This window comes from Giraffa tippelskirchi, chromosome 12, assembly GCF_054371585.1.
Source record: "Giraffa tippelskirchi isolate mGirTip1 chromosome 12, T2T-mGirTip1v1.2.pri, whole genome shotgun sequence".
Lineage (NCBI taxonomy): Eukaryota > Metazoa > Chordata > Mammalia > Artiodactyla > Giraffidae > Giraffa > Giraffa tippelskirchi.
This window is the reverse complement of record NC_137286.1, coordinates 142,337,847-142,408,868: the sequence shown is the minus strand read 5'-3', so window position 1 is coordinate 142,408,868 and position 71,022 is coordinate 142,337,847. Positions and strand designations below refer to the sequence as shown.

General features: G+C 42.9%; 2 protein-coding genes and 2 long non-coding RNA genes across 19 annotated transcripts in view; 2 read left to right on the top strand and 2 right to left on the bottom strand.

Annotated features, from left to right (window-relative positions):
- Positions 1-1,491, top strand: part of LOC145530573 (uncharacterized) — a 4,085-nt gene extending 2,594 nt beyond the window's left edge. The window contains exons 2-3 of the long non-coding RNA XR_014071908.1: positions 170-343; positions 649-1,491. This is a non-coding gene — a long non-coding RNA (uncharacterized LOC145530573). The remainder of the gene's footprint in view (positions 1-169; positions 344-648) is intronic.
- Positions 1,492-23,283: 21,792 nt separating this feature from the next.
- Positions 23,284-38,323, bottom strand: LOC145530570 (protein-lysine methyltransferase METTL21E). Of its 10 annotated transcripts, none has more exons than XM_081552127.1 (6): positions 38,149-38,323; positions 37,072-37,151; positions 27,453-27,619; positions 26,737-26,929; positions 26,369-26,486; positions 23,284-24,064 (listed from the first exon to the last, which is right to left on the bottom strand). In XM_081552127.1, the coding sequence occupies exons 4-6, from the start codon at positions 26,905-26,907 to the stop codon at positions 23,604-23,606; spliced, it is 750 nt and encodes a 249-aa protein (XP_081408253.1). In that variant the 5' UTR covers positions 26,908-26,929; positions 27,453-27,619; positions 37,072-37,151; positions 38,149-38,323; the 3' UTR covers positions 23,284-23,603. The 10 variants fall into 10 exon arrangements, with proteins under 10 accessions (XP_081408253.1, XP_081408251.1, XP_081408250.1 ...); XM_081552125.1 differs by lacking the exons at positions 26,737-26,929; positions 37,072-37,151; positions 38,149-38,323 and adding exons at positions 28,196-28,948; positions 29,654-29,742; positions 29,837-29,940; XM_081552124.1 differs by lacking the exons at positions 26,737-26,929; positions 37,072-37,151; positions 38,149-38,323 and adding exons at positions 28,726-28,948; positions 29,654-29,742; positions 29,837-29,940.
- On the top strand, positions 33,011-38,306 carry LOC145530580 (uncharacterized). The gene is made up of 2 exons (XR_014071915.1): positions 33,011-33,224; positions 34,864-38,306. It is a non-coding gene; the product is annotated as an uncharacterized LOC145530580 (long non-coding RNA).
- A 5,056-nt stretch (positions 38,324-43,379) lies between the features above and the next one.
- Positions 43,380-69,610, bottom strand: ERCC5 (ERCC excision repair 5, endonuclease). 7 transcript variants are annotated; one of them, XM_081552109.1, is made up of 17 exons: positions 69,565-69,610; positions 65,846-66,121; positions 64,275-64,450; positions 63,239-63,354; positions 62,761-62,844; positions 61,658-61,718; positions 57,901-58,044; positions 55,372-55,579; positions 53,937-55,055; positions 52,150-52,397; positions 51,676-51,795; positions 51,253-51,466; positions 49,598-49,742; positions 46,886-47,129; positions 46,540-46,611; positions 45,748-45,822; positions 43,380-44,081 (listed from the first exon to the last, which is right to left on the bottom strand). In XM_081552109.1, the coding sequence occupies exons 2-17, from the start codon at positions 65,874-65,876 to the stop codon at positions 43,473-43,475; spliced, it is 3,666 nt and encodes a 1,221-aa protein (XP_081408235.1). In that variant the 5' UTR covers positions 65,877-66,121; positions 69,565-69,610; the 3' UTR covers positions 43,380-43,472. The 7 variants fall into 7 exon arrangements, 6 of the variants coding, with proteins under 6 accessions (XP_081408235.1, XP_081408234.1, XP_081408239.1 ...); XM_081552115.1 differs by lacking the exon at positions 46,540-46,611 and adding an exon at positions 68,161-68,838 and having other exon boundaries at positions 43,673-44,081; positions 46,929-47,129; positions 65,846-66,118; positions 69,174-69,610; XM_081552108.1 differs by lacking the exon at positions 65,846-66,121 and having other exon boundaries at positions 69,134-69,610.
- Positions 69,611-71,022: the final 1,412 nt, after the last annotated feature.

The following is a 71,022-nucleotide window of genomic DNA, read 5'->3' as shown; positions in this document are numbered from 1 at the left end:
AAAGCTGCTGAGTTATGACCGCTAAAGAGTCATCAGTAGGTCTCCCCGCCTTCACCCCAAGTTACCTCAGCCCTTCCCATCTCTCTCTCCTCCTTGAAGTTGCTTCCTATGATATTATAAATCCAGTCAAAGCGAGTGCCCCGTCAGCAGTTTTCTCTTCTCGCCCCAGAGCCCTCACTGTTTACACTCGCCGCCGTACAACCAGATCGCTCGGCTGCTGCAAAGAGAGGTGGTCATTTGTCTTAGCTTTGCTGCCCGATATATTCATCCTCCTTCTTCAGCAGATGTGATGGGGGGATGGTGTAAAAGTCGGGACAAGAAGACCTGTGCAATATACACTAAGGTACGTAAACAGATGGCCAATGGAAATTTGCTGTATGTCTCAGGGAACTCAGACTGGGGCTCTGTAATAACCTAAAGGGGTAGGAAAGGGTGGGAGGGAGACTCAAGAGTGAGGGGACATATGTACCCCTATGGTTAATTCATGTTGTCGTATGACAAATCAAACCAATATTATAAAGCAATCGTCAGTCAATTCAAAATAAGTATAATTTTTTTTTAAAAGGACCTGTGCAAAACTTTCCCTTTGTGTAATGTTCACGCTACTAAGTGCCCTTGTGCTTAATCATCCTGATATCTCCTCCACAGCTACTTGAAGTCAGCGGTTTGAAAAATCCTTGAGAGAATTGTCAGGGAATAATTAATAATGCTTTGCTCGGCTACAAGTAGCCACCAGATGACTTGGCATCCCTCACAAGACAGCAGAAGGCGAAGGAATGTTGGCATCCTGCCACCTCACAAAACTCGCTCCTCCCTCTCACTTAACTCAGATGCCAGTGCGTTGCTGAAGGCTGAGCAGACAGGAAGAGAAAAGGGAGCGGGCCCTTGATTAGCAAAATCACAACAAATAAACCAGAGGACCAGTGTGTGAGTCAGCGCCCTTCCATCCTCCCAAAAAGAACAATATGACTGCAACTCAACAACAACAATTCACTTTGCACATTTGGGTGTGTAGAAAATACTCCTTATCTGAGTTTTTAAGCATTTGCTTGGAGAGAAGAACCAAGAAGAAATGGTTGACCTAGAAATAATTCAGCCTTGCAGGGATGGCTGAACCCAGACATCAGCCAAAGCCAAGAGGGACCTTTCAGGACCATTTATAACCAGATCAATATGTCAACTGGTCCTGCCCTCAACTCACTCCAGCTTTTGTTGGAATTGAAAGATTAGCCCAGAAAAGATACTGCCAGAAGAAACATGCAGGAGACAAATTTGTTCTGCTTGGTCTTCATTTGCCTTCCTCGAAGGAATCCAAAATGACGTTAATGATGTATCTGGCCTGGACACCTTTTGTTCTCAGTGACTGGCAAAACATCTGACAATAGAAAATGTTCCACTGTATTTGTGATATGAAAGAATGGGTAAATATGGGGATGGTAATTTTAAAGGCTAGTAAAGGAACACACTTTATAGCAAAAAAAAAAAAAAAAATGAGCTCATTCCATTCAGCCAAACTGATGCTCTTGGCCAAAGTCCAGAATTAAAGTGCCTGGAGCAAAATGAAGACTGGGCAACACTAGCTAGAGGGTGACATTATTTCATTTATTCAATCAACAAACACTTATCAACACTTAGGGTGTGTCAGCCCCTCCACTAGGCACTTGGGCACAAAGATATAAAAAGCATAGACTCTGCCTTGGTTAGAGTTCAGTTGAATTGAGAGGGTACAAAGAAAATGAAAGTCACTAAGTCGTGTCCAACTCTTTGCAACCCCGTGGACTATACAGTCCATGGAATTCTCCAGGCCAGAATACTGGAGTGGGTAGCCTTTCCCTTCTCCAGGGGATCTTCCCAACCTAGGGATCAAACCCAGGTCTCCTGCATTGCAGGTGGATTCTTAACAGCTGAGCCACAAGGGAAGCCCAAGAATACTGGAGTGGTAGCCTATCCCTTCTTCAGCGGATCTTCCCGATCCAGGAATCGCACCGGGGTCGCCTGCATTGCAGGCGGATTCTTTACCATCTGAGCTATCAGGGAAGCCCTGAGAGGGTAGAGCCAATAATGAAAAACCAACGAGGCGAGGGTGGGACGAATCAGAAGAGTAGGGTTGACATATAAACACTACCATGTGCAAAATAGATGGCGAGTGGGAAGCTGTTGTATAACATAGGAGGCATTGCCCGGTGCTCTGTGATGACTTAGAGGGCTGGGATGGGGGGACTGGGGTGGGAGGGAGGCTCAAGAGGAAGGAGACATATGCATATTTATGGCTGATTCACATTATATATGGCAGAAACCAACACAACATTGTAAAGCAACTAGTCTGCAATTTAAAATAAATTATTTTAAAAAGCGGTGTGGAATCGCTCTCCTAGGCTACATCAGAAGGGTCCTGGGGAAGGCGGCTACCAGTCCTGGGGAGGTGACAGAGGAAGGACATTGAAGCTGAGCGTTTGGAGAGTGAGCAGGAAAAAAGATGGAAAAGGGATGGTTTCCAGGCTGAGGGGACAGGCCGAAGAGAAGGAAGGGGCCCCTGGGGAAGAGGACGCAGTTGTGCCGGATTCATAAGGAAATGAACAGAGTAGAGAAGAGGCAGAATATGCGGAAAGAGAAAGAAAAGTGATAGAGACTAAGAAAGCCTGTGGAGTGGGCTGTGGGGTAACCAGGGCCTGCGAGCTACCGAGTAACAAGCTTGGACTTTAGTCTGCAGGCCACAAGGTACCACGAAAGAGTGAAGTAGGGGAGTTTCCTGCTCAGATGGGCTGGAGGACAATTTCCCTAATTCCATCAGCTGAGTCAGTGTTCCCTTGTTCTCATTCGCTTCCTGGGTGTCCTTCTAAAGCTTTGAAGAGTCAATGTTCACAGAAAGATTCTGTTTTTTAAAAACAACACGGTATGGGAAATAGACTGGAGTAGAAGAAAAAGTCAGAAAGACTGTTTATGGCTATTTTAGGGCAATATTTAGGAGGTAAAATTGACAAGGGCTTCCCAGGTGGCTCAGCGGTAAAGAACCTGCCTGACAATGCAGCAGACACGGGTTCCATCCCTGGGTCGGGAAGATCCCCTGGAGGAGGGAATGGCAAAGTATTCCCTTCATTCTTGTATCCTTGCCTGGAGAATTCCACGGACAGAGGAGCCTGGCAGGCTACAGTCCATGGGTTGCAAAAGAGTCAGACAGGACTGAGCGACAGCAACAAAATCGATAGGCCTTGATGACTAAATGATCCAAGAATTAAGAGAGAAAATAGACTTTAAGATGACTCTGAGGCTTCTTGCACAGCACCAGAATGGTTGAAGAAATGCTTATCCGAAGAAGACTAGAACCTCTATTTTTCACTTCAAAAAAGAGGCACTGTGCTCTCAACACAGACTCAGAATTTTCATCGCTGTGTTGAACTATTACATGCGTATTACATGCGTAAAGGCATAGGCCAATGGCAGGTTTCTCACCTGTGCCACAAAATAGCAAGAAATACTTTAATCCCAACAAGCCTTCCAGAGATCAAGGAAAGTATTATCTTAAAATACTGCAGTTCAGCAAAGGTAGAGCTTTTGTTTTCTGTTGCCTACAGTGCGTGAGAAAGCAAAAGAGACATTTGGAATTAAGGATGAAAATGCATTTCAATGATAAAGCAGCACATTCATTCGTTCCTAACTTCCGGATTTTAAATGCAATCTCAATTTTACCTCCCCTGAGAAGAGCCCCTGCATTGGTTTCCTTATTAACACTCAAAAACCTGCTCGAGGTTCAGAAACAAGAACAGTGCCAGAAAAGTGAGCCACACTTAGTATGAATGAGACAGACAGAGGCGGTGGCTTGTCTGGGTGGGGGGGCCCCTCCCGCAGCCTCGCAGACCTTTCTCTCCCCCCCTCCACCCAGGCCTTCAGGGACCCAGATCTGTGCATTATTCATTTTGCCTTTGGCGCCCAGAGCACACACGCTCAAATATGTGGACAGATGGATGGACACAGCTATGCAAATAGTCTCGTCCCAGTTGCAAAATGTATGTGGAAATCACATTTTCCCCAGCTTCCCCTCAGGCATTTTAAATACTCAAAACCAGGTAAATTTTTCCATTCCCACCGAAGTTAGCAACCACTCCATTCTGCAAGTTTCACTCAACTCCAAAAGAAGAAGGTATTAGCACTTGTTTTTAAGTTATAAGCCACTTAATAGAGTTTTGCACAATAAGTTATTTCATTTGGTTTTTAATCTGTATCAAAATGACAGCATAAAATTATTACTACTTCCTAGACAGTTCTAGCCAAGGTTTTATTTTTTTGTTCTTACTCTTTCTTTTCTCTTACAAACCCAGGAAATCAAGGCTGAAATGTGTATTAACAATGTTTATGTTACAAATGTAAACACAAGGAGGTCAGAAAATAGTTTAATAGGGGTCTCAGAGTCATTATAATTCATCCAAGCTATTCTAGAGTGGGTAGTCATTCCCTTCTCCAAGGGATCTTTCCAACCCAGGGATCCAACCCAGATCTCCTGCATTGCAGGCAGATTCTTTACTGTCTGAGCCACCAGGGAAGCCCTTTTAACAATGTTTTTGTTACAAATGTAAACCTAAAGAGGTCTGAAATAGTTTAATAAGGGTCTCAAAGTCATTATAATTCATCCAAGCTGTTCTCATGCAAAATTTTATATTCTTGTCCTGTTTTCTGTGTAGTTTACTGAGGAATGGATAAGTGTGGGTAAACCTTCATTTTTACTTTTGTTGATTCACATGCGTAAACCAAACAAACTGAATAACTGAATTGTTTACTTATACTCACAGGGATGCCTTCATTTTTCTTACTGTATTTTTTGGTAACACCCATCTAGACAGCTAATCGAATTGACTTTTCATAATCTACTCTGACTCCTCAAAGCCATGTTCTTTTTCCTCTTTGATTTACTATTTGAAATATACCAAAGATGACCTGAAGCATCAATGAATTTAAATCCCATATGAATTGTGCCAGCGTCTATATTTCGCCTCTACATTCAAGAAGAGCTTTTCCCGACAGCTTCTCTTTTTTAAAATTCCTGCTGGAGCATAGCTGCTTTACAGTGTTGTATTAGTTTCTACAGAACTGCGAAGTGAATCAGCCATACGTATAGACACGTGCCCCCTTGGCTTTGGATTTCCTTCCCCTTTAGTCACCACAGAGCACAGAGTAGAGGTCCCTGTGCTCCACGGCAGGTTCTCGTTAGTCGTCTCTTTTATACATGGTATCAAGAGTGTGCTGTGCTTAGTTCCTCAGTCCTGTCCAACTCTTTGTGACCCATTGGCCTGTAGCCTACCAGGCTTCTCTGTCCATGGGATTTTTCAGGCAAGAGTACTGGAGTGGGTTGCCACTTCTTCCTCCAGGGATCTTCCCAAGCCAGGGATTGAATCCGAGTCTCCTGTGTCTCCTGCATTGGTAGGTGGATTCTCTACCTGCCGAGCCATTGGGGAAGCCCTATCAATAGTGTATACGTGTCAGTCCCAATACAGACTGAAGAAAACAAAGATGTGCCAATCCAAGCCTCCTGCAGAGCGCCCTCTAGTGAAAGACCGTGGATGCTATCTTTCAACTTGGTTCTGCCCAGACAGGATTTGTGGCAAACCATCTTCTCCTCCTGGAGAAGGAAATGGCAACCCACTCCAGTCTTCTTGCCTGGAGAATCCCATGGACAGAGGAGCCTGGCGGGCTGCAGTCCATGGGGTCACAAAGAGTTGGACGTGACTGAGCGCACACACATCTTCTCTTCCTGCACAAAACATTTTAAGGATCTGACATCCAGTGCAACAGATTTCTTGACATGTAATCACAGCTGCCTGGTTGTATTGCTGATACTCTATTAAAATTCCAAATTAGCTTATTAGTGTATGCATTTCTTCAGTGAATAAAAACAAGAATTCTAGTAGAACTCACTTTAAGTCAGTAACAAAGCTGGAAATCATCAAAATGATAAGACACTACAACCTGGAGAATTCATCTTTAAATTGCTATCAAAGGAAAGAGAACCCAAAAACTGTGGTGGTCATTCACGGTAGCAACAGCTTCTCGAATAAAAACCAAAATGCCGTGGGTGCAGGTACTGACCAAGACAAAGGAGCAAAGTTATGTCTAGCAAAGGTTTTTCATCTAAGCGGCCATTTCCATTTGACAACCGTTACAACTGTGAGAAAGTTAGGTGAATTGAAGGTTTCACTCCGTATCTGCCTGTTGCCACAAAAGCCCTGGAGGTTTGAAGCCGTCCACTTGTTTGTTTTACTACTCAGCACGGCATGCAGGAAGTCAGTTTCCCAGCCAGGGATCGAACCCACTCCCCCTGTATTGGAAGTCAGAGCCTCGACCCCTGGATCGCCAAGGAATTCCCTTGAAATCGTATAAAACGAGATAGTACGGTAAGGTGATTTATCAAGAGAAGTCATTGCTCTAGAAGGAATTAAATTTAGAAAATAAAAGATTTTCCCCGATGACATCAGAAGGGCCTGCATGCTGCATGAAAGCAACATTGTCAACAGAAATATGGCCACAAGAGAGGCTGCACAGCTCTAGACACAGAGCACAGACCTCCCCAGGAACAACTGCTGAGGGCTCCCATGGCTCCCTGGGAGACGTGGTCGCTTCTGAAACCCATCAGGAGAAGCAGAGCCCCAAAGGTTTCCAATAGTCACGTACAGACGTAAAAGTTGGACCATAAAGGAGGCTGAGCACTGAAAAATTGATGCTTTCAAACTGGTGATGGAGAAGACTCTTGAGAGTTCCTTGGACAGCAAGGTGATCAAAACAGTCAGTCCTAAAGGCAATCAATCCTGAATATTCATTGGAAGGAATGATTTTCAAGCTGAGGCTCCACTACTTTGGCCACCTGATGCGAAGAGCCAACTCATTGGAAAAGACCCTGACGCTGGGAAAGATTGAGGGCAGGAGGAGAAGGGGGTGACAGAAGATGAGATGGTTGGATGGCATCACTGACTCACTGCACATGAGTTTAAGCAAATTCCAGGAGAAAATGAAGGACAGGGAAGCCTGGTGTGCTGCAGTCCTTGGGGTCACAAAGAGTTGGACATGACTTAGCAACTGAACAACAACAGATGATGAAAAAGCACTATATGCTTCGTTGTAACAATATCTGCAGCCCTGGACCAAAAACCCTTTCATTTTCAAGGCCAAGAAAACATCTGGAGTTCTTGAACAATTCAAAGAGCAGAACAATCCAAGACTAATACAATATTCTTCTGCTAACCCTAAAGACTGGAGAATACCAACGTGTTCTTAATCTTTATTAAACTGAGAAGTATAATTATGACACCAATATTGTAGTTCATGTCAGTTTCAATAGCAAAATATAAACAGACCTAGGAAATTCAACTCCATTTAAAAGTGGACTGAATATGCCAACTCTAGTGGTCAACAGAGCTGTCTTTGGCTCAATGCTATTTTGAAATGATCAGGCTGCATTGAACGGTAAGTAGGAATTCTTTTAACAGGGAACATTCCAAAGCAGGCTTATTGTTATGACTTAACTTGAGCTTTCTGAAGAAAACATTAGTGGTTTTAAGACAATATTGAATGTGGCTTTCAAACTCCCTAAATGAGTCCACGTACATACGAAAAATGTTTAACGTCAAATATGAAACTCATATTCCTTCTTGACCCTTCATCTGGGAGTCAAGTTCAGGTGCTTACAATTTCCCAGCCCCTCCAAGTGGATGGCCCCTCCCTCTTACCTATTACCCCACCCCAGCATGCATCTGAGTAATCTCATCAGTTAGCAAAAGGAAAGCCCTGGACTCTGATCTTGCAAAGCAAATAATTCTATGAGTTTACAGAGGGTAGGAATTTCCACAGGCAATCCCTCGCTCTCCCTGGGTGGATCCAGACATGCACAGCAGTGCATTTCACTAGCACATTTCCTGCAGGCCTGAAGTCTAAAGTCAGAGTCCTAGAAGCACAACATCTTGATTCCTTCCGTCTCTATGAAGTACAGCCACGGCTTTCATCCCACTGTCGAAGTATTACATTCAGAAAAAGTGCTCTCCATCTAGGTCAGACCACCTCTGCAGCACAGCCTCATTTTGAAGACCACAATTTAAGAGGAGACACTGAGTAACTGGAGTATCTCCAAGGAATGCAATCAAGATTCTCAAAGTAATGTCAAATGACAAACCATTGAAAAGAATTGGAGATGTCTGGCTTGGAAAGGACAGACTGCTTCATGGTTCTCTCATTGCAATGTTAGAGGAAAGGCTTGTTTTGTGTAGACAGGTTTATTTTCTGTTGGATCTAAGAGGCAAGCAGATTTCAGTTCCATATAAGAAAGTGCTTTTTTAAAATTAGAATATACTGCATTGTCAGAAGATGACTTCATACTAAACAAGAGGTTAGACTCCTAACCTCAAAGGTAGCTTGAAATTCCAGGTTCCTAGTAGTCTATATGGTTGCTTAGTTCTTTAAAAAAAATTTTTTTTGCATGATAATTCTGAATCATTTCTGCAGTCAATAGTTTCTTCTAAAGCAGCTGAATCAGACAAAAATACCAGAGGGTATGATTCCCATTACCTTACAGATGGGGTAGTAGGTAAAACCAAGAAAGCATGGACTTTCATGTTTGACTTAAGTTCAAATTGTACTCCACTATTTATAGTGGAGTGTGTTGTGACCCTCAGCAACTCTCTTAACCTCACTAAGCTTTAATTTCCTCATCTGTAAAATGGGATAATACTATTTAGTTATGAGACTATCATAAAGAAATTAAATGAGATAACGAATATAGCATGCATGCTCAATTGCTAAGTCATGTCCAACTCTTTGCGACCCCATGGACTATACCCCACCAGGCTCCTCTGTCCATGGAATTCTCCAGGCAAGAATACAGGAGTGGGTTGCCATTTCCTTCTAGAGGGGATCTTCCAGACTCAGGGATAGAATCTGCATCTCCTGCATTAGCAGCTGGATGCTTTACCACTGGAGCCACGTGGGCTTCCCAGTGAATACAGGAAGCTTAGCAAAGTTTTTGACTCAAAGAAACGCTTGAAGATGGGGAACGCTGTGATTATCAGACAGCTCAGAGTCCTTCAGTTGCCCCTGCAGCCCAGGCTCTGCTCTGTTTTAAGATTTTCTGTTGCATCCTAGACATCCACGAACACAGGAAGGTGGGTGGGGAAAGGGAAGGACAAAAAGTTTTGTGTGCATCTATACACAAATAAATGCATCTGAACACACATATCTCACATTTAAAATCTGTGGGTTCACATGCAGTCGTAAGAAATAACACAGAGACATCCGATGAAACCTTTACACATTACATACCTTTTGCGTCGTGTTATTTTCTTATGATATTAGGCATTGTTGTCAGGTTTTTTTCCCTCCATCCAACAATTTGACACAAAACGTGGAAATAATAAATGCTGCTAAAACCACTGACAACCTGAGTGAGTGCCCTCGTTTGGAGCCTGTGAGCCATTCTCTGTGTTTGCCTTTTCTCAGCACAGTTTGCCCCGCTGAGTCTTCTTTTGGGAAAAGCAGAAACCCACGCCAGGATTCTTGCCTAGAGAATCCCATGGACAGAGGGGCCTGGTGGGCTACAGTCCACGGGGTCACAAAGAGTCGGACACGACTGAAGCGACTTAGCACGCACGCACGCTGTTCTAGGAGGCAGAGCTTCTTGGGTTCTTGGAAAATGGTGATTTTGTGGCTCATTGAGCAAAGGACTTGGTAGGTGTTGAACATGGTTAATATTTCAGTTTCTACTGATTAATCAATCAATTAATACTCCGGTACCAAGGTGAGAAAGTATGTTTTCGTTCCTCCCAAAACAATTGATTAATGTGAACTGACTGAGCTCTGGGGGAAAATGTATTCTAGGACGTATCTGAAGTTGGTTTCAATATAGTTGGAGGCTTTCAAGTGGAAAATTCTCTATTTAGCAATTACATGCAATGAGAAAATTCAGAAATCATCAGTGATTCAGTCACTGGCAAGCCATGAGCGTGCAAGAGAAGGCACGAAAGGATGACTCGTCACATACACCAAACCAGTGCTGGTGCTTTAGTCACTAAGTCGTGTCTGCCTCTTGCGACCCCTTGTATTGTAGCCCCCCAGGCTCTTCTGTCCACGGGATTTCCCCACAAATGACTAATTAACAGGATCTTGTGGGGAAATTTTTAAAAATATAATGCAAAATGCACCCCACCAACATCTGAGGGTTCTAATTCATGGGTAAAGGTAGGACCAGGGAAACTCTATTTTCTCTAAAGGTTCTGTTCTGTTCATCAGCCAGGCTTGAGAACCACTGCTCTGAGTCAGTGGGCTTCAACATGATGCTTGTGCGTTCGTACTAGGAGACAGCAAACGAACGCCTGCCTCCAACCCCACTTTCAGAATATTCTGATGACTTCTATTTATTCATTATTTTTTTACAACAATGCTTAGGAGTTTCAGTTTTTCAAATTAATTCAAAGATATCATCCAGTTAAAAGTATGACTATGCCAGTTTCCTGGGAGAATGTGGCTCTGATTCATCACAAGTGTGAAAAGAGAAAAAATGCTACACCCCAATGCCAGAAAAATTCACTTGTGGCTAAAAAAAAAATGTCACCAAGGCCAACATCTTCAAGCTCAGGAGTCCCCAACCTCTGGGATCTAATGCCTGATGATCCTAGGTGGAGCTGATGTAATAATAATAAAGTGCAGAATAAATGCAATGCACTTGAATCATCTGCAAACCATTCCCCACACCCGCCCCGTACCGCAGAAAAACTTATCTCCCACAAAACTTCTCTTTCGGACCAAAAAGATTGGGCAATACCATCTAATTATTGGGCAGGTGATGAAAGTAGGTGACAAATGGGGTGCTTGCCCAGTGATGGGGTACTTCTACAGCGATGAAACCAAGGACTCCCCCACTCCAAGCCTGACACAGTCCTCTGCACCACAGACCTCGCCCCAAATGCTGTCCCTCTTGTGTGTGTCAGAACTTCCCCCTCTAAAGATGGGACAAGACTTGGGAGTTAAATCTCTAGTACTAAGAGCATCCACACATATTTTAATTAAAAGCTCATTTGAATGTGGAGCTATTGCACATCATAGCAATAAAATTAAACAGTGTCACCGTCTGTTCTTTAATAGCTTACAAGCATTTTGTATTCAGAGTCCCCAAGCTAGAGTTTCAAGAAATATCCCTTTAGATTTGATTGTGAAATAATCTCAGTACAGCTTTTCTTCCCACCTCTTTACCTCATAGACTATTTATAATTAGGCTTAAGGAGGCAGACTCAAGATGAACATAAAGGGCACATCAACATAAAAGAACATTGAATAAGCAGAAAGGTTAGATTGTATCATTTTTGTTGCTGTTCAGTCATAAAGCCAGTCCCACTCCCTGGGACCCCATGGACTGCAGCACACCAGGCTCCTCTGTCCTCCACCATACTCCAGGTTGCTCAAACTCATGTCCATTGATCCAGTGATGCTATCCAACCATCTCATCCTCTGTCATCCCCTCTCCTCCCGCCTTCAGTCTTTCCCAGCATCAGGGTCTTTTCCAGTGAGTCGGCTCTTCACACCGGGTAGCCAAAGTATTAGAGTTTCAGCTTTAGCATCAGTCCTTCCAATGAAAATTCAGGACTGATTTCCTTTAGGATTGACTGGCTTGATCTCCTTGCAGTCCGAGAGACTTTCAAGAGTCTTCTCCAACACCACAGTTCCACAGCATCAGTTCTTTGGTGCTCAGCCTTCTTCATGTTCCAACTCTCACATCTGTACATGACTACTGGAAGAACCATAGCTTTGGCTATACGTACCTTTGTCAGCAAAGTGATGTCTCTGCTTTGCTAATAAAGTTGCCTTCCCAACCACTTGGAAAGGATAGAGCCTACAGGAATGGAGGTAGGGGTTTCAGGGACGGTCACACAGGGGAGGTGTGTTCATTGGGGGAAGAGGGTGCACTTTAAGATGTGAATATCAGACACAGAATAGGGACACGGTGGAACAGTTAGAAGGCAGCATCTCCTTTATTTGCCCCAATGCCCCAGTTTCAAGTGATTAACTCCCAAGGTTGAAGTGTCACGTATGACAACAGCGGTTCTCAAAGTGTGATCCCCGGGCCAAGGAACCTGTTGGAAATGCAAATTCTCAGGCCACTCAGATATGCTGGATGAGAAAGTCTGGGCTGGGGACCCAGCTAGTTGCATTTAACAAGCTCTGCAGGTGACTCTGAGCCAGGCTCAGGTTGGAGAACCATGGGGTCACAAGGGTGGCTTCCCAGGTGGCGCTAGCGGTAAAGAACCCGCCAGCCAATGCAGAAGATGCAAGAGACGCGAGTTCGACCCCTGGGTCAGGAAGATCCCCTGAAGGAGGGAAGGCAACCCACTTCAGTACTCTTGCCTGGATAATCCCACGGACAGAGGAGCCTGGCGGGCTACAGTCCATGGGGTCAAAGAGAGTCAGACACAACTGAAGCGACTTAGCACAGCACGGTGTCACAAGAAAGTATGATCAATATTTACACTTTTCCCTCCCCTCCTCTCCCCACTCACACGTGTACACAAACAAACACGCAGCCGTGGACGCGTGTATAGTGTTCAAAGAACTGGAAAACAGCCTTTGTTTTCCCTTTTCCTGGAGAGTTTCTTTCTCTTTGTGTGCAGGGCGCTGAGGCAGGGGTGGAATTTAAACACTCCCTAATGAAGGCAGCCGGGCCCACATATTTATCACATTACACTGTGCTGTGTTTACCCCTTACCGCTTTTGGTGCATTTGCATATAATCTTTCATAATTAAATTCACTCGTTTAAATCATTTCTTTTATTTTCACTTATTTATTCACATAAGAAAAGGTCATTGTACAGATCACTGGCGCCGCCCAGTGCCAGCATTTGGTACTGTCGGCCTCGGATTTAATACCTGCAGTTTTCAGTTCCCTTCAGTTCAGTCGCTCAGTGTCCGACTCTTTGCGACCCCATGAATTCAAGCACGCCAGGCCTCCCTGCCTATCACTAACTCCCTGAGTACACCCAAACCCATGTCCATCGAGTCGATGTTGCCATCCAGCCACCTCATCCTCTGTCGTCCCCTTCTCCTCTTGCCCTCAATCTTTCCCAGCATCAGGGTCTTTTCCAATGAGTCAGCTCTTCACATCAGGTGGCCAAAGTATTGGAGTTTCAGCTTCAGCATCAGTCCTTCCAATGAACACCCAGGACTGATCTCCTTTAGGATGGACTGGTTGGATCTCCTTGCAGTCCAAGGGACTCTCAAGAGTCTTCTCCAACACCACAGTTCAAAAACATCAGTTCTTCGGTGCTCAGCTTTCTTCACCATCCAACTCTCACATCCATACATGACCACTGGAAAAACCATAGCCTTGACTAGATGGACCTTTGTTGGCAAAGTAATCTCTCTGCTTTCTAATATGCTATCTAGGTTGGTCATAACTTTCCTTCCAAGGAGTAAGCATCTTTTAATTTCATGGCTGCAGTCACCATCTGCAGTGATTTTGGAGCCCAGAAAAATAGTCAGCCACTGTTTCCACTGTTTCCCCATCTATCTGCCATGAAGTGATGGGACCAGATGCCATGATCTTAGTTTTCTGAATGTTGAGTTTTAAGCCAACTTTTTCACTCACCTCTTTCACTTTCATCAAGAGGCTCTTTAGTTCCTCTTTGCTTTCTGCCATAAGGGTGGTGTCATTTGCATATCTGAGGTTATTGATATTTCTCCTGGCAATCTTGATTCCAGCTTGTGCTTCCTCCAGCCCAGCGTTTCTCATGATGTACTCTGCATATAAATTAAATAAGCAGGGTGACAATATACAGCCTTGACGTACTCCTTTTCCTATTTGGAACCAGTCTGTTCTTCCATGTCCAGTTCTAACTTTTGCTTCCTGACCTGCATACAGGTTTTTCAAGAGGCAGGTCAGATGGTCCGGTATGCCCATCTCTTTTAGAATTTTCCACAGTTTATTGTGATCCACACAGTCAAAGGCTTTGGCATAGTCAGTGAAGCAGAAATAGATGTTTTTCTGGTACTGTCTTGCTTTTTCAATGATCCGTCAGATGTTGGCAATTTGATCTCTGGTTCCTCTGTCTTTTCTAAAACTAGCTTGAATATCTGGAAGTTCACGGTTCACGTATTGCTGAAGCCCGGCTTGGAGAATTTTAAGCATTACTTTCCTAGCGTGTGAGATGAGTGCAATTGTACAGTAGTTTGAGCATTCTTTGGCATTGCCTTTCTTTGGGATTGGAATGAAAACTGACCTTTTCCAGTCCTGTGGCCACTGCTGAGTTTTCCAGATTTGCTGGCATATTCAGTGCAGCACTTTCACAGCGTCATCTTTCAGGATTTGAAATAGCTCAACTGGAATTCCATCACCTCCACTAGCTTTGTTCGTAGTGATGGTTCCTAAGGCCCACTTGACTTCACATTCCAGGATGTCTGGCTCTAGGTGAGTGATCACACCATCATGATTGTCTGGGTCGTGAAGAACTTTTTTGTACAATTCTTCTGCGTATTCTTGCCATCTCTTCTTAATATCTTCTGCTTCTGTTAGGTCCCTACCATTTCTGTCCTTTATTGAGCCCATCTTTGCATGAAATATTCCCTTGGTATCTCTAATTTATGGTACCCACATCCTTAGCTTTTCACCTGGTTGGCAGAAGCAAAAGGGAGCATCAATGCACGCTTTGTATCTGAGGTGGATTTTATCGGCCTTCGAGCTGAAATGTCCCCAGATGCTCTGGCTTCCCCTTCTTGCATCTATCAGGCTCCACACTCAGGCACTTGCTGAGTAGGTCAGCAGTCTTCAGAACCTGCTGGTCAATGCACACACCAGCCAGGAATGGATGCAATAAACAGAGAGCAGAAGAGAGAAACTTGTCCTGTGATTCCTCTTACTCCATAACCTTAAGGTTTTTCTCCCTAGAGTTTCTGCTCCTACCATCCCGCTTTGAAGTTGTCACTGCCCAGAGAAGCTAAACTTCCTGCCAGAAGTTTAGATACAGCCTTCTCCCTCCTCTGTTTTCTGGAACATTCTGTGTTCAGCAGCAATGGGCAGGGTCCTCAGGGCGGAGCCCTCGGGGACAGCCCCTGACAGCTGCCCTCCGCGGGCGTCACGGAAGCAGCGCCCCCACCCCCGCTCTGTCCGCATCTCCCTACGTCCCATCACCGGTCCAGGCCTCCAGCCAGATGTGGGGCTTGCTTCCTCGGCAGGGTCTCCCTCCCGGAAACTGCAGGGCCTGGCATCGGGTGAACCGCAGGCCGATGGACAGCAGAGGCCCTTTCCACTTAGCCAAACACTTTGATGTCCGTCCAGTCTCCCCAGCACGGCCCCTGTGCGCTCTGCTTGGGCTGCAGAAGCCACGCTGCCTGGGAAGACTGCGGAAAGGTGCTTTCCGGGAACGTGTGTGCGCGCCTCACCCCGGGCTCCGCAGGTGCTGATGCAGTGAGGCTGGATCAGCAGTGACCCCCCGCATTCCGCAACCCCCCCCCACCAGTGACAGCCCGTAAACACTGGCGTCACTAACAGATCGGGTGATGCTCTAAAGTTCAGCCCCTCCCCCTTGGCCTTTCCCTGCGGGAGGAGTCATCCGAGGGCACCCACTGCCTTCCCTTCAGTCCGCCTGAGCTGTTTTTATCAGAAAGAAAAACACCAATACAGTATATTAACACATATATATGAAATTTAGAAAGATGGTAATGATGACCCTATATGCAACATGGCAAAAGGGACGCAGATATAAAGAACAGACTTTTGGACGCTGTGGGAGAAGGCGAGGGTGGGATGATTTGCGAGAATAGCACTGAAACATGTTTATTACCATATGTGAAACAGATCACCAGTCCAACTTCAATGCATGAAACAGGGCACTCAAAGCTGGTGCACTGGGACGACCCTGAGGGATGGGATGGGATGGGGAGGAAGGAGAGAGGCGGGTTCAGGATGGGGGACACATGTGCACCCGTGGCTGATTCATGTCACTGTATGGCAAAAACCACTACAATGTTGTAAAGTAATTAGCCTCCAATTAAAATAAATAAATAAATTTTTAAAAAATTAAAAAAAATCACTACCCATCTTTAAATTAATTGATCTAACATTTGTACGATAAGCCTTGTAAAGAAAAATTTAAGCCTTTGCTGGGTATATATACATACATTTGTAAAATCATTCTTTGTGAGGTACTGTGAAAAGGAGTTCACAATGCAGATACATCTCAACAGTACCCCACTTACACTAACTTTCTCAGGAGGCAAATAAAGACAATATTCAATAAACTAGATTGCTCCGAACTAGCTAGATTAAAATTCAAATTCAGGATTTCTGTGCCCATCTCAGAATGGAACATGAACACAGGGCAGTGGCCAAAAAGAGCACAAACTTTGGTGCCTTAGAGACCAAGGTTCCCATCCCAACCAGGCACAGGTGTGTACCCTCGGAGAGACGGCTCACCCTCAGTGAGCCTCAGTTTCCTCCTGTGTAAAATGGGCTAATACCACCAGGGTATTTATTAGAGGTAATCAATGAGAGGCTCTACCTAAAACATCTAAAAACAGAGCCCAAAGCATGAGGGTTCCATAAACAGAGTTGTTTCAGCACGGGTTACTTGAAGCTACAATTTTTCCAGCAAATAGTTCAAAGGGGTCACTCTCAGCTGCCCAGAAAGCCCCCCTACCTCCAACTCCTTTCCCAGCTGCAAGTTATTCCTCCAGGAAGCCCTCCCTGATGCCCTAGTGGTCGATTGGCTCTCCTCCTATCAGCACACAGGACACTGCTCTGAAAGCATGTCTGTTTCCCGCCAAGCATGGACTTCGTGGCATCCGCCCATCTGCACTGAACTTGAAGCTTCCAGGAGGGCTGGCCGTCTACCTTGTTCACTGTGTGTCTCCAGCCCCTGCTTGGCATATTACGGGATTTCCATAAATACTGAATAAATGAATGAATAAATGAGTGAATGAATGACAGCCATTAGATGACTACCTAAGAAGAAAAAATATCAGGAAAGTAAAAGTTTTGCATTCTTATAATTGTCTTTAAGCCTCTTTGAATTACCTTCAAAGTATATGAAATCTGAGTTTCCAACAGCTCTAGGCTTTTCCTCCCCTCACTATAAGAATGTGCATATTTTTATTATTAACATATATTACATTTATTAGAATAATTGTATAATTATTCCAACTATTATAATCATATTCATTATTCCCAATTCCTCTTCTGAATACATGATTATAAAATGTGTTTATCATGTTTGACACCTTTCTATTGGTCACAGAGACCCTAAGGAAGAAGGAAATCCTTAGTAGAAAAGTGTTAATAATTTACTAATTGCAAACTATACTTTTACCTCAGAACACCAGGTGGGTACAAAAACATTGCTCATGTTTTTTAAACTACGAATTTCTTACATTTTTATGGCCTGTTCTTTGGGCTTGTTTATGATGGTTTGGGAAAAAGAGACAACCTTTGCCATTATGATTTATACTCTTCCAACAAAGGAAGCACAGAAAGAGATAAGAAATTGAAATTAAATCATAGCACTAGATAAGAAAATTCAAATTAAATCATGACACTAAAGAAAAAAAATCCATGAAGGTAAGGGGCTGAAAATTTAAAATCAAAACAAAGAGGCATACAGACATACAGACTGTGGACAAAGAAAACAGGAAACTTTCCAAAACCTAAGCTACAAAATCTAGCACTTACCAAATAAAAATTTTCAGATGCCTTGTGTCCTGTATTTGTGACACTACGAAACCACCCTTATGGCAGAAAGTGAAGAAGAACTAAAGAGCCTCTTGATGAAGGTGAAGGAGGAGAGTGAAAAAGTCGGCTTAAAGCTCAACGTTCAGAAAACTAAGATCATGGCATCTGGTCCCATCACTCCATGGGAAATAGATGGGGAAACAGTGGAAACAGTGTCAGACTTTACTTTTATGGGCTCCAGAATCACTGCTGATGGTGACTGCAGCCATGAAATTAAAAGACACTTACTCCTTGGAAGGAAGGTTATGGCCAACCTAGATAGCATGTTTAAAAGCAGAGACATTACTTTGCCAACAAAAGTCCGTCTAGTCAAGGCTATGGTTTTTCCAGTGGTCATGTATGGATGTGGGAGTTGGACGGTGAAGAAAGCTGAGCGCCGCAGAATTGATGCTTTTGAACTGTGGTGTTGGAGAAGACTCTTGAGAGTCCCTTGGACTGCAAGGAGATCCAATCAATCCATCCTAAAAGAGATCAATCCTGGGTGTTCATTGGAAGGTTTGATGTTGAAGCTGAAGCTCCAATACTTTGGCCACCTCATGTGAAGGGTTGACTCATTGGAAAAGACCCTAATGCTGGGTAGGATTGGGGGCGGGAGGAGAAGGGGACGACAGAGGATGAGATGGTTGGATGGCATCACCGACTCGATGAACATGGGTTTGGGTAGACTCCGGGAGTTGGTGATGGACAGAGAGGCCTGGTGTGCTGCGATTCATGAGGTCGCAGAGAGTCGGACACGACTGAGCGACTGAACTGAACTGAACTGAAATAATGCCTAGCCACTAAAATATTTTTATATGCCTTATTTTAATCTTACTCAGCTTGTGTTTTTGTTTAGAAAGCCTAACAATATATTTTGTTATGGTAAAATGTTAGCAATTAGCAGCAGATAGCCAATATTTTCCTACTTTTTTTTCCATTAATGCCATTTATCAAAATATTGACCTGGACATCTGTTTTCATTTTTAGTGATGCTTTTAAGTTCCTTGATGGTTGAGCACCAGTTCTAAAACTTGACTGGATTTCAAGGAAAGACAACTGCCTTAGAAACAAAGAAATTGAGAGAACTGAAAAGAAAAATTCCTGCCTTTGAGCATTCCCGGTATAAGCACTGTTGATGATAGAGGCCAAAGGTTAGTTCAATAGCACAGGCAGCCAGTGGGGTGAGCACAGCAATCTAACCATAACACAGCTATACACAGGCCGAAGAAACACTCATGTCCAGCCCAGGAACTCTTAGTCAAAGGAGTTACTACGACCACAGAACTAACTGATGCTAACTAAGGCCCCTAAGACACACTGTCCCATTCACACGACCACAGAACCGTACAGAGCACTGCTTGGGCTATGTATGAAGCTTGGCAGCAGGGCACACACTGACACTGGGCCTGCAGGTAAGTAGTCTAGACTTGATTTCTCATCACAAACTCAAGACGCCAAAACCAAGATGGGGAAGTCATTTGTGAACTGTTTCCGGCCTCCATAAAGAAGGCATATAGAACTGAGTCCACTCACAAACACACTCGTAAATATATATGACTTTGACATTTCCCTTTGCCCATATCCCCTACATTTTGTGAAAGCATTTACCTGCCGCACTCCCCGTTTTGTTTAGTATTGCCTTATAATTTGGTGGAAAAAATGTACATATTTGACAATTTTTTACTTCTTCCACGTGTAGATTTTAATTGAGGAACTAAGTTAAGAAAAGAGGCACAGTATAATCAATTTTCTTCAGAACTTATCATTAAGCTTACTTATCTGATCTACTTCAATTTGACTTTAATTCTTTTATATCTAGAACCCAAGATCCCCAGATTGTTTTCAAAATTACTATATGTAAATCTTTTCTTGTATCAAAATCTTACCCAGTGGACATACTTTACTACCAAAGGCTATTCAGAAATTACTTATCTGCATTGCTTAAAGCAAGTTGGACTTGGTCTCTGTAGAGACCAGACATTCACAGAGAACACCACACTCCTGGAATCTGAGGATTTAAAGAGGGAAAAAAGGAACATTCCATTCTGCTGTGTTTCCCCATCTTTTTTCTTTCTGCTGTGGTCCAGCTCTCGTAGGAAGTTACCCAACGCCACAATTCTTTACCCACAGAAGAAAACAAAATATTAATACAAAATGAAAACCAATGCTTTAAAAATCTTGGTGGACAAAAATTAGTACAAATGAAATAAGGTGGATCAGTGAATTCTAAGACAGAGATTTGAGTACAGTATTTAGTTTCCTAAAGTCGGCTGGTACAGTCTGGAAACAAGAACTTTTGTGGTTACGTGTGTATAACAGAAACTTCAAGCTGCACAGTACTACCAGCAAGTTGGTATGTCTACTGTGAAGCAATAATGATTCTCTAATAACCTCTATTAAAACCTTGACAGCATTTTCCTCCTATTAGAAACCCAGAAAGTTACTGCAAGCATTAGGCTAAAGATTTTAAGTAACATAGTTTAACATGTCAAAAAGGAGATAGAGGGGGGAAAAAAAAACAGAACAAAGGGAAGCAAAGGCAAAATTCACAGTACACTCCCTTGGATTAAAATTAACAAATCAATTTCTAGACAGAAAAAAAAATCCTGTAAGATAGAAAAAAAACCTACTCAAATTACATCTTTTGGAATTCAATTATTATAAAATTGAATCTAGAAAAGTGTGGAGAAACGACAGCAAAAAGATAAAAGCAGACAAACACGCAGAACGTTGTGAAGCCAGAGCCACAGGGTCCGTGGGCGGGTGTTAAAATTTGCGAGTGAGCGCTATAAACAGAATAAAACAATGGATATCCAGCATTGTGCTTGACAGATTGACACTGGGAGAAAAAAGAACTGTTAGGAGCCATATGGTAGGTTGGGTTCTAACAGTCTTTGAAAGGACACTTTATCTATTCTATCTAAAAATAGCTTAGCAGTGATATACAAACATTTTTTTGAGCAGAAGAACCATTTTTTTTCACCTGCTACCCCAAGATTCATGCTGTGGCACCTAAAACCTTCCTCGCAGCCTCTGAGGCAGCTTCTAGGAACCTTGGAACTCTGCTGACCAGTTCAAAGGCCACAGTAGCAGCAAATTCTTTCCGAGTCAACAGATCCTAATACAATCGGGATGAAGGAGGACAGAACCTAAAAAAACCTATCCCAGATGCAGCTGTGTCTCATTTTGGCCCAGCTGCCTCAGGGCTGAGTCCTTATTTCACCCTGGGTTCACTGTCATTTCCCCCGTGAGCATCACAAGCCACCTCCCGGCCCATAGCTGGGACGTTCTGCCCAACCCAGACCAAAGATGACAGAGTCAGCATCGCATCCTATCCAGCCTGGGGAGAAGGCCGGCTGGCTTCAGCCTCCAGTGTGTGCTCAGTCGCTCAGTCATGTCCGACTCTGCAACCCCACGGACTGTAGCCCACCAGGCTCCTCTGTGCATGGGATTCTCCTGGCAAGAACACTGGAGTGGGTTGCCACATCCTCCTCCAGGGGATCTTCCCAACCCAGGGATCAAACCTGTGTCTCCCGCATTGCAGGCGAATTCTCTCCAGACTCCTCCAGACACAACCCCTCTCACCACCTGCGGGCACAGTCCCCGCTGTGAGCGGGCGGCCACCCTCTCGCGCCTGGACCCTGCTGCCTCCCCGCTGGCCCCTGTGTCCTGCTCAGTGATCTAGAAACTCTAATTTCCAGTGGTCACTCTAGTGATCAGCCAGAGAGGTCCTTACACAGAGGGCTGACTGTTTCACTCTACTCCAAACCATCCCCTGATCCTCCACTTGCCCGGAGGAGAAGCCTAGCTTCTGCAGTGGCCTTGAGGTGGTGGCTGCCCTGACGTGCTGCCCAACCTCTCACAGCAACTCATCACCTCGCAGCAGCTCTGCTAGCAGAGGGCCCTGGGCTGGCAACGTCGCGGGCCCTCCAGCATCGCCTTACCCTACAGTCGCCACCCCGAACCACAGCCTTCCAGGGCACCCACTGTCCAGGGACAGTCACCAGGTCCAGCGGCCCTGGGGAGTCGGGGGGAATGGCTGGGGCTGTGGCCACGCCTGCATGGCAGCTTGACCTCTGCTACTGCCCTGCTTCCTTCTGCTCCTTCCACATGTCTTCATCCCGTCCCAAAAAATGACCTGCACACCTTACACCACCTCCGGGCCTGCTTCCCGAGACCCCAGCCTGCCACGAAGGTCCCACGTGAACCAGCCTCGCCAGCCTCTCTGACCCCGGATCTTCCCGGTCTCCCCAGCTCAGCCCGCTCCAAGCTCACTGACCTTGGTTCCGTGTTTCCTCCCGAGGACTGGTTGGGCTCCTGCGCGAAGGTCCTGGCACAGCTGTTCCTTCACCTCCTTCCAGCTCTGCTTAAGTATCACCTTAAACACATGCGTGCATTTGCTTAACTGGGTGTTGATCTCACTTGGAAGAAATGACTTCACTTACTTACAAAAGAGTGTGAAAATGACTGTTTTAAATACAGGAAGGCCGAGTAATGGTAAACAAACAAACCAACAATGAAATTCAGGGGTTCTGGACTCAACCAGGAGCCCGAGGGCCCAGCACCGCCCCCCTGCAGCTGTGTGGCTTTGGGGCAGGGACCACACCCCTGGCAGCCTGGGCCAATTTATGGTGGGGAGACTGATTTTACAGAGACTCTTAGAACGGCCCCTGAGAATTAGTTGATTTCTTGTAAGGTAACAGGCTGTGAAAACAACAAAGGGCATGTAAATGCTGGTAATTCTGAAGAGATGACCCCATGAACCTTACGTACCAAAAAAACCCACCAGGAGTACACTTGCATCCTGGCTTAGGTCAGAGTCCTAGGAAGTCGGCTCTTTGGCTCTACTCAGCCATGAATAGACTGAGAACTTCCAGCGAAGTAGGAAGGGCTGGGGCGATGGCACTCCCCGAGCACAGAGCTGGCCCAGCAAACATCACCGAGAACCCAGAAGGGTTACAACCACTAGTCTGGTTACATGGTACAAAATCCTAATATTTTGCTCTTCTTGCACTGACTTTAATTACTTCAGACTTTAATCTCTAAGGACCTTGCAGGGGATGGGGGGTGAGAGGAAAGCACACAGGATTTCAAATATCTAGGTCTCTGTATGTTCATCAGAAAAGCTTTAAATGTTAAAAACAGCCACATGTCTGGTTATTTGAGATTAGAGACTGAAATCTTTTCATGTGTATCTTCAACTCAAACTTTTATATTTATTTCTGTTCTTGTGATACAGAGTATCTGTACTTGGCTTAAAAATAAAACAATAACTCCCTCCAAAATCTCAGCTGTTTTTATGTGTTCTTCCATTCATTTTTCATTTACTGGAGTGAAATGTCCTTGCCCATAACCTCAAATCCACCAGCTTGATTGATTTCAGGAGTTGGGCTGGAGACCCACCCTGCCGAGCAGAGAAGACAGACCACCTGTAAGCTGACACTAACGAAGCCACAGTAATCTCACACTGACCATTACATCCTATATCTGCCTTTTCCAATTTATTTGTGAGCTCACTAGAGTCCATGTCTTTATTTCTAAAGAGAGAATCACGTAAGCTTATGTTAGAGACACCATTATTAAAAACCATTGTTTATTAAAAACCATTGTTCAACAGTTATACTTTAACAATAACTGCACCATGTTTTAAGATGATAATAATTAAAGATGGTGCTATAGAAAGATAAGGAAAGCAGACCTTGTTCTAATCAATTAGCACACAATGGCTTTGCCATTCTCTAGATCCACATGCTATATCTGGGAACATCCCTGCCTGGGGTGAGGCATGCGCACGCGCGCGTGTGTGTGTGTGTGTGTGTGTGTGTGTGTGTGTGTCTTTCCCCTTGGGAAAGTCAGTGCTACATCAGATTATCTAGGGTTTTTGTTAAAGCAATAATCTATCAGAAATTGCCTTCGCTTTCCACGTCCTCCTTTGAGGATAACATGCACTCTTCCGATTTTTCTTCATCGCTTTATACAACTTAATATTCAGGCTAGGGAAACTAGAAATCTCCTCCAGGTCAAACAACTGCTCAAATCTATCTACAAATTTATTTTCCTTCTCCAGCCTGAATTTCATGACCCAGAGGATGACGGTGGTTTCTTTACACAGATGGTCAAAGGTAATGAGGAGTTCTTCAAGAAATGGATGAGCATAGACAACGTCAGCCGCCAGGATGTAGTCAAAGTTGGTGGAATCCCTGGGGAAGTTCTCGTCTAAAGCTACACCCCAGGAGAGCTCTTTGACCTGAGGCAGATGCTTAGCTTTCATTCTGGTGTTTCGGGAAATATTATATTGCAGGTTTCCAAGTAACTCGGGTAAATCTGTGGCAGTCACGTGTGCACCTGGGAAACAAAAGACAGGAGGGAAAGAAACCTTCGTGGGACGAGGTGAAGCCGTCAGTCTGTGAGCCACCATGCGCTTTGCAATTTGACACGAAGGCCAGTCTCACATCAAAGACAGTACACACAGGAGGGACATCCCTTCAAACTGGATGCTAAGGTAGCTTTGTGCCTCCCCTTACACACAATTAGGTTCTCCAGGTATTGATGCTTTTACATCTGTTGCACTTTTCTGTTCTCCTGGGTTTTGTTTTGGTTTTTTTTTGTCAGTTTTGTTTTGTTATTCTTGCTGTTATTTTCTATTTATCAACTTAAACCATCAAAAGGAAGGGAAATTCAAAGGATTTGGTATCCTCACTGGTTTGGCACAGTCAGATGTCACTGTTGAAAAATGAATGGGATCTTCCCTAAGAGAAACTTGAGCTCCAGTCCTATGAGACCAAATGAGTTTACATAACACTGAGCACCCCATCGTTGACCAGGAAGTGCTTAAGTGTGAGAAGTGGAGGCAGGAGAGACGACTTCCCAGGGTCATTACATTGAAAGTATCATGACAACCAGGTTCAAGCCCATGATTTCAGCTTGAACCCATTATAAGCCTGACTCTTACAACCTGCATTTGGGGCTTCCCAGGTGGCTTAGCGGATAAAAAATCCACCTGCCAATGCAGGAGACGTAGATCCAATTCCTGGGTTGGAAAGATCCCCTGGAGGAGGAAATGGGAGCCCACTCCAGTATTCTTGCCTGGGAAATCCCATGGACAGCGGGGCCTGGTAGGCTGCAGTCCATGGGGTCACAAAGAGTCGGACACGACTGAGCGACTGAACTGAGGCACTGAGGCTGACTATGAAGAGCTTCGTGTCTAGAGATAAACATTACCACTGACTAAACAAAGCTTCCATCTTTTGATGTCTGTATCAAGTCATACAAGCAGACCAAAAGGACTGATTCTTTTTAATGAATGAACAACTTCCCAAAACACAAATTCTGCTCTTCGATGAGGAAGCTTTCAAGTTTAAATCCAACAGGACCTCTGACACTAGCCATACTAAGTGGAATGGTAAATTTCAAAGCAATGTCAAGACAGAGCAATTTAAAAATAAATAAATAAAATATTTGGGGAGGCTTTCAAGGGTCCTATATTTCTCCAGTGTTTTAGAAAGTTGTAAATTGCTAAATCTTGAACTCCTCTCAAGATTTTAGAGTGGCAGGTGTGCACTTCTGAAGATCAAGGAAATCAAGACGGATTTGGGCCACGCACATCAGAGAAGGCAGATAAATTAAGGCTGTGAAATAGATAACAAAAAAAAGACTGAAGCAGGCTCAGACACACGTAGAGACCATCACACATTTAGTTGGAAAAGAAGATGCTAGTGAGAGAACAAGCGATTGCAAAAGAAGAATGGAAATAACTGAGAAAATAAATTCAAGGACACGTGCCTAAACTTAGAAGCAGACATGATTTCTAACACTCTTTCTCTATTCTAACAGGTGCTTTTTCATAAAAGAAAATGACTTCAAAACCCAAAAGGAATATACCAAGTACATGGGGATGTTGCTGCTGCTGCTGAAATGGGGCTAAATTTAAATAAAGAAGAGAGAGTCTGCAGTAGTCAGCTCTGCCTGTGCCTCATATTTCACATGTCCTCCAGCAGCCAGAATGCCAGGATATACATGCCGGCTAGAATGTGCTTGTGACCTACACCCCAGGAGAAGAACTAATACAGCTTCCAAGAAAATTCGGAAAGAAACCAGTTAGATGACTTTAACATTGTTAGAGTTTCTTAATGAAGCCCATTCAAAGCATGAAGGAGTTGAAAACAGGCCCTGATTCATGTTGATGAAAAGCAGAAGCCAACACAGTATTGTAAAGCAATTATCCTTCAATTGAAAATAAATAAAATTTTTCAAAATAAAACTAGAAATAAATACATAAAAATAGGAAAAAACTAAAAGATATTCCTTAATATCAGGAATAAGAAGGCAAATAAGCCCAGGAAAAAAAAGGAGCAGGGGATAGATATACAAAAAAAATATATGTACAAAGACTCAATTATGAGAAACTGGGACCAACTTTCTATCAGGTGGAGAATTTCAAAATAAACTATCATTTATATTAAAAAAAAAATAGGCCCAGGTTATAGTAAAATAAAAGTGCAAGTCGCTCAGTCGTGTCCGACTCTTTGCGACCCCATGGACTACACAGTCCATGGAATTCTCCAGGCATAGTAAATGGATAGCAAAAGCAACTAATGATATCAGATCATTGGATTCTCTGATCCCACGTGATCTAAAGCAGCTACTTACCAAGTAAACTCGCCACAATGGAGACGAGCCCTGTTCCAGCTCCAATTTCAATCACATTTTTGTCGACCATGTTATACTGCTTTACGTTAGTTTCCAGAAAATAGCACAGAACAAGGGCCTATGAAAATGCAAAAAAAGAAAAAACAGTGCTTAGTAAGTAATCACAGAAAGCAATATTAAACTCTATTAGACAAATATCCCACTAACGCTATAATACGTATATGAGCACATGTGAGCGTGGGCTTCCCAGGTGGCACAGTGTGAAGAATCAGCCTGCCAGTGCAGGAGACATAGGAGGTGTGGGTTCGGTCCCTGGGTCGGGAAGATCCCTTGGAGGAGGAAATGGCAACCCACTCCAGTATTCTTGCCTGGAAAATCCCATGGACGGAGGAGCCTGGCGGGTTACAGTCCACGGGGTCGCAAACAGTCAGACACAACTGAGCAACTGAGCACGCGTGCATGTGTGAGCGTGTGTATGTATATATACACACTCTACAGAAAATCATCCACAGAAGCACATTCTCCAGTAGGTTCAACATCTAGGAGTGAAAGTCTTTGGGGCTGTTGGGGAGAGGAGAGAACTAAGAACACAGAGTTCAGCTACTTAGGCTTGATCATCTTCAAAAGGAAGCAACTTTTGATAATAAGAGTCATTTTAAAGAAATATATGTTCAAGATTGGGGCAGACAGTAGAGGGGGCTGCACCCTTCGTAGGACAATTGATGAATGCGTGTTGGCCTTTTAGAATATTCTGCATGTTGAGACTGATACAGATTTCATTATAATTGTTTAACTCAAATAGAGCCTAGTTAAGTGGGAAATAAAAATGTGTACCACTCTAAACTTTTGTGACCTATAGTAACCAAAAACTGAATGTGTAAACAACCGTCTTTATTAACCCTACAAGTCAGAAATAGAATTGGTGGAAGCATTTTCCCAATTTCTTGATTTCTAAATTTTACTGTTGCTTGAGGTCACAAGATAGAACTATGGAACCTCTCTTCTCCTTCCAAACAGTATATAATAATAAACAAAATTGGATGAAAAATAATTGAAATGTAGCAAATTTTGTATGAAATTATACCGATGGCCAAACGACAGCGCCGTAACAATCCATGGCTTCACTGATCTGAATCTCATGACCAACGAAATGAAATCCCTCCCAGGGGATGGTTGTTACAAACGCTGGAACAAAACATCTCCGCATGATCTCTGCAACCACTGTCCTGTCATCGTCATCTTCTCTGCTCTCTGAAAGGAAAAGAAAAACGAAGTGGTTGTGGTTGTGGCAGTAAAACCATGGCAAAGGAGAGGAATCTGCTGGAAATGCAGCATTTCCACTTGTTCTAAGTTACTTCTGACCAGTCACTGACTTTAGCTGCAATGTAATGATAGTAAGATAAACTATTTAAAAACAGCTCTTAACAGAAGCTGACATTTCATACACTGGGACAGTATCTTTCTGATTTTTACTGAGGTTGAAATCACTGCTAGTCATTTCTGCAATGCTATGTGAAATAAACAATAATTGACAGACTTTTAAAAAGCAATATATTTTAAAGGCTAGCAATCAAAAAAATAAATAAATAAATAAAGGCTACCAATCTATTCATCTAGAACAAAAGAAAGACTGACGATAGAATCTAAGATTTCTACTATTCATATTGGCTTCACGGTACAATTTCAGTTATTTCAATGTAGCAGATCCTTTGTGACCTGCCTTTATCTAGACAAAACACATTTGATACCATCCATCAATACACACTTGTATCATATTATTATTACTGATTTTATGTTATTTTTTGGAGGCAACTCATAACATCTTACCATCGACAATTTCGGATAAGTTTCACTGGTGAGAATACAAAATGTTGCAGTCATTCTGGAGAGCAATCTTATGGTATTTTGTTAATTTATATATAAATATCCTATAAACCAACAATCCTGCTCCCTCTTCTAAATTTTTGCACAAGTCCTTAAGTGGATATGTGTGAAAATATTTGTCAAAGACATACATCAAACACACTAGAAAGATGGCCAGGAAGAAGTTGGAAAAGGAAAGGAAGTATGAAATGGGTAAAAAGAATGAATGAGACAAGATACAGACAGATACACATACAACAGGGGGGTCTTGCTGAGATGATGCCCATGTACTGTGACATGAAGTGTATCACTCGCTCACACCTCTGCCCCGAGACCCAAAAACAAGTAAATAAACAAACAGAAACAAAAACATTTCCAAGAAATTTGGGGGAAGTACAAAAATTTCTCATTCTGGTCTTCATAGAAGAAGACAAGTTTCTCTTGGGAAATTTATTTCCCAAATCTCGAAAGTTAAAACCATCACACTTTCCAACCTTGCCATCATTCATAATTTCAAAACAGATATGACACTCCAAAGTCAAATGTCATCCAATCCTTGAACATCAGATGGAAAACACCATGGCTGCCTCTTGGTCTCAGCTTGCACCTCATCCAGGAAACTCATGTTCCTTTGGGGATGAACAACACGCCCAGCTTGTTCTGCCTCTTTGAATATTGTCAATGAGGGTGAAGTTGTTCCTTCACAAGCGGCCCGTTCTGCAATTAGAAAGTTTGATGATTCACAATTCTCCCTACCTCTAAACTAAAATCTGACACCAGCAATTTTTAAATCTATTCTTCCTAAAATTAAGGAAGCAATTTTGCTCAAAAACAAACAAACTTTTATCATTAAAACAAGTCCCAAAATTTTAGGAAAGGGGAAACATGCAAAGGTAAAAAAAAAAAAACAAGATTAGGGATTTGGCACCAGTCTTAAAAATTCTGGGCTCAAGAGTACGTGAAGGCCCCAGGAGATTCTGCAGTTTCTCCATGGCACTGAGGCAAGAACAGGGGTGAGAGGGTGCCTTGAGTCCTTGAGTCCTAAGAGAAGATGTACTGAGTTGGCCAAAAGGTTCGCTCGGGTTTTTCCATAGCATCTTATTGAAAATCTTGAACGAACTTTCTGAACCACCCAATAGTTGCCAAACTCTGTCCTGTGAGCTCCAGTAACATCATTCCGTAGCATTCTGGGAGCACGGTGGCAAGAAGGAGATGCAGTTTGCCCACGGTGGAAGATTCCCTCAGGGACCACAATCCAGCAGGGACTTGAGTCAAGATAATTTCCTGTCCTAAATTCTGTGATCCCTGAACAGACCCAGACAGAACCAAGCACTCTTCGAAGGACTCTAACCTCACCACGTTCCTCACCACATTCCATGGCAGGGCCACCCTCCCACCCCCTCCACCAGCACTCACACTGACCTTGGCAGAGACGCAGAGGAACAAACCAGTGAAAAACGGAGAGCCTTAAGCAAGAGACACCTCTTCTAACATATTTCACTGTATTTCTCCTGAAACAACAGCACGCACTCACGTTCAGGAAGAGCTCTATTGGTAATAACGTTGTATTTGAACTTTAACTTTCATTTTGCTAGATTCACTTGCCTTGCTAAGATGGGAGGCTGAGGGGACAGCAGAGTGCTGCGGAAGTTCTTTAGGGGAAAGCTGAGAACTTTAATTGCTTCCTTGACCTTTAGTTGAATGTGCCCGCTTGGGCCTCCTTGCAAACTCCTTATAAATGCAGCACTTCTTTGACAAGTCACCTAAGGTACCAGGGATTAATAGACGTTAGAGCACATGAAATCCCAGGAGCACCCCCGAAGATTCCAATCTTTGATATAAAAAACTTTGCTGGTGAGTATTTACCGCTACCACACTGACATCTCTGACTTTGCACTTTCTTTTAGAGCTTAGTTGACCAGATCAGCGCTGTTGTCCTAACAACTACAGTGTAATAACAAGTGTAAATAAATAGAGCTAGACACTTTTTTTTTCAAGAACAACCACATTTTTACTTCTATAAGGAACTGAGATTAAAAATTCATATGTGAATATATTATGTAATAAAAAAATGACTTACACCCCCCAAATTAAAGGATCTTCTAAGAGATTTCATGAAACAACAACTGCTATTAATTGCCTGTTGTTGTGGTGGTGGTGGTTGTTTAGTTGTTCAGTTGTGTCTGACCCTTTGTGACCCATGAACTATAGCCTGTCAGGCTCCTCTGTCTATGGGATTTCCCAGGCAGAAATACCAGAGTGGGTTCCCATTTCCTCTTCAGGGGATCTTCCCAACCCAGGGATCGAACCCGAGACTCCTGGGTCTCCTGCATTGCAGGCAGATTCTTTACCCAGGGATTAATTGCATATACACTCTAAAAGAACACAATTCTACCACTGTACATGGTCATTTGAAATTAGTTATGCACCTAGGATGACCACATATCCTTTAGCAAACACTGTCAGGCTGAAGAAAATTTAACTGACAGTGTTTTATATTAGTATTCTCCTTTGAATTTAAAGACTATATGAATATCAGTCATTCCATAGGAAGGGACACTCATAAAAAAATATTCCATAATTGATAGCATGAAATCAAAATATACTGAATTTGGGTACTTAAAATTATTTGTCCAGATGTAATACATGGGATTTTAAAAGCAGATACACAAACACAATTACATCCAGCTTAAGACTTCAGGGACTTCCCTGGTGGTCCAGCGGTTAAGATTCTGGGCTCCTAGTGCAGGAGTTCGATCCCTAGCCCAGGTTCGATCCCTGGGCAGCGAGCTAGATCCCACAAGCAGCAACTTGGACCCAGCTCAGCCAATTAAATTAAAAAAAACAAAAAACAAAAAAAAACCACTTTACTGTTTTTTAGCATTAACTTCTATTTAAAGATTTTGAGGTAAAAAAAAAAAAAAAATTTTTTTTGGCCTCGCCTCAAGACTTACAGGGTTTTAGTTTCCTGACCAGAGATTGAACCCAGCCCACAGCAGTGAAATCACCAAGTCTTAAACACTGGACCACCAGGGAACTCCCAGGGGTCACAATTTTAAGAACAGTTATTTATTTAAATTAAAAGACAGGGGCTTCCCAAGTGGCACTAGTGGTAAAGAACCCACCTGCCAATGCAGGAGACATAAGAGACACAAGTTGTATCTCTGGGTCGGGAAGATCCCCTGGAGAAAGAAATGGCTACCCATTCCAGTATTCTTGCCTGGAGAATTCCATGGACAGAGGAGCCTGGCAGGCTACAGTCCATAGGGTTGCAAAGAGGGGGACATGACCAAATCAGTTTAGTAGGCACTAGAACGCACTCAGTGTTTTAGCAATATCACCACCCGTTTCAAGGTTGATGACAACAGCCACTGGGCAGGAATCTAACAGAAAAGCTGCACTTTTACAGGGCATCCCTAAGATTGCCTTCTTCTAATAAAAGGGGGAAGTCTATGCTCCAAACATAATACACAAAGAACAGGTCCCCAAAGAGTATGTCTGGCTATTTGTTGATTATGGGATTGAATCTTGAGAAGGTCAATGAATTAGTGGATATTCTTTGGTTTTTAGGAAAGATGCAAAGAGCACTTTTCTCCAAAAGTTAATAGCATTATCATACAATGGAATTCTAACTTATACTTCCAAAGAACAATTTTCTACACATATTCCTTCCTTGTAATCTAGCACTCAGCCCCAGGACAAATAACTAAAACCAGGAAATGTTACGCAATATCTGGAATTTTGGCTTCCCTACATGAAAAGCAGAAAACTTCTGATATCTATACCTGTGTGTGTTAGCTGCTCAGTTGCATCCAACTCTTTGCAACTCCGTGGACTATAGCCCACCAGGCTCCTTTGTCCATGGGATTCTCCAGGCAAGAATACTGGAGTGGGTTGCCATTTCCTTCTCCAGGGGATCTTCCCAACCTAGGATTCGAACCAAGGTCTCCTGCATTGCAGGCAGATTCCTTACCATCTGAGCCCCCAGGGAAGTCCTACACCTGTAGATAAAGCTATCTACTATAATCTTAGAGTATTATTGTTAATGAATTTAATATTGAAACAAATATTAAAACAAATTGTAAATAAAACATAATCAAGAAACCATCACAATTATGTTGCAATTTTAGGCTTATCTGTCTTAATGCTTTTGATACAATAAAGGCTTAACACCATTCTCCTGCTATTAAATCTTTGCTGATCAAGAATAAAATCCACCAAGTGCTCTTGTTCTCTGGGGAATTAAAGCGGTTTCCATTACAAAGTAAAAATCAGCAAGATTCTGCCACATTACAATGATGATTTTCTTAAGAGGAAGATTCAACAGTGAATTGACTTTCAAGGCTGCATTGCAACAAGCCTTCAAAAATGCAGGTTCTGTCTGTACTCTTCTCTTTTATACTTTTAAGGTCAATAACAGCAATAATAGATGGAAGGGTCAGATCACAGAAATACATGAAAAACAAAATTCTTTAACAGCTATGACAAGTGAATTTAAGCTTCCATTTGAGGGCTGTCATGAAGACCTGTCAGCAAAATTTAAAGTAAAAACTCCTCAACTAAATGAAAGAGACTGTCATTCAATAGAATCTTCTATTCAAAGATGAATGTCATGTGCTTCTTAGAAATACCTAGAGAATTTTTTTAAAGATGTTAAAGATATTTTCAGATTAGTGAATGGTCACAGGCAAACCTGAAAACTAGAATTCTGAAAGGCTCAGCAATGTCAAGTTCTCAGGCCCTTATGTTAAAGCTGATTCCCTTATGCTGTTTTCACAATTTTTTTTTTGGTCTGGATGTCTGCTTAGTTTCAAGAATATATAGAAGCTGTAGTTTTTTTTTGCCAGAATGTATTTTTTAATTGGAGGATAATTGCCTTACAATGCTGTGTTAGTTTCTGCTGTACAACAACCTGAATCAGTTCTAAGTATATATATAGGTGTGTATGTGTATATATACATTTATATGTATATATGGGGGGGGCGCTTCCCAGGTGGCACTAGTGGTAAAGAACCTGCCTTCCAATGCAAGAGACGGGAGACGTGGGTTCAATCCCTGGGTCGGGAAGATCCCCTGGAGAAGAGAATGGCAACCCACTCCAATATTCTTGCCTGGAGAATCCCATGGACAGAGGAGCCTGGCATAAAGTCCATAGGGCCACAGAGTCGGACATGACTGAGCGACTTAGCATGCACGTGTGTATATATACCTATATATCCCCTCCCTCTTGCACCTCCCTCCCACCCCACCCCCATCTCACCCACCTGGGTCATCACAGAGCACCAGGCTGAGCTCCCTGTGTTATACAAGAGGCTGTAACTTTCATTAAGTGGCTCAAATGATAACTATCAATACATTTGCCAAAGAAAGAAAATTCACTTTTTACTGAGACTGCTCAGGTTGCAAGTAGGGGGAAAAAAAAAAAAAAGAACCAAATTTAGTTGTACTCAGAGCCTGCTGCTGGAATAGTACCAACGTGGGATAAAAGAAATACTTGTGACAAGCGATGGGAAGCCCTGTCGCTTGGCCGGATCAGGAGAAGCAGCCTCAGGAGGAGACATCTGAGCTGCAGCAGAGGGAAGACCAAGGCTGCCAGGCAGAGAAGGGAGGACAGGAGGTCAGGGGAGGCAGACGCAGTCCCCGCCGGAACGTGGAGACAGACTCAGAGAACCGGGAGGACCCCGAGCTGGTGTACAGGCTGGTGTGGAAAACGAGCTGGAAGAGGCAGGCAGGGATGACCCGAGGGCAGTGCTGACCTTTCTTCTACAGGGTGAGCAGGAGCCAATGACAATCATGAGGATGAGAACTGACGCCGTCGAATTTGATATTTGAGAAATTCCTTCTGGCAGCAGCAGCGGAGGCTACGTTAGAAGCGAATTGGAAGCCCTAATCATCTAGACAAAAGATGCCGAGTCTGCAGTGAGGCAGAAAGCCTTGGGTCTAGGAGCCAAGTGTGACTTTGTGGGCTCGTGAAGCAGTGATAGACCCCTCCCTGGAGGGCAACAAGTGATGTTCAAACCTGACATTCAACCCTGAGTTTTGAAGATATCTGAGGCAGATTACCATGTTTAAGGGTTATTATTCAATATGCGGAACATTGATTAGTCTTATCTAGCAGATATTTATCCAGATTACTTTTTAAACACATGAAATATGTTGATAGATAATTCTCCCATTGGTAACTTTGTGTACTATAGTACTCCAATTAGTATATTAATGTTAACTCAGAATACAGTTTGGTATGTTTCTTAAACAGTAATAGAATTACTCAAAATTTCTTCTTCCTATATTAAGGCAGTATTGCTTATGATGGGAACTGCGCTCAGCTGTGTCCAGCTCTTTGCCACCCCATGACTATAGCCCACCAGGCTCCTCTGTCCATGGGATTCTCCAGCCAAGAATACCAGAGTGGCTGTCCATTTCCTTCTCCAGAGGATCTTCCCAACCTGGGGATTGAACCCACATCTCCTGTGTCTCCTGCATTGGCAGGTGGTATTTATCACTAGTGCCACCTGGGATGGGAAGGCTCTTTGCAAACATCTCCCCTGTAAACCTCAGGCATGTTTAGTCCCATCCTGGCATCCGCCTCTTGAAGGGACCAAACCAATGCAAGGCAGAACAGAGGACATCAGGTAGGCAGCTGGAAGGGCAGGTTTGGGAGTCCCTGTGGAATCATGGAGCCTCGGGTTAGGATGAACCTGATCCAAGGCTACAGACCCTGAGAGCACCCTTTATAACACATGGCTACTTGTGCTAACAGCTGGAGGGCAGCTGTTGACAAGGGTAGGCAACCTGAGATTTGGCACAGATGTGGCACAGATTTGACGTGGATGTGCTTTTAGATGGTTTAGACTACAATGCAGCATTAGAAACCTTTTGTTGTTGTTCAGTCCCTAAGTCACGTCTGACTCTTGCGACCCCATGGACTACAGTTCTCCAGGCTCCTCTGTCCATGGGATTTCCCAGGCAAGAATACTGGAGTCAGTTACCATTTCTTTCTCCGGGGGATTTTCCTGACCCAGGGATCAAACCCACGTCTCCTTAGAAACCAAAGACAGAGGAATTTTCAGCATTCACTATAGTCCTAACTTTGTGCATAACTAAGTGTTACCCTATAATTCTTGGATCTTCAGGCCAGTGTTGAGTTAGAAGCACTGGGCTATGGGCTTGCTCCATGCTTTCCAAGCACAAGATAACCAAGTATAAAACAGCTAGATCAGGAAAAGCCAATACCCTTCAGTACTTGAGAACTGAGTGTTCTACTGGTTACTGAAAGCTTTCCCAACAAAATTCCACATGACTGTGCCCCATCAGCACACTCTTAATTCCCTCAGCACCATGCCTGTGAATGTATTTTGAAAGCTTCAGCTACGTGGATGATTATGGGCTGTGCTTGTTCACGCTGTAAAATATTTTCATACTAGTTCTGCCTGCACCTTACCTTGAATTTCTTCCATATCTTTTGTAATTTGCCAAATTACCATATGCACAGTGGAAACCAAGCTTTGTTACTAACGGTAATGATAGTGATGAGATTTTATTCCTAAACTGCAGAGAAATCACATCTTCATTCAAATCATCTAAATGGTTAGATTCTCTAAAGTGATTACGACTTTAAGTGTTTAGATTTGCAAAAATTACTACAGTTAAACCATTCATGTTTAAGCCATGTAGCCTGCCAACACTGGGCATACACCCAGCTCTCTTGGCCTAACGATGCTCACCCAGGTAGAGGCCACCTGGTACGCCTAAAAAGGGGAGGAAAAAAACAGGACTATAGTCGTTAGAAAATATCCAAAGTGTGTCGATAAAACAGAGAGACAAAGAAATCTAGATAATTAAGTTTGTACAACTGTTCTACAGAAATATGGTAATAATTCTTCTAGTCTATGTCAAGAGCATATGCCCGCACTTTTTAATTTTTATTTATTTTTGACTGCACTGGGTCTTAGTTGCTGCATGCAGGATCTTTGATTTTCATTGCTGCATGCAGGGTGTTTAGCTGCAGCAGGCAGGAGCTTCTAGCTGCGGCATGTGGAATCTTCAGTGGCAGCACATGGGATCTAGTTCCCTGACCAGGGATCGAACCTGGGGCCCTGTGTAGTCAGTGTGGAGTCTTAGCACTGCACCACCAGGGAAGTCCCTATCTGCACTTTTTATCTCAAGACAATGGGAACAGTTACATTACATGGTCTACGAAAAGTCATTCTTGATATTTAGGATGATGGTAAAAAAAACACTGGCTCAAATCCAAATAACTCCACTGGTAGTAGAATTTGACTTTAAATTCTCCTTACCACAAGAGGTCAAAAGAGGTCAAATTGCACTGTGTGTTTGCCTCTAATTAACACATCAGAGGGACCATAAACACAGGCTAGAAATATTTTATAGTCTAAAATCAACTTTCATGGAAGCAACTGTAAAAACCATAAGACTATTTTTATCTCTCTTTATCTTTCTTATATCTGAAAAGATATAACTAAGAAATCACAATCATGTATTTAGCATATAGCATCTGGGGAAAATTTTTATTCCCCTTTTGCAGATTAAAAAAAAAAAAAAAATCTAAATACCCAGCAAGTCTATATACTTGATTTATTACCTGTCAGAATTATCTCTAACGTATCATCAGGCCCACAGCTATAGCAGGAGACAATAAACATTGTTAGAGATAGTTACAGGTTAGCAAACACAAGCACAGATATATATGCAATTGATAAAAGTCCTAGCTTTCTTTATGACATCAGAGAATGTAAGTAAAGGTTAGCATTTATATTCTGTTAGTTGTTTTATCTTCTTAGACTTGGTCAAATTACATAAAGAAACATAAAATAACTTACCTTTTTGAACCTCTGGATCCATTAAGTGATTAGCTAATGGATGGCGATATACTGATGCTTTCTTGATCATTTCTTGAAAACTAGACAAATAATACATTAAGATATCAAATGGTAATAATTAATTCAAAATGTGCTTTAAGTGCTCTCATAGTTACCTAATAAAATTTAACATCAAATACAGTAGAGAAAATCATATTAAAATATCTTATTAAGAAATCATGGTTTTTAAAAAGAGCATGAAAACACAATCTATCTAGTACCAACTAAAATTCAGAGTCAGAAATTTTAGAAGTTCTTGGAAGAAAACACATTCTCCACCAGAGCCACCTCAGCTATCACAAGTAAAGCCCTCATCTTCATACCAACTAGTCAGAGAGCAATCCTAAAACTTAAGAGGTGATGAAAACATTGGGAGAGAAATGGTTCCACTCAGTGTAGTGAACACCATAGCATTAATCCAAAACAAACCTTCCTACATAGCAACAGATGAAAAATGTTGTGTCACCTGTGGCCATCAGCCTGTACCCAAGGTCAAATAGCCCAACCACCAAACAGTTTCTTTTTTGAGTAGCTACTTCTTTAAAAAAAAAAAAAAAAAAGCCAGACCGTCTCAGCAAAGATATTTAATAGGAAAGAAATTCAAGTATTGTATGCCTCTCAAACAAAGCATATCTTGTGAATCACTGAGCTTAAATAAGCTATAGTTCCAACTTTGGAAAACAATAATTTGATGTTCTAAGCATCAGTTTTTGAATCCTTTAATAATCACTTTACTACCATGAATTAACATTCACTCCTTTCCTCTCAGGCTCCTAAAACACATTTCACAGCCACCATGTCTTTCTTTAAAATATGCCCCAGTACATTAGAAGACAGTTTTCCTTACAGTTTACAAAGGAGGAAAATCAAAGGTTATATTATGCCCCTGAGGTCACATGGCTAAACAATAGCAAAAGTGGTCACCCGGTTTGTTTCCAATTTAGTTTCTCTTCCATTAAAGGGACGCAGTCTTTACGACACCTGTCTGCCTGCAGGTCAACCATTTATTAAATGTGAAGTCTGGACATACCTACGTACACGAGTTAGCTGAGTTTCTAGAAGGTTAAAAAGGATCATCCACAACTTTGTCTTTGCTGCTGAGACCCTCTGATGGTGCCCGAAAGGCAAGCACCCAAGCAGGGCAGTTGACTACTGTACGCGCTGGCAGCAGGTCTAAGCCTGACAGCTGCATTTGCACAGCCTCTTGAGATTCAGCAGAGAGGCTGGGACGTCCATAAATAAGGGGTCGGAGAGAGTAAGTAGGCACATTCCATGTGGGCGTCTCGTGCCCAGAGCGGGAGCCAGTGGGAAGGTATCAACTCCTCCTGCAAATGAGTGAAGGCGATTTGGGCCAAGTGATAACTTTTCACTTGGATGCCAAGAGTTATTTAAGCGTCCCCAGCTCTGACGTCCTGTGAAACGGAGGCCGCATGCTTTCCATGTCACCTTGTCCGGGTGCAAAGGCCATTTTTAGCATCAGACAACTGCCCCAGAAGGTTTGGGAGAGCGTGTGCTGCAGCACTCTGACCGCAGGGATTAGGTTACCACAGTTCCTTCCTACTGGGAGTGAAGAGGCAGGCGGAGGGTATATGTAGCCTGTACACCTGCTTACGTGCATGTAGGGCTGCATCTCAGAGTTTGTATTAACTCCCACGACCGCAGGAAATGGCCTGAATAAGAAGTTATTAACAGGTAATGAAACCCAGCAATATTGTCAAGTTAAAACTTGGGAGTGCGGGTACAGCTTCTAAGAAATACTTCACATATTATGATGGATGGAGCTCACGACAGTGGACAGGGCAGGACTAGTGGCCTGGGAGCCTGATTTCAGTCACTTCTGTCAATAATTGGCCTGTGATTTTAAGCACTGACTAAGCGTGTTTCTTGGCTTCCTCATCTATAAAACAGAGATATAAAAGGCATATAATATCTATGAGATGAATATGGTAGACAAAAAAAACATCCTGGAAACTGCAAAATCTTGAATGATGAAAACAATTATTCACAGGCAGTTAATCCTGGGCAGAGGACACGCTCGTTTTCTTTTTTTTGGATCTTTTTAAAACAAGAATGAATTATTTGGTGAATAAAAGCCACCTGTCTTTTCCCACAAGTTTTTAGTTTTTTAATTGAAGGATAATTGCTTTACAGAATTTTGTTGTTTTCTGTCAAACATCAACATGAATCAGCCACAGGGAAACGTATGTCCCCTCCCTCTTGAACCTCCCTCCCATCTCCCACGCCATCCCACCCCCCTAGGTTGTCTGAGTTCCCTGAGACATACAGCAAATTCCTGTTGGCTATCTATTTTACATATGGTAATGTAACTTTCTATGGTATCTCTCCATAAATCTCACCCTCTCCTCCCCTCTCCCTGAGCCCCTTAAGTCTGTTCTCTGTTTCTCCATTGCTGCCTTGCAAATAAATCCATCAGTATCATCTTTCTACATTCTATATATATGTTAGTATATAATATTTATCTTTCTCTTTCTGATGTTCTTCACTCTGTATAATAGGCTCTAGGTTCATCCACCTCATTAGAACTGACTCAAATGTGTTCCTTTTTAATGGCTGAGTAATACTCCATTCCCACAAGTTATTTAAAAGATCACAAAACCTGTTTCTTGGATTTCCTGAGAGGAAGAATCTCTAAATCATCTGAACAGACACGATGACAATGATTATTTTGGTTATATTGAACTGTTTTGGGAAAAAAAAAAGTACAGAGAGACTTCTGCCTCCAGCTCTAAGTAGCTTATAGCAACACAGCACTGACTCTTTACTCAAGATTATTTGCTTAGGAAGATGTTTAAGGCAAGAGGCTAATTTTCCAAGCACAAAGTGGCTAAAAATAGAACAAAATTCAAAAGAAGAAATATCTCACTTGGTACCTGTGGAAAACTACTTTTCAGGGATGAAGGAAAACTAGGAGATGGAGTCTGACAAACTGCAAACCAGCCCTGAATCCACTCAGTCCTGGTTAAAGTAAGATGACCTTCCCCTCTGCTTCTTGCCAGAATATCTTCTGGAATCCTCTCCAGAGGGGACTCACAACATCTACAATTTTTTATACATAATGTCCAGCATTCACTCAAAGTTTACTAGTCATACCAAGAAACAGACAACAGAAACAAACCCACAGGTAACCTAGATATCAGGATTGTTTGACACAGACTTTAGAGTAACTGTGATTAAGATATTACAAAAAACAGATCAAAAGAATTACACCAGAGAACTTAAATCTATAAAAGTGAATCAAATAGAAAAAATGAAATAAAAAGCTCTATAGCAGGTTTACAGCAAATGTAGAGAAAGCTAAAGAAAAGACTGATGTTGAAATATAAATTTACCAAAAAGTATAGGATGGTCACCATGCTAAACAAGTTACAGGTATCCCAACTTGCTTTGAAAAATGATAAATTTGCTATGCTGCTGCTTGTCTCGGAGAAAGCAATGGCACCCCACTCCAGTACTCTTGCCTGGAAAATCCCATGGACGGAGGAGCCTGGTAGGCTGTAGCCCATGGGGTCGCTAACAGTCAGACATGACTGAGCGACTTCACTTTCACTTTTCCTGTTCATGCACTGGAGAAGGAAATGGCAACCCACTCCAGTATTCTTGCTTGGAGAATCCCAGGGATGGCGGAGCCTGGTGGGCTGCCGTCTATGGGGTCACGCAGAGTCGGACACAACTGAAGCGACTTAGCAGCAGCAGCAGCAGCAGCTGCTTGTCTTAATAGGTAACATATTTTATAGGTAAAAGAACACCCTGAATTCTGAATTAGAAGATTTGGATTCAGGTCACAATGTTTTCCTATTAGATGGGTGAATTTGGTAAAGTCAGTTATAATAACATCTTGAAACTTGTTTCTTCTCTTATAAAGGATCTACCTTGGTGGTCACAGGGTTTAGAGGGAAAAAAGGATATCTCAAATTGTCTGTAAATACTGTACTATGGCATAAGATAATAATGGTGCTTTTTCTTTTTCCCCCAGATTTCTATCTTTACTGGCATGGGGCTTCCCAGGGGCTCAGTGGTAAAGAATCTGCCTGCCAATACAGGAGACACAGGAGACGTGGGTTCAGTCCCTGGGTTGGGAAGATCCCCTGGAGAAGGAAATGGGAACCCACTCCAGTATTCTTGCCTGGAGAATGCCATGGACAGAGGAGCCTGGCGGGCCACAGTCCACGAGGTCACAAAGAGTCAAGTACAAATTGAGCATGCACACATCTTTATTAGTATATGGATTGAGTAAACAGGCTTTTTGCAAGCATATTTAGGTCTTCTACTAATGGTTCTGAATATCCATTTTTCCTCCTTCTGGATACACAACCCAGGTAGAGATTACATTTCTGAGTATGTCGAGTATACACGGAAGAATATGGTCAGTCCAGTTGAACAGGATGTGAACGGAAGTGATTTTTCTAGTCACCTTTAACATAAGACATCCTGCTCACCCAGGACTATGGTTCTTTCCTTTTTGAGGAGGTTGAACTGCAGATACAGCCGTGGCCGGTTTAGACCGCTGAAGCAGTACAGTACCCAGGGGACGGCTGAACCTGGACCCTGCATGACCTCAAGGTGCTTACCTGCCTTACCAGCCCAGACTGGACTGACTGCTGAGGAAGAGGTGGTGTCTCAGCTTACTTGAAAGTAGAAGTGTTAGTTGCTCAGTTGTATCCAACTCTCTGAGACCCCATGGAATGTAGCCCACCAAGCTCCTCAGTCCATGGGATTCTCCAGGCAAGAATACTGGAGTGGGTTGCCATTTCTTTCTCCATGGAATCTTCCAACCCAGGGATCAGACATGGGTCTCCTGCATTGCAGGCGGGCTCTTTACCATCTGAACCACCAGGGAAACAGTGGTTCACACGGTATATGAGCACGTCTTGGTTACAGCAACTTAGCCTTCACTCCAGCTACTGCAGTGCAGGACAAATATAAGTTATCAAGGCAACAAAATTAATTTTAGCAAAACTACGACTATTCTACCTACAAACACATATGCAGAAAGCTCTCAAAAAAAAAAAAAAGAAAGCTCTCAATTTTAAGTAGCTTGGAGAAATGAGAGTGTAACATGAAAAAGTTAACGTCCCTCTTCCCAACCCTTCCCCAAAACTGTTCTATTTAAACCACCTCCAGAGAAAAGCAGCATTAAGATTTTGGAATCTAGAAAAATGGTGCTGAAGAATTTATTTACAGGGCAGCAATGGAGAAACAGACATAGAGAACAGACTTATGGACATGGGGAGAGGGGAGGAGAGGGTGAGATGTATGGAAAGAGTAACAAGGAAACTTACATTACCATATGTAAAACAGATAGCCAATAGGAATTTGCTGTATGACTCAGAGAAATCAAACAGGGTCTCTGTATCAACCTAGAGGGGTGGGATGGGGAGGGAGATGGGAGGGAGGTTCAAAAGGGAGGAGATATATGTATATGGCTCATTCATGTTGATGTTTGACAGAAAACAACAAAATTCTGTAAAGCAATTATCCTTTAATAAAAAAAATAAATTTAAAAAAATCACACACACAAAAAAGAAAAGATTTTGTTTATGTGGAAGTCAGTGTTGATTTTAGAAGTAAGCTTTTAGAGAAGGCTGAAGCAGAAGATGTATTTCAAATTAGAAAGAAAGAAATAATGAGCAAAGAAATGCAGCAGCTGTAGTCCAAGTATTTGAGAAGCTGTGGTGGAATGTAAATATAAATGAATGCAAATATAAACATAAAAATACTTATATAAGGGGTTTCCCAGGTGGTGCTGGTGGTAAAGAACCCACCTCCCAATCCAAGAGACATAAGAGACCCAGGTTCCATCCCTGGGTTGGGAAGATCCTCTGGAGGAGGGCATAGCAACCCACTCCAGTATTCTTGCCTGGAGAATCTCATGGATGGGGGAGTCTGGCAGGCTACAGTCCAGGGTCGCAAAGAGTCGGACATGACTAAAGCAACTTAGCATGCATGCACATACATAATGCTTACATAAATGAAATGGATATAAAGATAAATATATTTTATTCTCATCTAGGTCGGAAAGTCAGAGGGAACGTATACTGAGAGTAAGCACTGATCAACAGTACTTACAACATTTTCCCTTTTTAATGTTAGAAAGCAGCAACACTGCATAATACTAGAAACAGGAACAAACGAGGCCTGTAGATACGAAATATTCAATGAAGCAGAAAACACTAGAAAAAGATAACATATTAAAAAAAATAAATAACTGTCTAGCTTAACGTCCGTATTTTTAAAAACCACATAACAAAGACTGTGCAAATACTTTGAATTTTATTATTTCCCCACAACAAATTCATCACAAAACGTTAAGCTGTACCCAATTACACAGACTGCATAGGTATTTAGGTTTTCTGCTTCCTTCCTCTCGTGCTTCTCCGTCTCCGCTTCTTCTTCCCAAACACAGGCCTGGCGGTCACCAGGACGGGCTTCGCCCTCCCCCCATCGTCGTCGTCGCTGGAGCTGCTGGAGCTGCTCGCGGCGGTCCCACCGGCTCTCCGGGAAGCAGGCTGCGCACGTGCGGTGCTCTGTGCATCGGACGCCCCGGCTCTGGATGCCCCGGGGGCTTTCCCCCTTTGCGCACCCATCGCAGGGAAGTACTCCGCATCCTCACTTGACGAGGCATCGGACGACTGCGAGAGGTAGGCCTCCCCCAAAAACCCACCACTTTCGTTCCCTCCTTTAGAATCTGAAAGCCTCTTTCTTTTCGGGCCGGATGGCTCTTCCCATCTATTTGCTGTGCCTCTCTTCTGGGTTTTTCCTTTTGCCTCATCAAGGAACTCAGACTCTTTCTCCATGGCAACAGAAGCTGCTTCTATTTCACTGGCTGCTTCTTCTCTTTCTTTTCGCAGCATACATGTCACAGCTCTGTTAAGTCTCTGGCTCTTAATACCCTTAGCCTCCTGTTTCTCCTGTTGGGCTAATCTAAAGAAAGAATCAATTCGGAGCTGTGTCTAAAAAAATGAAATAAAATTAAATAATCGATCAGACAAGGAAGTAAACTTTCCAAAGCAAATCAAAGAATTCCACCTTATGATTAGTGGCGTTGGATGACTCCTTCAGAAAATACTACTTCATTCTCTCAAAAGGGTAAGCCTATGGCTGATTTATGTTGATGTATGGCAAAAACCCAACATAACATTGTCAAGCAATTATCCTCCAATTAAAAATAAATTTTTTTAAAAAGGGAAAAGAATGTAAAAACACAAAGCCCATCTCTCCCAAATGAATGCTGGCAGTAAATTCTACTTTCAAGATCATACTTGAAAGTACCACCTCTGTCAACTAATCCTTCTGACCACATATCAAGTAAGAAATCCCTTCATCAGCATTCAAAGAGTTAAATATTTTTCAGGGACAAAATCATCTTCCTTTATAGCAACACGATTTCATAGGGTCTATTTCTAAATTCTACTGTTTCCTTTTAAAAACACTGTCATCATGATACCTTTAGGAAGCAATTTCACAGTATTATATATTAGGAGTCGCTAGAAATATTCTTGACTTTTGTTCTAAAAATCCACTTTCAGGAAGTAATTCCTTAAATATAGCTGTTTGAGAAAAGTTATATGCCTGATGTTCATCACAGCATTACATACAAAAACCTGAAAATTCAAGGTCCACTACGGGAAGTAAACCAATTAAGTTAAATCTCTTTGACGAAATGATGTATTCTCTGGTCATCTGAAATGAAAGCTATGCAAAACACACACAAAAAAATACTTACTCTAACCAGTGAATGGGGGGATTATTTATATCAAATTGCAATTGTGTCTGGTAATAAATATATGTGGGAAGGAGGGGAAAAATAAGAGAAAACAGACCTAAATGTTAACATCTATGTTGGAGGAAGCAAACAGCGAGTAATTTTAATTCATTTTTTTCACTTTCTAATTTCAGAGAAATAAACTTATATTTTCTACAATGAAAAGGGAGAACAGTATTACAACAAAATTTATCTGAAATTAAGCAGTAATCAGTCACTAAGCCAACTAGCTTTCCTTGTTGGTAGGCATACAAGGTGTCCAATACAGAAAGTCATCAAACAAACAACACGGAACTTCCTGGAAAGGTGGTCTACTTCAGCTTTCTGTTTTCTTTTTTCAAGATTAACTCAACCTAACTGAAAAGTAGATTTAATTTGAACATGTATCCTGCAGGATTTGGTCTGAATTCTGCAGAATGATTTACCTATATACACATTTTGTGGGCTGTCTCTGGGGTGAGAGGAAGATCCTATGTGGGTAGGAACACACTCGTGGATAAAACAAGATACTGTTACCTACCTAAGGGAACTCAGGGTCATATGGAGGCCTCTTTTTACAGTCGCTTAGTCATGCCTGACTCTTTGCAACCCCATGGACTGTAGCCTGCCAGGCTCCTCTGTCCATGGAATTCTCCAGGCAAGAATGCTGGAATGGGTACCATTTTCCTCACCAGGGCATCTTCCTGACCTAGGGATCAAACCCAGGTCTCCTGTATTGCAGGCAGATTCCTTACTGTCTGAGCCACCAGAGAAGCCCCACAAAGTAAAAGTAACAGGTCTTTAACAGCTGGCCCTCACAGCCTTCCTAACTGTATTCTCTGTCCTGAACTTAGGAAAAGAGCTGTCACAATTACCTGATGGACATTCAGTTGCTTTAATACAGGAAACAGAGATTCATCTGTCTTCGTCCTGTTCCAGCCAAAATACCGCTGACAAAATATGCAGGCAGTTAAGACTTATACTGTTTTTAAAGATATCTACAGGTGATAAGTAAAAAGGTCCAAACAACCCACCCTTGACTCCACTGCCCACATCGCCGAAGATTTTCATATTTATTAAGATTAAAATGGTAAAAGAAGATAACAAATTACTCCAACATAATGGCAGTATGTTCTTATAAACATCCTCTAAGATAAAAGATATCCAACTCTCATTTTAGGACACCCAAGACTAGTGACTGTGAAAAAAAAGGCTAATCTAGGATAAAAACAAATTTCTGATATCATATATAATTCTTTGAGAGAAAAAGATGCAGTTAGATTACTACTACTGCAAACTTTAAAACATCTGTCCAAGTGATTATTTAAGTATGCAGAAAGGCACAGTAATAAAAAGAACAAACCTAATCATCTTTTCTATTCTTTCAGAATAAACACTTAAATATGATTGCTTATCACTATTTATTTCAAATAAAGATCCTTCTTAAAACTAAAGAGATGATTCACAATAACTAAAACGTGGGACGGACCCAAGTGTCCATCAACAGATGGATAAACAGAATGTGATATTACATACAATGGAACAGTATTCAGCCTGAAAAAGGAAGGAGAGTCTGCCACATGCTACAATTAGATGAACCTTGAGGATATTATGCTAAGTGAAATAAGCCAGTCACGAAGAGATCTATACAGTATGGTGTAACTTACGTGATGAACATACATGGCGTGGTCCAAGTCACAAAGACAGAACGCAGACAGCGGTGGCCGGGGCGGGGAGGGCTAGTGTTTAATAGGTACAGAGTTTTAGTTTCAGAAGATGAGAAGAATATGGGGGTGAATGCTGATAACGGTTACACAATAATGTGAAAATATTTCATAATCGCTGAACAGCACACTTAAAGATGGTTAAAATGGTAACGTTTTATGTTATGTGCATTTTACCACAAAAAAACATTAACGAGAGAAAGGAACAGAAAGGAGCATCTTAGCTAAAGCAATATTACGAAAAAAGTGATCCAAGTTCACATTTCCTAGGTTTTAAACCAACACACACATTTGCCTTGATGCTCCCCGTGTCTGCGGCAGGGAAAGGATACTCTCTGATCTTGTCCAGGTCGGGTTTGCCCCACAGAAACGACCCCTTGGACTCGTCCACCACAGGCTTGAGGTAAGCGTCCGCCACGGCCGGGTTAGGGAAGCCAGGCGTGAGTTGCAACTTGCGCAACTTTTTTTTCACTTTGGTGTCATATGGATTCGGCCTTATCTTCTTATTCTCCTGGGCTTCGTGCCACCACTCTCTACAAGGCAAAGGAAACCAGTCTTCATGAAGCAGTGAGACCCTGTAGCTGATGCACCGCAGACAAAGAGCTAAACTTAAAGTTTAGCCACAACTCCTCTGTCTCTTTCCCAAATGATAAAATGAAATGTGTGTGCACGCGTGCGCTCGGTCGTGTCCGACTGTGCAATCCCATGATCTTCAGCCCACCAGGCTCCTCTGTCCATGGAATTTTCCAGGCAAGAATACTGGAGTGGGTCGCCATTTCCTTCTCCAGGGGATCTTCCCAACCCAGGGTTCGAACCTGCGTCTCTTGCATCTCCATCACTGGCAGGCGGATTCTTTACCAGCTGAGCCACCAGGAAAGCTCAAGTTGAAGTAATGTATCTGTATTATTTACTTCAAGTCAACTACAATAAGGAACCCAAAAATATTTAATAAAATGTAAAAACACCATGAAGACTGTTAAATTTTAAAAATGCAGAATACAACTCTACATCAAATATGACCCCAATACTAGGAAAAATACACATATGTGGAGAAAGAAAAAAGTACATAGGGGTATTTATATAATAAAACACACTAACAGCTATTCTTTTACCCTGTGCTAGGCAATGTCCTGAGTGAGATACAGCTATTAATTTTCTTTATGTTTTATTCCTTATTCAACTTTTCCATTGTGAGTACAAATCACTGTGGTGGGTTAAAGCACATGTTGGACCCTCCACCCAACAAGAAGCAGGGTTCCACGTTCCTCCCCTTGAGCCGGGTGGGCTCTGTGGCCAAGGAAGTGACTCTGCCGGGCCTTCAGAGACTGCAGTCTCCACTTTCTGCCTCTTAGACTGTTTGCCTTGAAAGCTGCCGACATGCTGTGAGGGGGTCCAATGGAGAGGGTCCAGGCCTGCGGTCCACACTGCTGGCTGAGCTCTGCTGACAGCTCTACTCGCCAGCTAGGAGCGGGCCATCTCAAGTGGCCCCCCAGCCCCGCTCAGGTGCCCCCGACACCCCTGGAACCAGGCAAGACATCCCCATGCAGCCTGATCAAACTGCGGATTCATGAGCAAAATCTGTGACTATTGCTGTGTGAAGTCACTGAGATTTAAGGTAGTTTGTAATGCAGCCAAAAGCCAGAAAATTTTATCCAGTTAGGATAAATAAACGGCATGAAAGTGAAAAAACGTAAATACAACCCTTTCCAATACATTCATTCAATGGAACCTAAAAAACCCACAATCACTGCTTCAATACTGAGTCCTAGGAACCGACAGACTTGGTCGCCAGTGCTGCCCCTCACCAAGGCAGCAGTGCCCTCTAGTGCTAACAAAGACCAACGACAGTCTTTGTGCAGGATCAAAATGCGAAAAGAAAAAAAAAACAAAATAACTATCTTCATCAGTTCCATAATACTGTCCAAGAGGGCAATGGGAGAATACTTCTATGTCTCCCCTACTGGCCTGTGAATTTTCATCTTCGACACAGTAATCACAACTGCCACTAGGAAGAGCGGCACAGCAAACTCATCAAACCAAAAGGATCACCCCTCCTTAAAGCAAGTGGCCCAGGCACTTAACACATACATGAAAGACGGCCATGATGACCTGCCCATCAGGTGAGCTCCAGGGGGACAGACAACAGGGAGTGGCAGCAACTGTGATAAAACTGAAGGGTTCGTGCCCTGACCAACCCAGTGGAGTGGAATTGCTCTTCTCTGCTTTGGGACCATTTGGGAATCTGGACTCAGTACTTTCAGGTCTCATTTCCCTTCCTCCAAAATTTTCTGTGAAATCTCCCCCAATTTTAATGTTGGTAGCCAACTCCAAATGAAAGAAGAACATACTTTGTAGGTTAAACCAAACACAGCTGGGCTGAATTCAGCCTGTAAACTCAGAGTAGCTCTGCTTTAGAGGGGAGCGATCGGCCAGGGTCTGGGTAGAAGGGAAAGCAGAGAAGAAAGCAAGGCGACACTCTGTCTTTATGCTCTTCACCCTTTCCATGCCCTTTTCTATCTGCCAGCTATGAGCTAAGACATATATTCCCACTTCCCGGTCTGGCTGATCTCCCTCGGCACGCTCAGACACAGAAGTACCAGTACATGCACGCTTCCCCTAACCCCAGCGCGCGGCAGCTCCTAAGCACACAGCCTATGACTCGGCCATCTTTCCTATTCCAGCCCAGCACACTGTCTGGCACATAATGGCTACTCAAAAAACATGTGAATGAATGAAATGGTAACTTTTACACTCCCAGGAAATCCTACAGGACTGGCTAGGTATCGTTTAGCTCAGATAAAAAATATAATGTAAACAGAATTTTCTCTGATTTCCTCAAACTCTAGAAAAGGGAAAACAAACTTTAGTACCCCAACCATTACCACCTCCTACTTTCCCATGAAGAATGATCTGTGACAGTTTATGATGTAAATAATAGTCATGTTTAATTTGGGTGTTTATATATAAACACCTGAACTAAAGAAATTAAGAAAGGACTTACGAGAACTTTCGGAGCGGTTCCAGGCCGTGTCCAGGGAATTCGTTGAGAATTTCCATGGCGGTAACACAACCCACAGTTGGTATTCCTTCTGTATAATCACTTCCAAGCAAATAGGCCAAATTTATTAATTTGTTCCGGTCCAATCCTGTAAGAGTTAAAATTATTACATATTTTTACATCTTTTATTTTGTTTTATAAACATTTATTACATAAGATTTGTAACTATTTTACTAACGATAATACACATGTATGTATATCCTCATCCAATGTCCAAAGATATCTCTGTTTCATTATTTGAAATAGGATTCTTTTTTGTAAATGACATTGCGTTAGGATTTTGAAAGTTTCATCCATCCTCACAGTTTTCAATGCCCCATAACCTGTGACCCCTAAAATGCAGCTCTCTCCATGAGACCTCTCCTCTGAACCACAGCCACACATAATCAAGACACAATTCAGCCCAAAACCACCTCCATGCTTCTCTAGAACACGCCAAGCAGGCTTCTTTCTGCCTCAGGGCCTTTGCACATGCCAGCCTCTCTGCCTGACATGCTCACCCCAAGATACCTGTAGCTCTTGCTTCCTCTCTCCTTCAGCTCCAGCCACAAAGGTACCATTAGAAGCCTTGTTTGACCACAAAGAACACACACTTCCTGTGACTGCAGGACACTCTCACCTCTCTTTTGTTGCTTTATTTTTCTATTTGGCTCACACTGCTGTCAAATTATGATGTGTTTTTTTAATCATCTGTGTCTCCTGCTGGACTGCTTTATTCTCTGCTGTTTCCCCACTTCTCAATGCTAAGAACAACAACTGGCATATAGGAATCACTCAGTGTGTATTTGCTGAAGGAATGGGAGGATGAGGGATCACTGCCATAAATAATACAGGACCCTGAGGCTCATTGATTCGGCGGGAGTGACTCGCACCTGCCTTCCCTCTCTGCCACCTCGGGTTTACTCTGGAGAGAGCAGGTAACCAATCGAGTGTAACCAGGTCTGCTGACTGAAACTGCAGAAAACATCTAAACGTGAGGAGGGCTTTAATTTCTTCATTTTGAATTTAAAATCCTATTCTGGACTTCCCTGGTAGTATGGTGGATAAGAACCTGCCTCCCAATGCAGGGGACATGGGTTTGATCCCTGGTCTGGGACGATCTCACATGCTGCACAGCAACTAAGCCCAGGAGCCGCCACTACTGAAGCCCGTGCACCTAGAGCCCGTGCTCGCAGTAAGAGAAGCGGCTGCGATGAGAAGCCCAAGCCCCCGATCACCGTAACTAGAGAAAGCCTGCACTCAGTTTTCCGCAAAGACCCAGTGCGACTGAAATAAAGCAATACAATCCTATTCTTCAGAAGCAAAAGGCCATCATACGAAAACATGTATGTGAAAGGGTTAGCCACTCAGTGGTGTCCAACTCTTTGCAACTCCATGGACTGTAGCCCTCCGGGTTCCTCTGTTCATGGCATACTCCAGGCAAGAACACTGGAGTGGGTTGTCATTTCCTTCTCCAGGGGATCTTTCCGATTCAGGGATCGAATCTGGTCTCCCCTACGATTTCTATCAATATACCAACTAGTCTCTTGGAAAGAAAGAATTCATAATATAAATTCCTACGATAAATTTCACAAAGTAATGTTATTCTGAAGTCTTACCTAATTGGTTGTGAAAGTCCACATACTGGTAATATTCTACAAACTTGTTTTTATTGAAGAAGTTTTTGTAAACGTGTCGCGCCCCGAACAGCCAAATGTCACTGTCGTCGGTGATGGTTCCGGAAGTCTGGTCGGTCAGATCCAGGATGGCGCACTGAGCCTCTGCTTCCATGGGAGCCTCGATGTAGGGGATGCCGAACAGGCGGAGCAGTTCCTGAAGAGTGAGACACACCATGAGCCCTGCCGAGCAGCGGGACCTGGCCTCCCCCCGGAAGTGGGGGCCGTGCCCCGGAGGCGGGGACAGCGCCCCAGAGGGCGGGGACAGCGCCTAAACGCGTCATTCAGTGCACGCCCCCTCGGGGGGGTCTAATTCAGCAGAGACATGGCAGGTGTTGTTCAAGGAGGCCCCAGCTGTACACCCACCTGGCTTTCCAAGAACATCTGCCCTGTCACAGTAGCGGCCACCCGCTCCTGCTGCTGTTTTTGAGCTTTCAGTGAATTCTGCTGGGTTAAGAGGTTGCTCTCCAGAGTTTCCAGCTCATCCTACAAAATAATTTCATTTGTAGACAATTATACTAATAACCCAGTTAAGTTCATTGGTTGTAAAAAGTCTGCATTTAGTCTGACTAAAGTTACCAATAAGCTGTCTCTCCTTATGAAGCTTTCCACTTGGGTTTCTGAGCAAGTCTGTAAAACCTTTCGAGTTCCCTCACTACCTCACACGGGGAACGGACACTATCCCAGCCGGCAACCTACGCGAGAAGGGAGCCGTCGGGAAGAGCAAGAAGATGCGTATGAGCAGCTAGTAACGATTCAACCCGCAAACTCTGGGAAACTCAAAGGCTCCTTAACTTGGCTTCCTTAGCAATGAGTGAAAGCACGATGTCACGTTATTACCAGATCGATATCTTGCCACTCATTGAGCGAATCGTCTGCATCTTTTTCAGTCTCTTCGTGTCTCTCAATAGCCACCGCCTCACTCTCAGAAATATCTCTCAGGAGGCCCTTGGCGTCACCAGTGGCTTCTTCCTTCTCAGTTCCTGTCGGTTCCTCCTCACCTTGTTCAGAGGGAGGTCTGGAAGCTTCTTGCAACTCGGCTTGAAGTTCATCACTGCTATTTATACTCTGCACTTCAATGAAACTTCCTGTACCAAAATAATGAGGTCATTTTGTCTACAAGTGAAACATTAAAGTTATCCTGAAATCGAGAGCTTTCCAAAGAATCCTGAAACGTGTTTTACCCTAAAAAGACCTAAAAGTAACAGAAAACACATAACCATAGTATATTATTATAAAATAATTTAGTAATGTGTCTATAACTTCAAAAGAAGCCTCTTCAACTAGATACACTGGCACTGTCTTTGAAATTAGGAACCGAGCTTTCAATACTTACACATCTGGCTTTATACAAAAATGTTCTCTAAGTTAACTAGTATTGTTTTAAAACTAAGAAAGAACTATCAGGGTATGTACACAATTATGGAGGTTGTTGAAAACGTTTTTATGCTGTTTCACTACGAACACGGCAGAGAAAAAAGCTGTGGCTTATAAAGAGAGCCCTGGAGAAAGGCTCAGGAGAAGCTGCTCTTCCTCCTCCACGTCCCTTCCCTCCTCTCTCCATGTTTCTTCTTCTCTTTAAAAAGCACTTATGAATTAATTCCCTTCCTCCACTTCAGGTGGAGAAGGCTGGGTCTGAGGACATACTCAAGACAGAGGGCCTGGGGCTCTCAGGGCTGGGGGCTGGGGCCAAGGAGACAGCCGTCCTCCAAGGAGGCGGCCAGGGAGACCAGGAGGTGGTTACAAACAGAGAATGAGCCAATGCGTAAATACACTGAAGACAGTCGAAGGTCCTTCACTGTCAGCCAGGGAAATTACAAAGAAGTCAGAGCATGGAGTGAGAGCTGTGACGCTGGAGAGGAAGTACAGACACGAGTGTGAGTTCAAGAGTGTTTGCACGGCCCCATGAACAGGTGCTGGGGTTGGGATTCCAGCCCCATCCGATGGCCCCAGAACTGGAGCTTCCTGGGCTACACTGCACCAGTCTCCACCCTCTGGTCACCTCTGCAGGGGAGTGGAACCAAGAAGGCGGAGTGTCTCCTGCTCAACCTCAGCTGGGAACAGTGTGGTCACTCAAGTTTTTGGTCATTCTGCACGTCTGCAGGTGACCACAAAACCACCACCGTGAGGACGGATTCTGAGCTAAGAAATAAATTTTAGTGAGTAGGCAATTCTGCAAATATGAAAAATATGTGAATGAGGTTTGACTGTACCTAAATGTATACAGATATATAATATACATGTGTACATATAGACAGAGAGAGAAAGAAATATGGAAAAACCAATGTGGTAAAATGCCAGTGATGAGGTTCTAGATGAGGGAGATAGAAGGTTTTGAAGTATTTTTTTCAACATTTTTAAACCAATTATTTCAAAACTAAAAACTAAAAAATTAAAGGGAAACTCACTTTTACCTTCTCCAACTAGGGCACTTCCTCCCTAATTTAAATACAACAAAAAGAGTAGCCACCAGGAAAGGTCAAGATTGCATTATGAGCTATGTGTCCCTGGCAAAGCCACTTGACCTTTCTGGGTCTCTAGTTCATCAGCGGAACAATGTGGACCTGGACCATGCTCAGGGTGAAATCCTACTTTGCTTTATCTCTTAGGAAAGCACAAGCACCTACCGTCAGATTCACTGTCCTCCGAGTCTATTTCTGTTGGTTCCGTGGACTCTGGCACCAAAATCAAACCCTGGCCTGCAGATTCAGCAGTCTCAGGTTGTTGGATGGTTTTCAAGAAATTCTCATGCTCTGTGGCACTAACAGATGTCACATTTCCTAAGTCACTTACTGTCTCTATAGCGACACTCAGGGTGTTACTCGACTCTTGCAAACTGGCGGGGCCAGCGACGTCAGGGGCAGGATGTTTTTCAGATTCTGTTTCGTCATCACTTGAGACAACAGAAGTGTCATGTTTACTCTTGGGTGGAAGAGCCTGCTGTGGCTCGGACACTTTGGTGTACGGCCCACTCCTTGACCCAGAACTTGGACTTGTCGGAGGTGTTAGTATCTGCTCTGGCCCCCCTCGGAGCCCAGGCGCATCTCCGTGTGGCACCACGGTGCCATCTAAAGAAACCAGATCTTTTCCATCCTTAGCTTTAGACTCAGCACTGGTCTGAAAGGGTTCCTTCAAAGCATGCAGAGATGGCGTCTGTTTTCTTGCAAGGCTAGACTCGCTCCCCTGACAAAAGACAGTCTGCGGTAAAGGAGCAGAGTCTGTCCGCTTTTTTTCATCACTGGTGTTGGTCACACGCTCCTCTGTGAGAGTCACACTGCTGGCACGAGGCGCTGCCGTCAACAGCTCTCTGTCTCCATCTCTCACTTCAGGTTCTTCTGCAGCTTCCTCATCAGAACTGCTCACCAGCGGTCTTGGTTTTCTCCTGCCCGCCCCTTCTGTCTGCACACCGGCATGCACTTTCAAATCTTCATCGTCATCATCGAGAGCTCTCTGAATGGCCAAGAGGGTCAGCGGGGACACAGAACCCTCAGGGGCGGGAGCAGGCGGGCTCTTCACATCACACGGCCTGCGATGCTTGCCCTCCAGCTCATCTTCTGAGCTACTGCCCAGCAGGGCAGTCTGCATGGCCAGCAAGGTTCTCGGGGAGGGAGGGGAGGCGTCGGGCTCTTTCTTTGGCTTCAGTTTTTCACACGGAGGTGACTTCGTGTCTAAAGACCTGCTGTGCTTTTCGCTGCAAGAAGGAAGGGACTCTGAATCCACTTCTGTGACTTTCTTAGCTTGAATACCTTGAGAAAAATTAAAACAGTGTCACTAGGTAGTTTTGCAGGGTGACAGCATGCTTCTAGTTAGATGAGTAAGAATATACTTGTTCTCATGATGAAGTTATAAATTCTCATTTAACCAGCAACTAGGAATTAATTTTAAAGTTGGTTGGTACAGTACCAGTTAATACATTAACGGCTGTATAGATCATTAATAATAATTATAGTTAATAAATAAGTAGGGCTTCATTCATGTTATCTGCACATGGGAGTTTATAGAATTCAGAGACACGACATACTTTTGGGTTTTAACCATCAAGTAAGTGATGGTATGTGGTACCTTTTATCAAGATGTAGTGGGAAGTGTCCTCGGAGACTACTCTCCTGGACTCCACCTCCTTCAGAAAGCCTCCTTCATCTTCATACTGCCTTTGGATTTGCCCTGAATGTTGTTGATTCATTTCTTTCTCGACATTTTCTATGTGTTGGTTTAGATAGTTTTTTTTAAGCAAGCCTTTTAGCTGATACTGTGAAAAGTCATTGGACTCCTAAAACAAAATAAACAAACAGAATGATTTCATATATTAAACATAGATAGTATTCCCATATTTCCACCCTTTTCCCCAAAGGAGATAAAGAACTGATTTTTTCCATTGGTGGTATTTTCACACTAGAAAAGTAAAATGTGAATAGTAGAGGAAAGCCATAATTGCCTCATTAAAGAGTAATCCTTCAAACAAAAAGAATTGGGCAAAAGAAAAGAAATTGTGAATCCTGTTTATGATTCAATTATTTACTCAAAAAACATTTATCAAGCGTGGGATGCATACCAGGGAGCCTGAAATGTTGACTGTGGCTTAATAAACAGTTTTTTAGAATGCAAGTGAAGTGCTGGTCCCTGGTCCACAAAAGACACACGATAAATCACCGTGGTCAGTTATTAATAATACTTAACATTTACAGTGCATCTCCTGAGTAAGGCATTCTTCTAAGTGTTTTTACATACATTATCCCATTTTATTTTCAACCACCAAGGAGACAGAAGTCATTACCTCCATTCTACAAATGAAGAAACTGAGACTTAAACAGTTTAAGTAACCTCTCTAGAACTGTGCGGTTAGTTACATGGTAGATCTGGGTCAAAACCAGGTCGCTAACCCTTATACTAATTTATTACTATGATTATTATGATTACTCATATTCTCACCAACATTCCTATTATCAATATTGCATTTGCCTAATGTACAGACAATGCAAAGGTTCAACCCGTATGACTCAGAACTTCGCTCAGCTACCAGGATGACAGATCCAATGGACTGTGCACCATTCTACCCTGGCCGACCCAGCCCAGAGGCTCTGCGGTGGCAGAAAGCGAAGAACGAGCAAGGCATTGGGACTGTCTCTTTTCCTCCCATCTGTTCCACTGTTGTTTACATAATCCAAATTCTATTTCCTCAAAGACAAGCCAGAGATACTTTTACATTCAAGAAATAAAACGCTTGACTGAGGGCTTCGGAGGGCTTCCCTGGTGGCTCAGGAGTAAAGAATCCACCTGCCAATGCAGGAGAAAGTGGTTCAATCCCTGGTCCAGGAAGATCCCACAGTCTGTGGAACAAATAAGCCCGTGTGCCACAACTAGTGAGCCCGTGCTCTAGAGCCCAGGAGCCGCAGCTACTGAGCCTGCTCGCCCTAGAGCCCATGCTCCCAACAAGAGAAGCCAGCACACTGAGAAGCCTATGCACCGCAACGAAGAGTAGTTCTCCATGCCCCACAACTAGAGGAATGCCCATGCAAAGCAACAAAGACCCGGGGCAGCCAAAAATAAATAAATAAACAAAAATGATTTTTGAAAATGCTTGGTTGATAAACTGAGCATGGATTCCCCCCTCTCCCCAGATGAAAATAAATTTCCTTCTGTTCTTTGTACATCATTTCTGAACACCTTAGCATCTTCCTACATTCACGTGCTTCATGGAAAAGCAGAAAGGAGTGATGGGAAAAGAAACAGCTTCTGCCTTTTTCATATTTTTCGTATCAATCTAAGAAACGTTAGAAAGTCTGTTGAAAATAAAAAAGCCCCATATCCATTCATTAGCAATATTACAAAATTTATAGGTAAAGTTAAGGGAGAACGATGTTAGAAAGAACAGGCTGTAGCAGTAGGAAGGAAATCAAGACTCATTCACCAGCTAAACACAGTGCAGTAAGACCAAGAGACACATTCAAGAGAACCAGATTCCATGCGCTGCCCCACTTCCCATGTCTGTAGCTGTGAAGCCACCATCAGAGGCTCCAAGTTGAGGAATTTAGCACTGAATTCCTTGTTACCACCGTCCAGAAAGAGGAAGAGGGAAGACGGGAGATCCAACTACACTTCTAGCCTTCAGGGGAACAGATACCTGGAATTTCAAGTTAGAACAAACTTCTCCACTGTGATTAGGTTCTATATTACTGCTAATATTCTACAATGTATAGGATGGATTAAAATAACTTTCATGAACTAACTTCAGGAATGAACTACTGAGCACCTAGTATGTGAAAAATACTGAGCTAAGCGCTGAAAATACAGAAGCACACAAGGTAGGCACATCTGGGTGCTAAGAATCTAAAGAGACACCCCAGGGAGCTGTGAGAACCCCGAGCAGGAGACAAGATGTGGTCTCGGCGGAAAGTCAGGAGGTCCTCTGTAAGTATCTCTAAGTTCCAACTTATACAAAATGATGTTTCACAGGGTCTCAGAGATATACAAAGGCTGTTTACTGAAAACAACAGATCGTGTAAGTAATGTTTATCAATATTCTCTTATTTTAACAAAAAATTTTGCTGACACTCTTAACTTTACACATTAACATGCTACTGTATATTTCACCTCTGGCATTGCTTCAAATAATGTTCTTCTCCGCTTAGTAAATTCCTTCATATCAGTCAAGATTTCATGCTTTACTTCAAGGGGCAGGCTGTTGAAATCTTCAGACTCAATGTCAACTGCATGAGGATTGTGAAAGAACTCTTCCTGTAAAGAGTGAAATGTAACACCATGACATTTACATTTTATACACTTAACTCTATTCACCATGCCAGACTTTGTGTGTGTGTGCTTGTATACAGAGTTCTACATAATCTACAGTAGGCTAAACACAGTTATACGTAATCTGCAACAGGCATTAAAGTGAACGGGCAGGTGAGGGAATACATCCATTTACTCATTCAACAGTACATGAACCAAGAACTTCCAGATGTTCAAGCTGGATTTAGAAAAGGCAGAGGAATCAGAGATCAAATTGCCGATATCTGTTGGATTATAGAAAAAGAGAATTCCAGAAACATATCTACTTTTACTTCATTGACGCTAAAGCCTTTGACTGTGTGGACAACAACGAACTGTGGAAAATTCTTAAAGAGATGGGAGTATCAGACCACCATACCTGCCTCCTGAGAAACCTGTATGCAGGTCAAGATGCAACAGTTAGAACCCAATGTGGAACAACACATTGCTTCAAAATTGGGAAAGGAGTATGTCAAGGCTGTATATTGACACCCTGCTTATTTAACTTATATGCAGAGTACATCATGCGAAATGCCAGGGTGGATGAAGCACAAGCTAGAATCAAGATTGCCAGGACAAATATCAATAACCTCAGATATGCAGATGACACTACCCTTATGGCAAAAAGCAAAGAGGAAGTAAAGAGCCTCTTGATGAAGGTGAAAAAGTGAAAAATCTGGCTTAAAACTCAACATTCAGAAAACAAAGATTATGGTAGCAGGTCCCATCAATTCATGCCAAATAGATGGAGAAACAATGGAAACAATGAGAGCCTATTTTCTTGGGCTCCAAAATCACTGCAGATGGTGACTGTAGCCATGAAATTAAGAGATGCTTGCTCCTTAGAAGAAAAGCTATGACAAACCTAGACAGAATATTAAAAAGCAGAGACATTATTTTGCCGACAAAGGTCCATCTAGTCAAAGCTATGGTTTTTCCAGTAGTCATGTATGTATGTGAAAGTTGGGCCATAAAGAAGGCTGAGAGCCAAGAATTGATGCTTTTGAACTGTGGTGTTGGAGGAGACTCTTGAGAGTCCCTTGAACTGCAAGGAGATCAAACCAGTCAATCCTAAAGGAAATCAATCCAAAATATCCACTGGAGGGATTGATGCTGAGGCTGAAGCTCCAATACTTTGGCCGCCTGATGCAAAGAACTGACTCATTGGAAAAGACCCTGATGCTGGGAAAGATTGAGGGCAGGAGGAGAAGGGGACACAGAGGATGAGATGGTTGGAAGGCATCACCGACTCAATGGACATGAGTTTAAGCAAGCTCTGGGAGATGGTGATGGACAGGGAGGCCTGGTGTGCTGCAGTCCATAGGGTCACAAAGAGTTGGACAGGACTGAGTGAATGAACAACAACATTCATTAATTCAAAAAAAAAAAAGAAATACTTACCAGGCATCTCTAATATGCCATACACTGTTCTAGGTGTTAACGTACTTTAGAGATCATGCCAGATAAACTTCTATTCTTAGCAGCATAAGAAGACACATGATAAACAAATAAATGAACAAGATAATGATGAGAAAACAAAGCAAGTTAATCTGATAGAGTTGATTAGAAGAATAGAAAAAAATATTTGATAAATAGGAAAGTCTCCACAAAAAACAATGACCTGTATTTGCCTGACACTATCACAACAATGTTAATCGGCTCTACCCCGATGCAAAATAAAAAGTAAAAAAAAAGTAATAATGACCTGTGAGCAGAGACATGAAAGACACCAGAAATCTGCTCAGGGAAGTGCATCTGAGGCTGAAGGGACAGGAGAGCAAGCGCAAAGGCCCTGAGGCAGAGATGAGCCTTATGAATTTGAATAATACTTATAATTGCTTTGGTCAGATACACTTTGTTCTGCTATTAACCTAGTGGCTCAGCTGGTAAAGAATCTGCCTGCAATTCTTTACCTGGGTTTGATCCCTGGGTTGGGAAGATTCCCTGGAGAAGGAAATGGCAACCCACTCCCGTTTTCTTGCCTAGAGAATTCCAGGGACAGAGGAGCCAAGAAGGCTACAGTCTGTGGGGCTGCAAACAGTCGGACACAACTGTGCGACTTTCACTTTCTAAAACCAAAAGTGAAATTAACTGTGAGAAATTTCACAGACACACAAAAGTGTAAAACTTTTCTGAATGTTAACTTGATTACTGAAAGTACTTTAAACCTCTTCATCAGTAAAGAAGATAAAATAATACAGTTTGCTTTCTTGTATGTATGTGTGTTGTGTGTTTGTAGACCAGCAAGCACTTAAAACAGGCCAGTCATTTCAGTCAGAGCTTCCAGTGTTCTCAAGAATGATCTCATCACTCCTACAGGGAGGGCATCAAAAATTTAATAAAAAAAAAGCACCATAGAGAAGCTAAGTTGCCTAAGATCTAAGATCTCAAAACTAGTGAGCAGTGGAGCCCAGACTTAACTGCAGGTCTCTCTGCCCACAGGCTCCCTGGTCGTCACCAAGTCTGTGCTCTCTTGCTTTGTTTAGAAGGCAGGACCTTCACGAGCTGAAGAATCTTGCAATTTTAGCTCAAAAGTCTTCTAACAGACATACTAAAATATTATTATAAACAGACAAGGGAATCAAAGAATGTTACCTGCTATTCTGAGAAACTTGCAGGAAATTTCAAAAACTTGTATCCACAGCACAAGGTCAATTTATAAGCATGTGATTCATTACATGATAGAACATGTCCACAGGTTCTCTGACTCTCTTTTCTGGATGAATTCCACTCCCATTCAGTAGGTGCTGACCTTAATTGACAGCCAGTGAAGAGTGCGCCATGGATGGGAGGCTGTGCATCCCCCAAGGCCATCAGAAAGGGCAGCACGGGCCCAGCGGTCACTTCCTCCTGGGCTCCTGCCCTGGGAACCCACCACTGCTGTGCCAGAGCTCAGGACACACAGGCGGGCACAGCGGGAGTTCTGACTGACTGCCAGCATCAGCAGCAGTGTACACAGGTGAGGAGGCCCAGAGGGGCTCCAGTCCCAGCTCCAGCCTGACTGCATCTACACTGGAGATGCTCAAGGAAACTGCCCCCTGCACTCGTCAACCCCCAGATCAGCGAAGAGGATGATCATAAAAGACTGTCGTCACAGCACTAAGTTACACAGCAATAGATAACTACAGCCTGTGCACCAGCATACATCTTCGTAAATGTACACATACACATATCCAAACATACACACACACACAGATATGCAACAATACAGGGTAGGGGGGCACTAACAAAGCAAAATGCTACTAGAAGTTATTCATGGGTGATATGCTTTCCATACATTTATATAAGCATTAATTACTATATTATATAAGCATTAATGATATTTATTTACTGGTTGGTTAAAAAAGAAAGATCGCTTATTTTGTATATGTAGATATGCATAATTCCATATAAGTTTATGAGCATGTGTATATTTTATATATGCATGCACACATATATATACACAATAAGGTAGTATCTGTCTTTCTAATCAAGAACATTCATAAGTCCATACTACCTCATTAAAATCATTCATTTTCAAGTTATTTATTTCAAATACTAATAATAGAATAAATCCTGAATTCAAAAATTATTTCAATACCTGTAATGCCTGTTTTTGACTCATCCTTTCTTGCCATTCTTTTTCATCCTCCTCTTCTGAACTGAAAGTCAAAGACACATTTATAATACCTATGATGACTTACAAAAATATTTCTTGAATGCAAGGCACTGCTAGTTACAGAAGCTACAGTGGTAGATAAGATGGCAAGAACTGCGCTATCTTTGGTCTCACCATCTGGTAGGGACACCTGTAAGGGAGCGATCATAACAAGATCTAACATCTTCCATCACCAGGGCAGAGCAGGTTGCCAAAGGGGCAATTAAGAGTCACCTCACCCCAGGAGCTTTCTGAAGTCTCTTGCAATTACACTGCTTGGAGAAGAAAGTAGAAAGTGTTTTAAGCAAGGACATGACAGTATCAAATTAGAGTTTTAACAGGTTCTACACTACAAATCAGAAACTGGGCCTGACAAGAGTTCCTCCAAAAGGGTAAGATCAGAGATGGAGACAGAAGTGCAGAAGCCAGGCCAGTAACCTTGAGACACGAAGATGGCGGCAGTGGGGATTCAAAAGCTGTGTGGCCTCACGGGAGCCCTGGGAAAGGAATGGGTTGGGGGGGGGTGGGGGGGGAGGACAAACTGGCCCTCCACCTGCACTTCAACCACAGAAGCCGCTGAGGATTATCAGCCAGCAGGAGGAAGAGCGAACAGAGAGGTCCCTGGAGAGCAGGACCATGTGGGCACGACATCAGCCTGAGAATTGCAAAGCAGCCATTGGATTTAACAGGGAGGACGTCATGTGTGTGGACTTCAGTGATGGTGAGAGAGAAAACGCTGGGCTGAGAAGCAGGTTGAGATGGTAGGTGTCAGCAAAGAGTCAGAAAACCCAGAATCCACGTCTTCACAAATTCTAAATGAACAGTGCTAACACAGGCTCCTGAGGATGAAGAAAGGAAACCACCACAAACCACTAAAATACAAAGGGAGTCAATAGAAGATGCAGCCTTTAAAAACCATTCTAAAAGTGTCGAGAATGTGTATTGCAGATGCATTAATCCAACACACCTGATCATTTAAGTAAAATATAAAGGTTTAAATCTGTCTGAATGTAGCAATAACATTTTTAAATAGTTAAAACATTTACCTGTTTTTCTCTTTCTCTTGTAAAGGTGGCAAAGCGTAGAGGTCATCTCTCTGAACTTGAGTAAGACTGGGAAGGGCTTCCTCCCTGAAGAGTAAACAGAGACTTCACCAGAGATGACAGGAAACAGTATTTCGAGAGTCAGTAATACTCCCCATTGAACACACAAACCCAGCTGAGAAGGGGAAATCCAGGGGGATGGGTTCTGCCCTTGCTGGCCTGCCTGCCTCCAGAAAGAGGAAACCTGGTCTTGGCATGTAGAAGACTGTTAGGAGAGTAAAACGTACAAGCGATGCAACCTAGCAGCTTTTCCTTCTCACTGTCAAAGCTGATTCTCAAAGAACAGACAACTTGCACAACTTCAATTCACTAAGTCAAATGGACATTCCATTGATTCCTCTCATTAGGGAAAGGGAATCACAGAATTCAGTGTAAATATAAAAAATGTTCATCTTTGAAATGAATGTAATTCTCTGCTTGCCTTTTGCTTTTTAAGGCAGTTTTGATAACCTGTCTTTTCAAAAACGTTTTCAAAAGCTTCTCTGTAGTTGTTTTGGAGTCACTAGTGGCCAAGTCCTTTTTCTGCCTTCTCTTAGCCTGTGAGAAGAAAGAATATAGCATTTTATTTCGAGGTATATATTAAAAACAATTCTGTAGCTTTTTTCCCCATGGAATTTGGTTTGTCTTCTGAGTTTTCAGATTATAGCTGTTTTAGTATTTTCTCCTAATTAGTATGTGAGGGAATAGCTTCAGGTTTTTGTTGTATAGAGGACAGACAGAGTTTCCAACCATTACTTAATTAATTATTATACAATGTATTTGGGAAACCATTACTTTGTTTCTTTTAAATGTCCTTTAATGTCGCCAAGAAGCTTAAACTTAGTACTATATAATTAAGTAAATGCTTCCCTAAAGGAACTATTACATCAACTAACTAGTCTTTAAAATGCTGTTGTTAAGTCAAAACCAATTTCTGGTATTAGTTTTTAAAAAAACACGTTACTTATATGTAACTCTGCCCTTCCATACCCAAAATGATGTCATAAGAAATTCTAAAATATACAGAAATACCTTATAAGAAATTTCCAAACAGGGAAAAATGAAATACTCTCTGTGCTTACTTACAGTTGAATATAAGGCAGGAATATCAAAACTTTTTCTTTTTTATATAGCTCCCAAACAATATTGTGTAAGTTTAACTGTAGAACACTTAAGAAGACAAACTAAAGGGAAAACTCTTTACTATAACTCTACTGTTAGCTTTAATAGTTTTATTAAAAGTTAAATGTTATTGCACCCATGTTATACAACGTTTTCAGAGGTAAACCTCTTCGAAAAGAAATTATCTGTTCATGATAAATTTTTAAAAGTTGAATTAAATTGGATATATGTCAAAGTTAAGTCTTGATTTCCAAAATCCTAAGAAGAAAATTTTAATTTTAGGTCAATTAAAATTTGACCTAAAATTCTAAGAATTCAGAAAGAAAAATATATATACATATATATGTAACTCTTACCAATGTCTGTTTCTTCAATAGTGGAGCATCCCCATCAAACACAAAAATAGGACGAATTCGGAAAAATAAGAGTTTGCAGAGTCGGTGGAACAAAGTGAGAAGATGGGCGTTTTCTATTGCGTTTCCGTGACGATCGCGGACTCCTTTAAGAGCCTGGTTTAACCAGATGCTAATATCTAGAAGAATTGTTCATGGAAAATACTCTGCAAATCCTCCCCTCCCGTTACAAATTCCCAATGTCTGATATCATTGAAACATGAAAACTGAGCACTCATCCCAATTCACTTGAAACTGAAAAATGTTCAGGCCTAATGGAATCTCCCATTATAAAGTTAAAATGAGTTAAGTTTAGTTGGGCTCCTGTCATCACTATTTACATCTTGAATTTTAAAATCTTACACAGGCACATGTCTCCTTTAAAAAGTCTTAATTGAAAAGAACTTCTTTAAACGAAATTACTGATCTATATGAAATTTTAGTAAATTAACCAACTGTTTTGGAGAACGATTTGGCAATTAACAGCAAAACACTTTAAAATCTACATTCTCTTTTATGTAAGAATTCTACTTCCACACACATATCCTCTAGAAGTCATCACAGACTTACAATCAGAGGGAGTTATAAGGTGGTTTGTTTATAATAATGAAAATATGAAGAACGGAAGTTTTCCAACTAGTCTTTTTTCTTTAATTAGATTATGATATCCTGATTTGCTGAAATCCAAGAGACCCTCAAAAATGGAAGCTGCCTAAGCACATAAGGCAGTCACAAAATATTATTAAGGGAAGAAATAAAACAGGTTACAAAAGTATGGAAAGTATAAATCTATTTTGTAACATATGCAGTATGTTAAATATACTCGAAGCTCAGACCTCAAAATACTGGGTTGACACCAAAGATGGTTCAGGGTTTTCTGTAAGATGGTACAGAAAAACTGGAATGAACTTTTCGGTCAACCCAATGTTAAGAGTAGTTATCTTCCGCTATGATTACAACTGTTTCCTTCTTGGAGTCGTCTTCTATTTTTAAACTTCACTAAAGAGTGCTTTTTAACCAACTGTTTTCTATTTGTTTCGAAGAGAGGGACACAGCCCTCTGCTGGGTTCGCTGGATCTCTGCCCACTTCCCTGGCCCACCATTAGGTGCTCGCTTCCGCGGTGGTGGCTCTCAGGCCCTCTCCTTTCCTCCTGTCTGCAGCGTTGCTCCAGGCTACCTCCGCCCTCCCCGCCCACAGCCCCCCACCCCATGCATGCACCTCTGCCCCAGAGCTCTCCTGACTCCAGAATGGATGGCCGAGTTGACATCTCTACCTGCTGCCTCACAGTCACTGCAGACTTGACACAAGCAAAAACTGAGATTCGTAAAAAAATAAAAATTAAAAAAAAAAACCTGAGCTCCGTGTCTTCTCACCAGGCTGTTACACCCCCATTTCAGTGGACATCTCTCCAGTCCGCTCAAGCCAGAACCCTGAGCGCCACCCCATACCTTCCCTTCACCTGGCACTGCCAGCTCCCATCAGTTCTACCTTTTAGTCTATCTTGAAAGTGTACGTTAAGATTTCATCAACATACCTACAGTGAAGACCCCTGGGAAGCTTCCCATGGCCTTTAGGATATCATCTGAAACTTCCTCCCACGGCCTGCGAAGCCCCGAATGAGCTGCCCTCTGCTCATTTCTCCTGGCTCGTGTCAAGCCATGGGCTTCTCTCGAAGCCTGGAAGTCACTGAGCTCCTTCCTTCCTGCAGGGTCTTCTCCACGCTCCTTCCCCAGCCTGAAAAAGCTCCTCCTCCGCTCTGAGCCTAGAGAGGCCCTCCTCTGAGGTCTCGTTTTAGGTGTCACGCCCTCTGCTGAGATTAAGACATCCAGTTATCCACTCCTATGTAAGAACACCTTGCTGACTTCACAGCAGAAACGTTTCTATGCGCTGGGGATACAGAACTAGAATAAAGCGTTTGCCCTAATGGAGTTTACAATCTAGTGGGGGAGCAATTCGGACTGTGAGCTCCGTGATGCGTCTAAACCACACTGCCGGGCACTGCTCTCCCTCTCAGAGCAGAGGAGGCAACAAAGACCTGCAATTGAATGAGCTGAACAGTTAAATATTTGTATGAATGACATTACCTAACTTACCACCAAAAAAGACTAGGCCCATCAACAATTAACTGAATAAACACTACATAAAATAACTAGTGGACAGCAAGCTAGATTTGCAGTATCAGGCATATCCAAGATCCTAAGGATGGAAGAGTGAAAAATAAAGCCATGAACAAAACAGACAGGGTCCAGACCCCTGAGAAAGTTGCAATTCTAATGGGGAAGGCAGACAATAAAAATCAAGTATAGTTATAGAATACGTTAGGTTGTTGGTAAGTGCCAAGGAAAAAACTAAGAGCAGAGTAAATGGACAAAAACGTGATTGGGAGTCAATGGCTCTTAGGTGGGGGAAAAAGTGAAAGTTAGTTGCTCAGTCATGTCTGACTCTTTGCGACCCCATGGACTGTAGCCCACCAGGCTCCTCTGTCCACAGAGTTCTCCAGGCAAGAATACTGGAGTGGGTAGCTATTCCCTTCTTCAGGGGATCTTCCTAACACAGAACTGAACCTGAGTCTCCAGCACTGCAGGCAGATTTCTTTGCCATCTGAGCCACGAGGGAATGAGAAAATCTAATTTCAGATCGGTAGCTCTCAACTCTGCTATCCTTTGGAACTAGATATGAACCTTCTGAAACACAGGCTACTAAACATGCTGTGTTTAGTCATTCAGTCATGTCTCTGTGCCATCCCATGGACTGTTGCCCACCAGGCTCCTCTGTCCATGGGGATTTTCCAGGCAAGAATACTGGGATGGGTTGCCATGCCCTCCTCCAGGGGAATCTTCCCAACCCAGGGATCAAACCCAGGTCCCCCACATTGCAGGTGGGGCCTAAACAGAGTGTAATATTTTGTTAATAATAGTGTTAAGTGTATTTTACAAATGCTAAAGTCCATAAGAGACAAAAGTTTAATTATTCTTTATTATTTGACAAGAACATTTATATTGTATAAATAGACAAGACACTCAGCTGGAAATGGTAAAAAGACCAAACAATTTATTTCAGGGATTCAAAAATAAATTATGAACCTAGTATGCCAAGGATAATTTCTTCATTAACAAATAAAACCAAAAAACCTGAATACATTTTACATTTTATTAATTCCTCACATGGGCTGGAATGTAAACGGATATAAATTTTTGCTGACGTTTTAACGTTTCCTGACACTGAATACTGCTTTCATTCCTATGCTGCTGCTGCTGCTAAGTCGCTTCAGTCGTGTCCGACTCTGTGCGACCCCACAGACAGCAGCCCACCAGGCTCCCCCGTCCCTGGGAATCTCCAGGCAAGAACACTGGAGTGGGTTGCCATTTCCTTCTCCAATGCATGAGAGTGAAGTCGCTCAGCCGTGTCCGACTCTTCATGACCCCATGGACTGCAGCCTATCAGGCTCCTCCGTCCATGGGATTTTCCAGACAAGAGTACTGGAGTGGGCTGCCATTGCCTTCTCCGTTCATTCCTAAGGATAGATATTAACAGTTCCATGGAGAAAACCTTCAGAAAGCAGTGGTTTAAGGAAGCACTAGAGGGCAGCCAGAGCACGTGTACTTAAAAAAAACCCCACAAACCTTTGCCACAAGGTACCAGGCATAAAACTTTTAAGCCACTCTTCACTACGGATGTGTTTTAAATTACCCATATTGCAAAAAATATATAATCATCATCATTATCATCATCTTGCTTTACTTAAAAAGAAAAAATTATCAGTGTTCCATTACATATGAGTTATCTCCAACCAAAGTCAATGAATGACTCCTCCTGCTGAATCCCCACCCCCTCTGACAGTGTATTTACCACAGTAATTACTGCAGGACTGTCTTCTCCACAGAGCACGGAGCTCCTAGGCTCATACGCCCCAATTTAGGAAACTGGTGCAAGGCACCACCAGCTTCTGGAACAGAACAAACACTCAGAAAAAGAAAAGAAAGATAAAAACAGAAAGATAATGAAGAATGCCTAACGAATAAAAAGACTAAAATTTCAGAAACAGCTTTTACTTGTTTTCATAATTAGGAAATAACATTTAATTCTAAAGACAAAACCAGCCAAACACGCACACAAGTCCATCACAGAGGCTGGGAGGAAAATAATGCACGGTACACCTTTTGAAATCTTTGCGGTGTTGTACCTTACGAATCTCCTATTCCAAAAACCGTAACAAAAAACCAATAAGTTACTTTAAAAAAAAAAAAAAGAAAACGTAAAACACATTTCCACACACGTTTTTCTTCATCTCACAAATATAAACGGAGCAAGACTCAGGACGGCTGGCAAAACTACTGGTAGGAAGTCGAATTCATTTTCTCCGGGCTGACCTCCCAGCCGGAATAACACCTTCAGGATTTACAATATTAACAGTGCCAGACACTACCAACTCTGTGTAGAGACTGTTATCACCTCCACTTCTCAGATGAAAGAACCGTAGAGAGGCGTAAAGCGCTGGGCCTAAGACTCCAATCCAGGGAGCTGTGACTGCAAAGCGGGAGGAAAGCAGACACTTACAAAGGAAGCGTCCTGAGGAAGATCCTATACCCACTACCCCTCGGCGTGAGACTCCCCCGGGCAGAGACCCTCATCCCACCAATGCCGCTCTGCGCCCCAGGAAAACTGAGAGCAAAAAGCCCTGGCGTCTCACGTTGATGTCGGACAGAAAACAACAAAATTCTGTAAAGCAGTTATCCTTCAATTAAAAAAATAAACTGGGGAAAAAAAAAAAAACCCTGGCGTCCACCGAGCATCCCCAGCGCCGACGCAGCGTAAAGGATACCCACGGCAAGGATCTTCCCCTCCAGCGTCTCCGGGCTGACCTGCCGCCCGGAGCACTCCAGCAGCTTCCAGAGTCCCTGGACTCCCATGAGGGAGCTGTGTCCTCGGCGTCGCGGGCGGCTTTTCACTCCAAGTCTTCCCTGCCCGGCTGTACCGCCGCCCGGGGGCCGGGAAGAGCACCCTCGGCTGCCACTCGGAAAGACGGAAAACCAAGAGCCCGCAGCTGTCCAGGGAAAACCGGCCCCGGCGAAACGGGGACGTCCCAGAAGCTGACACGGCTTCGCGGAAGAAAAATGGGACCAGAGAAAGCTGGCAACGCTGAGGGGCAAGTCCTCGTCTCCTCCAGCGCTCTGGCCCAAACGTTTGGACTCTCAGCGGATAACCAGGGTGAGAGGCCGGCGCAGGCAAGATTTAACAGCCAGAAAAAGTTACCTCCGAAAACTCCAGTCTTCTCCAGCTCAGGCGTACACCCACCGGAAATGGAGCGCCCTGGAAGCCGTCTAAAGAGTCGCGCAGGGCGGAAGTCCCGGCTCCCCACGATGACGTATATCCGCTGCGCCGATGCATTCCGGAAATGAGGGGGTGGTTCGGCCGCAGTGTTTACGGCGTGTTGGCCGCTTGGCGGTCTCCACACAGGCGTTTTGTTTCTGTTAAACGTTGAAACCATACGCAAAGCGTTTCCTTTCAGAAGTTACGGGTTTGAACGTGCTTTTCTAGCATCTGTTTCTTCCCAGTCTGCCGCCAGTTGTGAGAACTCGTAATGCTAAATATTGTTTTTCGCGTGAGGCAGTAACAGAAAGGTGGAAGCTTCCAATTAAGTTCTTTCGCTCAATAGTGTCCGACTCTTTGCGACCCCGTGGACTGCAGCACGCCAGGCTTCCCTGTCCATCACCAGCTCCCGGAGTTTACTCAAACTCATGTCCATTGAGTTGGTGATGCCATCCAACCATATCATCCTCTATCATCCCCTTCCCCCGCCTTTAATCTTTACCAGCATCAGGGTCTTTTCTAGTGAGTCATTGCTTTGCTTCAGGTGGCCAAAGTATTGGAGTTTCAACATCAGTCCTTCCAATGAATATTCAGGACTGATTTCCTTTAGGATGGACTGGTTTGATCTCCTTGCAGTCCAACGGACTCTGAAGAGTCTTCTCCAACACCGCAGTTCAGAAGCATCAATTCTTCGAAGCTCAGCTTTCTTCATACTCCAACTCTTACATCCATACCTGACTACTGGAAAAACCATAGACTTGACTAAACAGACCTTTGTTGGCAAAGTAATGTCTCTGCTTTTTAATATGCTGTCTAGGTTGGTCATAACTTTTCTTCTAAGGAGCAAGCCTCTTTTGATTTCATGGCTGCAGTCACCATCTGCAGTGATTTTGGAGCCCCCCAAAAATAAAGTCTCATTGTTTCCCCATCTATTTGCCATGAAGTGATGGGACAAGATGCCATGGTCTTAGTTTTCTGAATGTTGAGTTTTAAGCCAACTTTCTCACTCTCCTCTTTCACGTTCATCAAGAGGCTCAAAGTTCTTCGCTTTCTGCCATAAGGGTGATGTCATCTGCATATCTGAGGTTACTGATATTTCTCCCAGCAATCTTGATTCCAGATTGTGCTTCATCCATTCAGGCATTTCACATGATGTACTCTGCATATAAGTTAAATAAGCAGGGTGACAATATACAGCCTTGACGTACTCCTTTCCCGATTGGGAAGCAGTCTGTTGTTCCATGTCCAGGTCTAATGTTGCTTCTTCACCTATATACAGATTTCTCAGGAGGCAGGTCAGATGGTCTGGTATTTCCATCTGTTTAGGAATTTTCCACAGTTTGTTGTGATCCACACAGTCAAAGGCCTTGGCTTAGTCAATAAAACAGAAGTAGGTGGAAG

Coding starts and splice junctions, on each gene's coding strand:
- LOC145530570 (XM_081552121.1), bottom strand. CDS start 38,187: ATGATCCTTTTTAACCTTCTAGAAACTCAGCTAACTCGTGTACGTAG. Junction 27,620..37,071: donor GGATCCAGAGGTTCAAAAAG/GTAAGTTATTTT, acceptor TTTTCCTTTCAG/AGAGCAGAGAAGATGACGAT. Junction 26,487..27,452: donor GCGCTGTCGTTTGGCCATCG/GTATAATTTCAT, acceptor GCATTTTCATAG/GCCCTTGTTCTGTGCTATTT.
- ERCC5 (XM_081552108.1), bottom strand. CDS start 69,221: ATGGGAGTCCAGGGACTCTGGAAGCTGCTGGAGTGCTCCGGGCGGCAG. Junction 51,467..51,675: donor AGATGTTCTTGGAAAGCCAG/GTGGGTGTACAG, acceptor CTCACTCTTCAG/GAACTGCTCCGCCTGTTCGG. Junction 49,743..51,252: donor GGACTTTCACAACCAATTAG/GTAAGACTTCAG, acceptor TAACTCTTACAG/GATTGGACCGGAACAAATTA.